Raw genomic sequence first — 70,438 nt, 5'->3', positions numbered from 1 at the left:
TGCGTGCGAGGGGCTCTGCTCGTGTGGGGTGCTGAAATGCGGGCTCTTTGCAAGGAGGGGCTGGGAAAGGGAAGGAGCAGGTGATGGGGAAGCTTTTGCTCATCTCGGGGATGGAAGGAATGTTCATTCTCCGTGGACAGGCAAAACAAGATGTACTTTGTTCTGAGACCTCAGCTGACCCTGTAGTGTTAGTTGAATTTCACAGGCTTTAGCTGGAGTGAAGCTTTGCTGTCTGTGTGCATGTGTTTAGATCTAAGTGGAATCCTGCCATCTGGACTAGATGGAAATGAGTTGTGCAAGTCCCTTGTTTTGGAGCTTGGGGAGGTCTGGTGTAGGCATAACACAGTACAGGTAGTTGGTCTTAATTGTTACATGAGTAAAAGAAAAGAGAAAAAACTGGGGGTTTTTTTGTTCCCCCAGAGTTTTGTGTAGGATAAATGGGAATGCATTGAGATTCTGGGCTGCTGCGTCAGGAAGCAGAGCTCCTATGGGAATGTAACAGTTTATTCAGTTGCAAAAGGGGAATTTTAGTAGTAAATGAAAATTAATTGTAATTAATATGAAGTGATTTGCTCCATAAATTGGGTCAGTGGGGAAACAGTCTATATGTGTTTTACTTACTCTTTTTCTGCTTCCATGATCTTGTTAAATTAAAACTAACTTTGAGTTCTCAGGGATTATTTTTGATGTTGAAGGATAGACAGAACTATTCTATACTAATCTCCCACTATGCCTATTTTTGGTTTTCCTTGGCTTTTCTCCCCTGGCTGCTGTTACCCCACAGTCACTGGTTTATTGGGTGTCAGCTTGTGTGACAGGAGTTGCATTAGTTTGGCAGCTTTTCTTTACAGTTCCTTTGGGGAAAGAGCTTAACCTCTACATGAAGCTGATAATTCTTGTAAACCATAATTCAGAGGTAGAATGATGCTTCTGCTCCTGGCTTGAGAGGCTGCTGAATTAAACCGGTGGCTCCAGGATAAACAGACTATCAGCAAGTGCCTTGCTTTGTGCGCATGGCTGATCCATAGGGAGCCTGTGTGTGCCCCTGTATCGTGGTTAAGACATCAGTGGCAGGTGAAACACACTGACCCCTCACTAGCCAGTTCCCATTACAGGATCAGGAGGAGGAGCAGTTCAGCTTTCTTTTTCTGCCTTTTCTCTGCACACTGACTAGCTAGATCATAGCACATCCAGAAGACACAGACTTTACTCCCAATACCTGGAGTGAGAACACTCCTGTGGGGCTTCCTTCCTGTTTGAGCCCCTTCTCTTCTGCTCCAAAGTGTCCCCAAAATCTTGGGCCACGTGGTGCATGTTTATCTGGAGCCCTGTGGGAGTTGCAGGCAGTAGTTGCAGTTGTGGTTGTTCAGGACAGGTGGGATGTTCAGCAGTGGCCCAGGATGAGCAGCAGCTGATGTGGGCAGCCTTGCTTCCATTCCTGGTCTCTGGGGGCTGGCAGGACAGGCTTTGCTTGGGAGTGCTTGCTGGTGTGTTTGTGTGCAGGACTGGATCACTGGAGCAGCAGGACCCTGAGGCTCCATTCCAGGCTTCCTGTTTGCCCACAGTATTTGTGGATGACATGCTGCAGCAAGAGAGATATGGATGCATGGGGATGGGGGCAGGGGCTTGCTTCTAGTTCAGTCAGCAGATAAGGCAGCTTTATGAATGCTCTATTTCTTTAAACTGGGATTTTTGACAACTGAAAAACCAGCCTTGATTAAAGAACACTAAAGAGAGATACAAGGAAATAAGTAGAAATGATAGCTATTATTTTTCTCTGGAACAGAACTTTAGCTTAATCTTACATTGACTACACAGATAAGCAGTTCTGTGAAATCACTGGTTTCTGCAAGGCAGATTTTAATTTAGCCCTTTGATAAGACTGCAACACAGCTTCTCAAAAGTAACAAATGCTTCCTTTATGTCCTGCAGGGGAAAAACCTTTCAGCTGCAACTGGGAGGGCTGTGACAAGAAGTTTGCCCGCTCGGATGAACTGTCGCGGCACCGCCGGACGCACACGGGCGAGAAGAAGTTCTCGTGCCCGGTGTGCGAGCGCCGCTTCATGCGCAGCGACCACCTGACCAAGCACACCCGCCGCCACATGGCCACCAAGAAGACCCCCAGCTGGCAGACAGAGCTTGGCAAACTCAGCAGGATTGCCACGGCAGAGAAACCCAAGAGCAGCAGCAGCAGTGCGCTGAGTATGCTCATCCCCGTGCCATCACCTGCCTGCCAGGGCTAGAGTGAAGAGGCACATTCTGCACACTGTCTGAGGATCAGGAAGAGCTCTGATGGCAGCAGCAGAATGGGCAATGGCTTTTATTTTCCTCGTGTTTGTGTGTACTTTAGTTTCCTGCAGTTTAGGTCCTCTGTTGATAGTGCTATGTGAGAAATCTATCATATTTCCTCATCCCTTCCCTGTTGGATTTTTTTTCAGTACTTGGGCAATTGCAATCACCAGCACTTCAGGAAAGTAGAACTCCTTGGAAATTATTTTGGCAATAGGTTAAAAAAAGTTGTAATGCTTGCTGTTAATATTTTGATGGACAGTAAAACAGGGTGGTTTTTAATTTTTATAGTACTATTTTCTATACCAAATATATTTTGTATTTGTTCATTTTGGTCTTGTTATGCAGGCAAATTACTTGCATTAGTAGGGCTGCGCTAGATGAGACCCAGAGTTTTGGAAACTCCATTTCAGTAAACCCAAACTATTGCATTCAGAGTGTTTTATAAACACTTACCATTTGATAACATACTGGTTGGTTTTCACACTTGCAAATCCTGATCCTGCCATGGGCTAGTGCTCTTACACCCTCCTTGTGCAGGTAGATTGAAGATCAAAGTGAGTCAGTAATTTTTAAAACAAACCAAACCAGAATGACATTATTTGAGAATACAAGTGCTGAAATCCTCAACATTTTAGGAATCCATACCCTTTGCCAAGTAGAAGCCAATGTGGCTGTTGGTAGAAGCATTCTCTAGTCCACATTCCACTGAAGCAAAGTTTGGAGGAGCCAGACTGCTCTGATGGAGGTAGAAGCACAAACACTGTTTAGAAATGTTGACACTAAAAATTATGCTTTATTTTTGGTCCTACTAAACCAACATATCAAAATAAACTGAAAAATGCAAAAATGGCAAGATAGCCCATAAAAAATTAGTGGGTCTCTCTTTATATTTTTTTGAGTAGAGGAGAAATAAAAAAATTAAAGGGTTTTTTTGTATTGTGGATGCTTGTGCACCTTATAGTTCAAGGCTTTCTTTTACCTGTATCAATGCACCAGAGGAAATACTAATGTGTCTTGAGTTAAGAAATAGCCACCATGTCAACTTGATGATGCTCTTCATGTGGCCTTATACTTCTCCACAGTACTTTGTATAAAATCACCCTTTTCTATTAAACAATACACTCTCCCTGTTGAATGGATTTTCTTTTACACAAAGTGTAATGGTAGTTAAGAAATGGAACCAATGGCTGCAGGAGTGCTGTGTTGTAATATCATGGTGTGAGTAACAAAATGCCCGTAGCACAGTCGGACTGCTCCATTCCCAAGGGCAGGAGGAGTGTGTCTGTACTGTAGCAGAGCTGACAGTACAGCAAAGCACCAGCTGTTTTGCTGGGAGACAGCTTCCCCCCCTGAATGAAATATTTCTGGAGTGCTTATCCCTTCTGGACTCTTCTCCCTTCAGCCACTCCTGCACTGAAGCTTAGTTGAGCACTGAGGAGGATTGTTCTTCCTATATGCATCAACTGTCCATAACTAGGAATGCATTCCCTCTTTTACTGCTTTGTTCTGAAATCCTGGTCTTGCTTCCCAGGGTGGGCAAAGCATGGATCTCATCTATGGAAGTGCTGACTTGGCAGAGACCTGTTTCAGTTAAAGCAGATTATGTCATTATTTTTTACACTAAAATCTATAGTTATAATTAACAGTGGTAAGTTTTCAAACTGCACTAAATTGGAGTATTGTGCTAAGTGTACTAAGTTTTTGTGCCTGACCTTGTAAAGGCCCACACCCTGTTCACTGACACGTGCTGTAATCCTAGTGTACGTGCCAGTGGGTGTGTGTGGACCTTGCTTTGGACTCTCCAAAGGGCTCAGCTGGAACCTCTTTGCCTGGTGAAGTGGATCCTCGTGGTGTTGCTGTTCTCTGTTGCTACCTAGTTTTCCAAGTTTCTGTGGTGAACAAAGATGTTGCTGCTCTTACTTTTTTTTTTCCTCAGAAATCTCTTAGAAGAAGAAGTCTGGCTTTTGGATGCTGTTTTTGCATGCTTTTAACCAGGGGAAGCATGTCCTGTCTCAGTTTAGTAGCCAGTTTAGCACTTCATTTTTTTACAGACTGATTATTTATGGTGCTCACCTGAGAAAACAATTTGGAAACTCGTGTCATAATTATATAAATTGTCATGTTTTTTGCATTACGGGGTGGGGGGGGAACAGTGGACTTGGAGAATACAGACTTTTCAAAAGTGTGTCATGTATGTGTGTCACGATGTGGAAAAGCAGCTGCTCCCTCCTTGTTTGGGTGAGGCTGGCCTGCAGTTCCTGGCAGCCCGCTCTGGGATGTGTGGATCGTTCCCTGTGGATGTGCGTGAATAGCTGTGCCTGTGTCTGCTCTGCCTGTTCCTTCCTGCTGCTGTCTAAGGGTTATTTATGGATTAAGCATGACTGGCATAGCTGCTGTCTTTGCACTTTACTGCCTGAACTCTACTGTTCTGGCTTTTTATTTTGAGCCTATATTTTACGGAAATGGAACTGCATTTTTGTACGTGTTTTTAACTTTTATTAAATAAAATGTATGTAATGTGACTGGTTTTAAGTCATAAAAAAAAATCCTGGATTTTCAGGTTTCATAGGCGTCCATTCCAGAACTATGTCGATCCTTCAGGTTTAGGTTGTGTGTCTAGGCCAGTGGCAGACTTTGGGGCTTGCTAATTCACTTCCCTGTAAAGGCTGGATTTTTTTGATCCTGTTGTAAATTGACCAATGCTCACTTGTTTATGATTTTACACCACTCATCTCGTGGTTTTGGTAGAAGGTGCACACCCTCAGCAGGCCTTGGGGCTTCTCTCTGCTCTCTGGGGACAAGAGTTCCCAGCTCCACACCACTTCCAGCCTGGCCTCCAGCATCTGGAAGGGATGTGCTGGGTGCCGCTCTGTTCGTGTCACAAGCTGTGCATGGAGTGAGTGCTGGAAATAAAGCAGAGACAAGAATTTAGCCCTGAAAGTGGCTGTGCTAGCCCAAATTCTTCCTGCTCTGGTGGGGACATGGCAGGCTGGGTGTTACCCCCCAGTCTCAGCTGGAAAGGAGGTGACCAGTGATGGTGACAGCAGCAGCAACTACCTACATTTTTATGCTGTTTCCCTCTGACCAGTTCCTGAACTGCAGAAATGTTTACTTCCAGCAGAAAGGGAGAAGGTGTCACAGCCTTTCTCTGCTCAGTCTGTGCAGCCCTCAGCTGCTCAGCCCTCAGGGAGTGACCTGGAAGCAGTGACTCAAGGCTTTGTCCACAGAAAGGCACATTGTTCTTGCATGTGTGAGGAAGGTGAAAAGAGATCTCATGGATGGTTCTGCTTTCCCCTCAGAAGAAAAACTGGAAGGGAAAGCTTAGGTGCAGGTTTAATGCTCTGGCAGAACAGCACAAACTTCAGCCCCATGGCTCTGCAGTTTGTCACAATGCCTTTTGTCTCCCAGGGGAAGATGTCTTACCTGTCCCTACTATTTTTCAAGGAAGATTTTTCTGAGCATCCAATTATATCCCTAAGAATACTTGTTTTAGGTTTTTGGTTTTTTTTTTGCTGATCTTTATTTTGTTTCCCTGGCTTTGTTTATGTGAAACATGGCAGTGGATTTCAGTCTGTGCTCACCTTCCTGCTTTTCCTTAGACCCAAGCTGTGGTCTGAGCTGTCCCATGTAGCCAGGAGGTGCACTCAGTCCACATCCTAATGGGGCTGGAGTCTGAAACAGCTTCATCCAGTGAGAGAAAACAGCCTACATACAAGAAAGCCTTCCCAACTACCCCTGTGCTGACACAAGCATTGTTTGGGGCAAGTCTTTCTGTCTTGAAGCCATTCTAAATCCATGAAAAGGAATCATTTTCTGAAGGACAGTGGATTTGTGCTCAAACATGTCTATTGGCTTATGCTTCATCTTGCAGACAGTGGCACTGCTTGTTACACACACCACCCTGTGTGGTTGTACAGCCAAGCCCTGGGCTGAGCAGTAGCCTGAGCTGTCTTGAAAACCCATGAGCACTGATCCTCTTCAAGCCTGGGACTGTGAATCCTCTTCAAGCCTGGGCACTGGCAGAGTGAAGCCACTCTGATGCTGCAGAGGTGGCTGAGGTGGCCCATGCTGCAGAGTGGTTGCACTTGGTGTGCTCCTCCAGCTGAGGCCACAGCTCTGGCAAATTTTCCCTTTCCAGCTGTGAAAGCTGCACCCAACATCCTTCATCTGTCATCTCATGAGCAGAGTCCTGCCCCAGGGTTGCCTCTGGCTTGAGTTCATCTGCAAGGATAAACCTTCAGGCTGGTTTTGAAGTTTAACCTGTGAGCCCATCTGCCTGTTTACCTTCCATTCACATCCAGCAAGGCAGCTTGAGGCAGGCAGGCTCTGGCTGGGAGAAGGCAAATTGCTTCCATGTCTGCAGCAAGAGTAAATCATGACTCAAAACCCAGCAACTTGCAGGCTGAGGAAATGGTGAGACGGTCCAGGGGGAAGCTGCAAAGCCTCAGCCACATCTCACAGTCCAGGCTGTCCTGGGATCCTCTGTCAAATGCAGCCTTCCTCCTCTTCTGCTTCAGCCCTCAGGTGTAGAAGGAAATTGCTGACTTAAGTGCTGATGTGTGCAGAAGGCAATGGACACATCTTAAAACATGCAGAAAACTTGAGGAAACTGGAGCATACCCTTTCCTGGGAGAGTTTGTCTCAGATGGGAAGAACACCTTAGGTTTAATTGTTTCTCTTGTAGCATCTCTTGAGTTCAGAGTGACTTCTTCTCTGTTGGTTATCACTGCCCAGATAAATCCACTTCACCCTGTGCAAATAATTGCCATGTCCTGTGTCCAGGGTGAGGTGAGGGGGAGCCCTGCTGTGGATGTGGTCCGTGCCAGGCAGCTGGCCAATGTGGTGGGCAGCTCCATGAGGTTCCTGTGGCACAGCTGCAGGCCTGGGGGCCCCTGTGCCCCCCTTGCTGGGGCAGAGGCTCTGTCTCAGCAAGGCTCTCTTGCTCCTTTTGGACTAGTGCAAAATGCAGCATGTAGCATTTGTCTTTGTTAGATGAATAATGTAGTGATTTGGTTAAAAATAATAGCCTTTTGCTGGTTTATTAATGGAGATTAATACTGTCAGGTCAAAAGCACTTGTCAGCTATCCTGTCTTATACTGTGGGTATTAAGCAGGAGGGTAGTTTCCAAAATGATGAGTAAGAGACTCTCCAGAGCCCTGCTTAATTCCAGCAAACTGTTTTAGGGGTAGGAAGTACTGGCAAGCTGAATAATTTCTTGTCCTTCAAGCAGTTGTGATTTGATGGTGGTTATAGAGAAATACCATGAAAAGAAAACAAACTTTTCAATAATTCAGCTGGTTGGATATCAGCATTTGTAGGGGGATAGGATATAAGAAAATAAAGATAGTATACAGAGTAACCTTACTCCTAAGGAGTTGCAGCTGGGCGATTATTGAAGATTAGGAAGAGGCCTGACTTTACCAGGTCACAGCTGTAACCAATGAGAAGAAGTGTGCTATAAAAGAGTGGGCTGGGTGATTGAGAAGGGAACTGGAGTCAGTTGGCTAATGTGAGAAGAAGAAGGAGTCAGTGCTCTGAGGAGCTGCCCCCAAGAAACACCAAGACGATAGGAAACTTTTGTGATAAGGAGACAACAGTATGGAACCCCTGCAACAAGATGACAGCATCCCTGAGATGTGGCAGTGATCTCTATAGTGTAATTGTCCCTTTTCTGAAAAACCCATTATTTCAAGAAGCTTCTCTTGAAATCTGTTGTGGGCACAGCTACTGCTTTCATACTGTTATTCACCTACAAATGATCTGGTGTCCTATTTTCTGTGAGCAAAAGATGGACCAAAAGCAAAGTTACACTGACACCAGGTAATTAAACTGTAGTTGTGGCTTCCCAGGCACCAGCCTCACTGCCACTGTCCCTTTTGGGCATGGAGCTGGGTGCAGGTTTGACCGAGAGGGAGGAGATCAGTCCCCATCAGTTCTTGGGCAGACTGGGAACCTGCTTGGGTACCACCATCCTGTTCTGCATGGTGTGAGAAGACAGATGGCTGTGGGCTGTCTGCGCTGGCTGGCTCTGTGGTCTGAGCTCACATCATTTTATGGCACAGAGAAAGCCTGCAAGACCATACCGCAGTTTGAGGTCCCTCCTTGTATCCCCAAAGTTCTTTCTTGCACCTTTTCCCTGGTGCAGTGACTGTCCCAGCTGCATCACTCCTTCCTGGACCTTCCTGTGTTTCTGCAGCTCCTCCTTTTCTGTTGGTGATGCTGAAAAGGTTGTCTGTGAAACCCACTGCACCTTTGTTCCAGCTACAGAAATGTGCTTGTCTCTTGCTTATTTTAGAAGCTCATTTTATAAAGCAGCCCAGTGCTTTGCTGTGTTCAGTAGAGATTTTTTTTTTTTTTTTTTTTTTGCAGCCTAACAATATGTTCTGCTTAGGTGTTATTTTTAATTAGTCAATTTCTGTAATTGTGAATACTTGGGCTTTCCTGTAGGAGAGTCTGAAATGGGTTGTAGAGCTGTTACCTGGGCCAGTCACCAAATGCAGCCCCAGAGAGCAGCTCTGTAAGGGCAGGCAGGGGACATGCAGGGTGACCTGGGGGAGGCAGAGCCCTGGTCCCTGCCTGCTCCTGTCACAGCATGGTCTGACAGCAGCGTGGCTTCCCTCTGTTTGCTGTGTCATTGGAGGCCATCCAAAAAGGCAGCAATCCACTGGCCCTGTGCTCACAAAGTGGGGGGAGCTGTGACTGAGCTCAGTGAAATATCTCCCCACATGTGCCAGAGACTCTGGGGACCTTGACAGAAGGAAGGTCTTAGTTGAAAGAATGAAATCCAAATTCAAAGAAAATCTAAACTACTATTGTGATTACAAAAGAATATAGAGTACTGTGGTCCCCTGTGGTGCTGGGGTCACCGTGTTTTTTCTGCTCTCCACAGGCAGATTCTGTTCCTCCCAGCAGGTCTTTGAGAGCTGCTGAAAACTAACACAAGCTCTGGGAGATCTGGTGAGTGGGCTCTCCATAAACTGCAGACAAACTGTATCCTGCCACAGATCAGTGACATTAATAGGTCTAAAAATGACTGTTCCTGTGAAAGAACTGCTATTGTTCAAAATTGGATTTTTTCCAGGAGGGTTAGAGAGCCATTGCTCCAGAGGACCCACCCAACTTCTCCCAACAATGCAGGCACATCTGCTCTCTACTCCAGCTATTTCTGGGCCACCAAGATATCACAGAATCATAAAACAGCCTGGGTTGGAAGTGTCCTTAAAGACCATCCAGTCCCATCCCCCTGCCATGGGCAGGGACATCTTCCACTAGACCAGGCTGCTCAGAGCACCATCCACCCTGGCTTTGACCACTTCCGGGGATGGGGCACTCACAACCTGTTCCAGTGCCTCAACACCCCCACAATGAACAATTTCTTCCTTATGTTCAACCCAAATTTAGACTCTTCCAGTTTAAACCCTTATTATCCCTGGTCCTGTCAACATGCCCCAGCTGGTGTGCTGGGAGCTGCTGCCTCCAAGCATGCACAGCTTTGTGGGAGCTTGGCTCCCTCCCACTGCCCACCCTGGGCTGCCTGGGGGCTCCTCAGCTCCCAGTGTCCAGCCTTGCTGAAGGCAGCTGCAGGGAACACAGCTGGGGTGTGAGACTGTGTGCCAGGGCTGTGATCTAGTGCCCCCCTCAAGGCATCCCACCTGCCACCCTGCAGGGATGCATCCTGCAGGAATCCCACCTGCCACCCCGCAGGGATGCATCCTGCAGGAATCCCACCTGCCATCCTGCAGGATGCATCCTGCTTAGTCTCTGCAGGCACCAGAGCATGATTTTTCAGAGAGCCTTTTTCAGAACATTTGATGCCTTCACTGAGGGCTTCAGAGTATAGATGCATTTATTTGTGTTTCACAAGTCTCAGAAATCATAAAGTACTTAAAATACAGCATCTTAAGAGGTGTCCTACAGTTTTTTCTTGCATTTACACGTAGTGAAAATTTCATCTGATGCCTTTTATGCTTCAGCAGAAGATAGAAATAAAGTAATTTTCTACTTCTGATAATAAGCAGATACTCATAATATGTTAACATGCAGATATAATAAAAGCAGAAACCCAAAATACCAGGCTTCCCTGTCTGGGAGCATTGAAAATACTATTTCCTTAGGAGAGAGAACATTCTGGTTTACTTTGCAATCACCTAATGGTAAAATGCAGTGATTTTTCTTGTAGGACAAGAAATATTAGGGAAAGGCTAGGAGTAGCAATTCTGAAAACTGATCCCAAACAGCTGCTCTACAAGAGCATGCAAGTACCCCTGGAGGAGGATGACTGAAATGGGGATGTGCCTCCTGCTTTCACTCCCATCACTGGGATGGATTCATGCCCAGGTAGGACACATGCCGGGACCCTGCCCCAAAGGGCTCATACAAATCCTGTGTTCCCTGATGGCTCCCAGGAACCTAATTTGGCAGTGTGGTGGGATTTGAACTCTGGGATTACACTGCCAATGCACTAGATGGTGGGCTCAATCCCCTTCTCCTCTTATCTCCCATACTGGGGACCAGATTGAAAGAGACAGTACCAAACTCAGACCTGAACCTTGCACAAGTGCAATTTGGCACATTTTAAGTGGCAGAAACATGAATTTCATTCAACATCCCCTTAAGTTCTGGATCAGATGATATTGCTGCAATTTTTTACTAGGTTCAAAGATTCCTTCAAAGCACCACATTTCAACACCTCTAGTATGACATTAATTATAGTACATGTTCATTTAAAAATAGCATTTAGAAATGAGCTTCTAAATATCGATTCTTAAGATGGATTGGTCCCTCTTGCAGTGGCACCAATCAGCAGCTGGTGAGGATCTTCCTGCTCTCCCTGGGAGCTGATCAGGGAAATTTTCTCCTCAGTGCTTTCCAAGCAGCCCCTGATGCTCCAGTCCCCTCCAGAGCCCCCTCTCCCGTGCAGCTGTGGTGTCACAGGAGCTCTGCTCAGCCTGGCCCCAGGCTGTGCCTGCCGTTCCGGGGGGGGCTCAGCGGCAGTACTCCCGCTCGATGCTGGCCATCAGCTCCTCCTCCGAGTAATCATACAGAATCGTGGGCTGCCCCAATGGCTTCTTGCTGCCTTCTGGGCACCTAGCATGGAAGGGAGCGAGTTAGTGGTGTTGTGAGAGACAATCAGGCTCTGAAGATACAAGATCCTTGCTTCATTTCTTTTTTTTTGTGAATGGAAAGATTGAGCTGCATGTGGCTGGCTGAAACACAGATACTCTGTCAGGTCTGGTTCCCATACCCCACTGGCACATTGCCTGCTGACATTTGCTATCACTTGGCACCAGTTCAGTCTGGGAGTTCATTACAGCACAACCCTTACAGTGCTCCAGGATCAAGCTCCCAGAACCTTTCGAGTTAGGCTCCAGGCCCAGCTAAAGGACAGTGTAATCTTTATGCTACTTTTAAGGTTTTATGCAAAAAGAGATTATTTTGTTTGCATTCATAAGGAATCTGAGTTTCAACCAAAATATGAATGCAGCTCCCTCAAACTGCTCTTACAGCTTTTGTTTCCACATCAGCACAGCCCTCCCATGAGTGGGAGCTGATGAATGACTCAAAGGGAACTGGTATGGGTTTTATTGGTGTTATCAGAGGTGGTTTTTGTTGGGTACAAGAGAAATCTGTCCCTACCTGCGTAAGGGAGAACAGTGACGAGTCTTCTGCAGGCTTTGACCACTGTACCTCACGCTACCAATTAAGCCTACTTGGTCTTGCCCTCCAGGACTCGAGAGAGGAGCCAGCAGCTGACAAGGAGTGCTTCTCCTTGGCCTTGTAGAGCTCTGGGAGGTGAGCAAGCCAGGCTGTCAGGCTTGGAACACATGGCTCCTTGGAACGGAGGTCATGGTGAGGGGCAGAGCTAAGTGGGGAATTGAGCTGGTAAATCCAAACTGTAAAGTGCTCTGCCATACCATGTCAACTAAGACTTTGTCACCATCCACTAGTGAAGAACAAGTAAACAAGAAATTAATGTTTTGGTTTTGTGTGTCAGTTAGTTCCTTGCCAAAGAGGAGAGATTTTCATATCCACTAGCATGGCTCCAGATCTGTCCCAGACTTGTTATCTATTGAACTCCTCTAAGGATGAGACCTATCCCAACCATTGCTCTTGCAGCTGGGATGAATAAAATTAATCCATTAGCATCCTTTAATTAAAAAAACTGAGGACCTGTTTACTACACAAAATCACAGAAACTGCCCCAAAGCAGGTATATAAATGTAGAGTCAGAATTGAAGAGAAGAACCCTGAAATGCTTTTCTAAGGACACTTTGTCCTACAGAGGAGGTGCTTTCACGCTGCTCTCCTTGGGCCAGGCAGCATCCTCGGGCTCCTGCCCAGCCCAGCTGCTCTGACCCTGCTGTGTTTGCCATGCCTCCCGTGTGTCAGAAATAGCCTGGTGTTTTTCCTGGAGTCACCTGATGGCCAGCTGGTGACACTGGGTAGTGTAGGTATTCTACAGTTACTTACACTGCACTATGCCCTTGATGGCAAGTTCTACTAGCAGCAAGCAGGATTTAGCAACTGGACTCTTCTGCTTGTTCCATTTATTCATTCTCCTGCTGAGGGCTGCAGGGTATCTGATTTCCACTGCACTAGGTAAGACCTGAGAAGAAAGCTACAGGTCCAAGAGCTCAAACCATACAGCAGCATTTACAAAGCAATAATGGGAAAAGAAGTGCAGAAATCTGAGTTAAAACACACAATTTACTGATTTAAACTCTGCATTGTGACAATCCTCTAACTAATTTTATGTTACGTGATGAATAAGAGGCAGAGCTCCTGGCAGCTTGCTTGCAGGCCCACAGAAGAGCCATTGTTTCTCTTAGCAGTTACATAATTTCCCACTGTTAATTATTCTCGATGCTTTGGTTTGCATGGAGAAAATCTCCAGGTAAAACTCATTGAGACACAGATGTGCTTTGGAAAAAGCAAAAGCAGACTCCACTTCCTATGCATACCCCAGAAATGAGAGGAAAAGAGAGGGCTGCATTTCTTTCAAAAGCAAAGGAAAAGCAAGCTGCTGTTCATACTATTTGTGGCAAAGTTCTGTATCATTTAATACAGGAAAACTGAAATAAAATAAAAAATGATAGCTTTAATCTGGATAAAAGGAGGAACTTCTGTACCCTGAGGACAGTAAGCAGAGGAATAGGCTGTGTGGTTGCACAGGCTCCATCCTTGGAGGCTTTCAACACCTGATGGGACAAAGCCTGGAGCATTCTGCTCTGACTTCACAGCTGATCCAGCTTGGAGCCAGAGCTAGGAGATTGGACTGGAGATCTCCTGAGGTCATCCCAACCTAAACCTCCATCTCAAAGGCACATTGGTGCAGCTATTTCTGCTGATCCTAGAATTCAGTGAGCAGCTGAGGAAGGGAAATCCCAAGCTCATGATGTGCACAGGACAAAAGCTGGTGGCCCACAGGCCTATTCCCATGCTCCTCCAGCTGCTCCAGCAGCAGAGGAGGCACCTTGCTCCTCTTGTCACCACATGCCAGGGCCGCAGAGCCTGGCTTCACACACACTGAATCCACCTGAGGGCTGTTAGACCTTCCAGCCAGGAAAATAACTGGTCAGTACCCTGAGTGGAAAGATTTTCAAACCCCAGATGTTCTGGAGAAGGAGAGAAATCTGTGAAGGAGCAAAGCTGAGAGAGAAGGAGTTAGCTGAAAAGCAAACGAGGGGAATTTGCAGTGTGATAGGACAGCAAGGAAAAAGAAGGCTAGTGCAGCTCCATCAGAATTACTGGGTAGGCTTCTGGGTGCCTCACTGCTAAAATGTTAACAGCTTGGAGGGAGTGTAGAAAGCAGCAATAAAAGTGATTTAAGAGGCTGGAGCAAAGCAATACAGGAAAGAGGAAAGCAAGAAATATGTTCAATTTCAGCTACAGGCTTCTTGGTGTTTAAAGTTTCTTAAGGGAAGCAGGAGTTATGAGTGGGATTTTTTGTTAAGTGTAAAGACAATGAACCATGCAATGTGGAGAAGGAAATGCAAAGGACAAAATTAGACCAATAGTGAGCAAAACCACCTTTGAGCAAGATCCCAGCAGTGGGGATGGCTGTCAGTGCCATACCCCTGGTGTCAGGCAGGTGCCTGGTGTGGGGGAGAGCTGCCTGCAGGCTCCTGTGACAATGGCCCTGATGGGTGACTAGGGTGACAAACTGCCAGGCACAAACCTGAGCTAAGTGGCTGAAAACTAGGTTGGGGTGAATCTAGGCCAGTGTTTTTTATCATTTTGCTGAGGATGGGCAAGTCCAGGGTTAATCATTAAAATGCCTTCTGCAAGGCCTAGCAGCTGAAAAATGGGTCAGAACAACGCCCTGGTAACTGTGCCAGTGCCACGAGCCTTGGCAGCAATTATAAAATCATTCCTGTGTGCCTGGGCTGTGTCATCCACCCCTGAACTACCAGACACTGGAGAGGAGCTCCCAAAAGATTTTGGGGAAGTGAGGATGAGAGGTAACACAGCCCAACCAGGAGCACATCCAAAGTACTCAGCAGGGGCTGGTTCAGATGCTCATGTGGTGTCTGAACACAGGGGCATGTTCTAGGACAGGAGTGCACACCCACCTCTCTCTCACGTGACTGCCTATCTAGTTCTTCTTTCCTTCCTCGGCATGTGCTTCTCCTTTAATTGGCTTTGTAGGAATTTCTTCAGTCAGCAACTCTATCAAGACAAGGCTGACTTTTGCTGTTTGTAAAGTGTTTATCTAGAATGATTCCAGCCACAGAAATGTGAAGGATGAGACACCTACACATGCACATTAACCTCTCTTTCTGTGGCTTGATTTGATTTTAATTGATGTCTTCAAAAATTTGTTGGGTGCTGGGCCATTTCCAAAAAAATGTTTGCATAGTTCTTGCCAGCAGAAATTGCAATTCTGCTTATCTCAGGCAGTACAGGCACTTCACACATGAGCTGTGCTATGGGACTCTGGGTATAAAGTAAATGTTATCTAAATGAAAATAATCTCCTGCTCTGTCATCCCAGATCAGAAAGCATTTTCTGCTGTCTCAAACCTTCCCCTTGCACATCAAAGAGGGTGGGAGAAGGAAAGCCCTGGCAGGGTGTGAGGGGCCAGTGGGTGCCTGGGGAGCTGCACAGGGGCCTGGCAGGGCTGGCTGTGCACCCCAGGAGGAGAAGGCTCAGTTGCCATCACTGCCCAAAGCCCACTGAGGATGCTGGGAAGCACAGGAGAGGTTCAAGTCCCTGCAAGAGCACCTGTACAAGCCTTGCCAGGTGAGCTCCCTGCCAGCTGGGAGGGAGAGCAGCAGTGGGAGGGGGAGCAGCAGCAGTGCCTGGGCTCTGCTGACACAGCCAGCAGCGCTGCTGGACATTAGTAGGTCACACACCAGCATCTGCAGATCAGGCTGCTCTGAGTGCTGCAGGAGCAGAGGGGCTGGATCAGAGTCAGAGCTTAATGCTGAAGAGAGTGGCTCTTTAATGTAAGGAGGTGATATTTTAAGATGGTTTTCCAAGCCTGTTCATTTCACCAGTTTTTTTTTAGCATGTGTTAAACTGTTCCCATTCCTGGTGCAGGCAGACTCAGAGGCTCACTCTGCTGGACAGCTTTTGCTTGTGGAAAATTTCTGATTTCTTTTGTTTGGCACCCAGAGCAGCAGGTCCCCACCATTCCCCTGTCCCTGAGGGACACTCTTGTCTCTAACTGGTGTAGTATGGGAGCACCTGATGGCTTTCTCTTAAGACTCCTGGGGAGCAAAGAGACATTATTCTCCTTTTCCACATGCTGCAGAGCCCACAGGTGAATCAGGGCCTGAGCTCTTTGTTGGAGCAATTCTCCACAGCTTTGCACTAACTCCTCCAATGTGCCTCTCTGACATGTGGACACCCAAAATTCTGATTGCTCACCACCTCTATACTACACTTGAGCTAGAGCCTGAATCTTTTCAAGCAGCATCTGATTTTTTTTTTTTAATTTGCAAATAAGCAAAAGGGTGGAATATTTAGGGCTATAAACCACTTCACACCATTCCCAGCTCTTCTGTACAGTGTTACAAATGCAGAAAAAGCATAAAGGCCCCTTGCTTCCATGTGCTTTCCCCATGCTGAAGACACCATGAAAGCAGGGGATACTCACTGCTGGTCAAGGTTGTTGTTCTCTGGGCTTGGTGGGCTTCTGGTTGACAAAGCCTAGGATAGAAGACAAGACAGTCAAAATAATTTGAATTCAAGGAGGGTGATTCTCCACCTCTACTCTGCTCATGTGAGACCCCACCTGCAGGACTGTATCCAGGTCTGGTGTTCTCAGCACAGGAAGGACATGGACCTGTTGGAGTGAGTCCAGAGGGGACCATGAAAATGATCAGAGACATGGAGCACCTCTCCTGTGAGGACAGGCTGAGGTAGTTGGGGTTGGTCAGCCTGGAGGAGAGAAGGCTCTAGGGAAACCTTATTGCAACCTTTCACTACTTAAAGGAGGTCTACGAGAAACATGGAGAGGGGCTGCTTACAAGACCTGTAGTGACAGGACAAGGGATGATGGTTTTATACTGAAAGGGCAAATTTAGATTAGATCTTAGGAAGAAATTTTTACTGTGAGCGTTGTGAGGCACTGGAACAGGTGGCCCAGAAAAGCTGTGGATGCCCCATCCCTGGGGGCAAGGCCAGGCTGAATGGAGCTTTCAGCAATCTGGTCTAGTTAAAGATGTCCTTGCCCATGATGGGGACGGTTGAAACTAGGTAATCTTCAAAGCTCCCTTTCAACCCAAACCATTATTTCTTTCTATGAAACCTATCTCTGTCTACAGTGGGCAACATGTCCTGGTTTAAACTCCCTGGTTTGGTTTAAACCTCTGTGGAGACAATACAGGTACAAGAGACTCTCCTTTCCTAGCCCTGTTCTGCTGGTTCTGTTTCAGCACTCAGGACAGCTGGGTGGCTGCTGGCTACAGAATCAAAATCCCTGAATGTTAAACCTCACAGTTTTCCATGAATGCCACTGTGCCACCAGCTGCAGGTAACAGTATGAAAATACCTGCTAAAGGAGGAAGTCATAGCCACATCAACCCAATTTTCACCTGACAAAGATGTTTCCTGGAAAAATTATCCATCTGGGGTGAAATATCCATTTTCCCTATGCTGAAATCCCCAGGCTTTTAATGGGATACCTGGGGAGCAACCAAAGCCAAACCCAATGGTATTTAAAATGGGGGCAGGGGTGGGACCATTCATACCCAGCTGGGCCAGTAATAAAATGAACCCTCTGCAGCCAGGTACTACTGAGAATAATATATCTATGATCTTTTTCTACCTTTTCACTGTATTCTCACAGGGAAAGGGACTGGGACATGGCTTTGCATCTTAGCTTGTCATTGTCGTTTCTGAGGTGCAATCCTGAAGCTGGTGGGCCTCCTTCATACAAACTACGCTGAATCCCACAACAACACTAACAAGTTAAACAGGTTGCACCAAATCAGGGCCTTCCAGAAAAGAGAAATGAAAAGCTGTTCCATCAGTGTGGAAAAGAAGAAAATATTTTCTGTACAATAAAAAAGGGAAGTGTCTTTGTTTGAGTGACAGGTGTCTGCTAAGGAAGGCAGGAGCATCCCTTGGAATGGAAAATGTAAACCCCTTCTCGCTGAATCACTATAATTTTGAAATTAAGGGGCTCTCAGGCAAAGATATGAGAATAGGAATAACAGTTCTTTACTGGTGTGTATGATAAAGCAAACAAACCACACCAGCTCTGGCACTAACACCACACAGACACAAACCCAGGCCCGGCCGCCTCAGCCGCGGCGCTTTCCCCTCGGTGCAGTTCCGGGCACGGCCAGCAGGGGCGCTGCTGGCTCCCGGCAGGCAGGGCAGGTGCGGTGACTCCCCCCTGCTCCATCTGCAGGGGGCGCTGTGGCACGGGCTCGGGCAGCACGCAGCAATGGCGGCTGGGCCCGGAGGGGAAGGGACAGAGGAGAGGCTTTGCCTCACAAAGCCCTGGGGTGGCCAATCCCGCTGCCCCAGCAGGACTCTGGGAAGCAGTAAGCTGGGTCAGCAGGATGTGTCAGCAGGCAGGGGGTGCAAGGCTACAGTGCAGTGAAAGCTCAGAGCAGTGCCAAAGAGACAGCAGGGGTGGGACAGCGGTGGCCTGGCTCCCAGCAGGGCAGGGAGAGGCGAGCTCAGGATCCCGGGCACCCGAGCAGATGGGGATGGGTCCCTGCTTTAGTGAGGTGAGGGTTAATAAGGTCCCATTTCAGTGGCTGATCTCACGAGCAGAGGGTCACCCCACAGCACAAGAGACAGCTCTGGGCTGGGCTCTGGCGGCAGCAGCAGCAGCAAATTCCCTTCCCCAGGCAGCAGCTCCTACCGTGCTCCTCCAAAGCCAAGAGACAGAGCCAGCACCTTGCTATGGGTAGAACAGCTGCCCATTCTTTTAAAAGGTTGCAGAGTTCACAGGTTGGGCTAGTTGCTGCCAGGGTGGAGTTCTAACTGTTTGTTATTGTAATCACCTGTCATTTGTTATTGTAATGACCTGTCGTTTTCATTAACTACCTGTCCTAATTGTTAAGAATTCCCCCTTTGGTCAAGTGGCACCCCGCTGCTTCCTGGAATATGGCACCCAGATGGTGAAGAGGAGGGGACATCGAGTTGGCAAATGACTCGGATCCAGCATGCAACGGGAGAAATCCCTCACCAAACCTAAGCCAACACAAAATTGACAGATCGAAGTGATGTCTAGATGTGAGCAACAGAATCCAGTATCTGCTAAGACCCTTTTTACCCCTCACCCTAACCTAGATGTCGGCTGGACAGAGGACCTCAAATGTCAAATTAAAAAACAGGGAATCTCTTGATGCTCTGGTGAGAACAGAGGCCCCAGCTCTGCCCACAGACCAGTGGACAAAGCTGCGCTCTTTCTCCTCCTCCAAGTCACTCCTGGGAACAGCGGCGGTGTGAGCATTTCAACCTGCCCCAGCCCTGTCCTTTCCCTGCCCGACTCTCACAGTACCTCTGCCCCTCAGAGAGAAACTCCCAGGTAAGAGAAGTGCAGCCAGATGCCCTCCTCCCCTGAGCATGGCCACTTTTTTTTGTTTTTCTCAAGTACCCCGTTGTTAGTGTTTTGTAGCAACTTATGGGGAAAAAAAATCCCTAAGTAAAAAGGAACAAAAGGAAGGAAACCTAACCGCCAACCGGAGGCAAAGGAACCAGGGAGAGGTGTGGAAAAGCTTGCAATGCAGAGCCATTGCCTGTTGCTCTGCTGTGTTTCTGCAGGGCTGGATGGGATCAAGTGATTCCTCAGGAAGATCATGTACATGGTCTCAGAATAGCTCAAACCTGTGCTGCCTCAAGGTCATGCATGGGACTGGTGCTGGAAAGTGTGGGAGCTATGGAGGGGCAATGCCCCACTACAGGCACTGCTGGTACAACAGTGATGGCTTCACACACAGTTTTGTGCCAATTAAAATCTGTTGCTATTGGTCAGGCTTGTGTGTGCCATCCCCCGGGTAGAAATGTCCACCAGGGTGTCTGCAAGTATTGCATGACACCTGATTTTAATTTGCTAGGATATTTTTTCACTACGTTCCTTCCTCAGCTGCTTCTCACAGGGGATGGACAGGAGTTGAGGTTTAAACACTGTGGTTTCAGACACTGAGAGGCACACAGAGAGGTGCTTGGCAGTGAACTGCTCAGTTCTTCCCTGCCTCTTGCAAGGGCTTTGTGCTGCTGTGGTCACCTTTGGCTCCCATGCTTCAGCAGATGAGGAGAGCTGCAGCAAGGACACCTCTCTGATGGTTCTGGCTGAACATCTCTTCCAGGTGAGCCCTTAGTAGCTTCTGTTTCAAGAGCCAGGAAAGGTATCTGTTGTACACTGTGTTTCCCATCCTAGCTGCTTTTGTCAAAAAAATACAAAAGATGTTGCTGGTTTTTCATCGAGTTTTAGTGTAATACCTGTCAAAGGCATTTCACATCCTTTCAAAAGAGTCCCTGCTCTTTGGCAATACTTGTTTTCTCTGGAAGAGGCTGAACTACTCTAGAAAGAGCTTCTGGGTCCAAGCAGAGACAAGGGTATGTGAGAAAGCTGACAGTGAGGTAAGACAGTTCTCTCCTGGTTATTTATGATTGTTTCTTGGCAATCTCCCACATGCAACAAGAGCAAGAAGCAGTGCCAGGAGAACAGCATGCTGAGCTCTGATGGCTGACTTCTCCTGGGACTGCATCCCACAATGCAGCTCCTCATCCATCATCCACTGGACTACTGTTGAGGCCCGAGTTTCCTTCCACCAGGTGAAGAACATTATTCATCTTCAGCACCAAGGGAAATAGAGTTCTTTAGGAGTGCTTTGATGATGTTTTTCCCACAGTGAGAACCCAGCTTCCAATACTTCTGTGCAAAGGATGGGTTTGGATCATTCCAGGGAGGGGTTTGGATTGTACAGTAGGTTGTCTGTTTTTTCTTCCCTTGTGGCTGACTCCTCCATATTACGAGCTGTACGTGTTGTGTGGGTGGAAGACAGAATTAATTCATCATCAGGATAGTGCAGCTCTGGTTAGCAAAATCTGCTTCTCTGTGCAAAACCTGCCCCCACCTTTTCCAAGGGATCTGTCAGCAGCAATACTTATTGCCCAAGAGAATTTGGAACTGGCACATGTAGATGTCTACCAACATTTCATCCAGTGTGTGAATCAAAAATGGTGGCAAGTGAAAACAAGAGGCACCTCCAGCCTCTGCCTTCTCCCTGCCACGAGAGTCTCCACAATTTGGGAGCTGCTCCCAGTTCCTGCAGGCAAAGGCCACCTGGCTCGGGGTGCCTGGGTGACATCGTGTGCCGGGCAGCAGGCAGGGAGCAGAGCACAGGCTGCCCTGAGCTGTGAGACACAATAAACACTGACCCCACCCAGCCGGCTGGGGAGTGCTGTAATGGGTGTCTTGCAAGTTCAGCAGATAATTAGTCTTAGCCCTTTATGTGGGTTAGGATGATGTGCATGTCAGGACACTTTAATATTATGGGTTCCTATCCTACAGCTAAATAAGTAATTGCTGGCCTGGTTGGCCTGTGTCCTGGTAAGAGTTAAATGAAGTCAGCTTCTCCTTTCTGCAGCTTGCAGTCATCTTTTTATTACTCATCTAGACCATGGCGTGTCTCCTCGTTTTCCACCTCATTCTCAGCACAGGCATCTTGTGCTGACGTCTGCTGTGCCACAAAGCCCCACATCACCCCCTCCTCCAAGTTTAAAGGCTTGGCTATTAAGCTCACCCAGCATGTATCCACATTTAATTTAATGTCATGACATGTGGGGTGGAAGGGTTTGACAGTCATTGCTCACGCAGCTCAGCCATCCTTTAGGGCAGCAGCTCCTGGGAGCAAGGCAGAGCTGAGAGCTGGAAGCAAGAGCTATTTCTCTCTGCTGCATGCATAAACCAGCACTCCTGGCATGCAGCTTCCCACTTCCCCCCAGTCCAGTGCAAGTTCCTCGTGGCCCTGCCAGCCCTTAACCCCCTACTTTCTCTGTCAGCTCCAGCAGCTATGAATAAGCTGGGTGAGAACACCCTTTCCTGGAACCTTCCACAGGGTGATCTGGAGCCATGTACCTTTGGAGGCTCTAGAGCTGCTCCCAAGCTGCACTGAAACCAGTCAGCTGCAGTCTGGACTACTAACATTGTCTCCAAAACTGAGAGGCCAAATTCAAGCTCTCTTTGAGATGGTTCCTGTGCTGGTCCCTAAGCAACGCCTAGTCATTATTTGAGAAACTACAAGCTGGTCCTAACCAAAAATCATGCCAGCTCAGTGGGGCAGACCATCATGCCAGGCAGCTGCTATGGTACAGTTTACCATATGGCTATAGCCCTGAGATGCAGCAGAAACACAGGCTCGGAGTACAGTTCAGGTGCAACTCATCCAGGGAGTGACTGAGCCCTGTTAAGTATCTACGTAGGAGCAGTGTGGTCTCTGCCAGTGCTGGTCCATGGGGTGCGGTTTAATAGTGCAGCATTCTGACAAAGGTATGCTAGGGCCTCTTTCCCTGCCTCTGCTCCTCCCAAATCCCTCTTCACAAACACTCCATGAACTGGACCAGTGGATCAGTCTGAGCTGAAATGCCAACCTGCTGCCGTGGCAGGAAGGGAGGCTATCAGTGGAGAGCACTGCAGGTGCAGCAGCAGGGCAGCACCCTGCAGCACTGCCAGCACAGGACTGGGGCTGAGACAGGCAGCACTGCTGGAATCAGCCTCTCCAACCCACAGCCAGTACTGCTGGCTAAAAAAAGCAGCTTACCTAGGGTGCCAGTAGGTGCCAAACGTGACGCAAGGCCCCAGCTGCACCCCAGGCAAAGCACTCCCAGGCAAAGCACTTCCAGCTTTGCTTTGGTCTGCAGCAACATCCTCTGGCCAGCCAAGGAATTAGGAGCAGGCGGTGGACGGGAAGTGGGCAGGGATGCAAGGAGTTCCCACGCTTCTCCTCTTCTGCCAACTAAAACAGCAGCTCCCAGCTATTCTGCACATGCCCTGGGCGTACTTTTTAGATCACAAATAGTTTCCAGGGAAAAAGCCACCCATGCTCTGCCAAGTGAAAGGGGGGAAGTTGTGGAAAATACCTAGTCAGCAGTTTTCCAAGTCCAGGTGCAACAGAGCTGTGCTGGGAGGGTATTGCTGGCTGAGGGGACAGCACAGCTCACTGCTTCTGGGCTCTGGTGAAGTTTCAGATACTTTGAACAAGACAAGAAATATAATGGGGTAGAGAGGGAGACCTTTAACTCAGCAACCACCACATCTACAACTGGACAATAACTACAGAATCTGAAATAATCTGACTTTGGGAAGTTCAGGGAGTCCCAGATATACAGCTGGAGATGACATTTTCTAAAGGCCCCATGCTCCCTATGAAATTAAAGCACAATGTCTTGATTCGAGGGCATTTTTGACTTTTAACACAACCAGGAAGAAAATGTTGAAATAAACTGCTAACAAGGTGGGATCAGAAAGATCAAATTTCTGTTTGAGGGAAGCACATTTTAACAAGAGTAGAAAAATAAACCTGAGTTCCTGTAAGAAGCTAATGGGGCATGGCATTTAATGTCCCTTCAGGACCCTTTTGTGTTTGCAGCTGGGGATTAGCAGCCAGCCACGAGGTGACGCTGTGCCACGTCAGTCCGCAGAAAAAACATCTGGCTGAAAAAATCAGGCAAAGCTTTGAACACTCGGGTGTTTTAAAATTATATTACAGTCCCTCTAGGAGTTGGTGAATACACCCTCTAGCTGTGCTACTCCTGTGCTGCAGCTGGGGTGATTTGCCTCATGGAATCACATCCAGTCTCCAGTCAGGAGGAGAGATGGTGCCATGGAAGCAGCTGTTAAAACTGAAACCCTAACACGTCTGTATTATTCCTCCATTTCAGGAAGGCAATGGGGAAATGCCTGAGGCCACGGCCTCTGCCCTGGCTTCTAGCAAGAGTTGCCACCCCTGCTCTGTGCTGCAGCAGCACCTGCAAAACCTCAACTACATTTTTCTGTCTTAAGCAAAGAAACAAGGAATAGCACATACAACTGTCTAGAATTGAGACCAAAGCTGAAAATGGATGTTTAATGCTGACAAGAGGTGTTGGGGTCTGCTCTGAGGCATGTGCAGGTTTCCAATCAGGATTTGGTTCCCAGCCTGCTGCTGTGATATGCTTTCACCCTTTTTTGCTCCCAAGCACTATTTTAATATAATAAAGGTGGCTCAAGTCTTTAAAGGCAGCTGCATGCTCCACCAGCCCTTGTCACCTGGCCTGAGTGCCCATCAGTGCTGCCAGCTCACTGCTGGATGACAAATTGTGCCAGGGTTCAGCTGTGAAACACAGCATGGATGCACATCACACCCAGGAGAAACCCAGCTGTGACAGCAGAATGATGAGTCCTGTTTGGAATTCTGCTCTCTTCTGACTGGTGTCAAAGGTCTCTTCTACTCCCACTGGCCACAATCTGCTCCTCCAGGGGCCACTTCTCATCAGACTTTCTTACTGTGATACCTCCTTGTTGCCTTTCCTCTTCCTGCCTCACCTTTCCCCCATTAACTCTGTTGAATTAACTCATCCTTTCTTCTCTGAAATTTCTTTGCTTATCCTCCAATTTGGACAACTGAACAGGGCAAAGAAAGCAAGTTCTTACCACAAGACAGAAACTACAAATGACTTTAGAAGCTGTCAAGACTGAGAAATTGCCCTAAAATTACGAGCGATGCAATGAAGGTGATATCCCTTTCCAGAAACCTCCTCCCCCAGCCTCCTGGGAAGGGTGGGACTGCAGTTTGCACAACAACCTAAAAGACTAGATTGCACCCAGTAAACAACCAAAACCTGGTGCTCCAAACACTTTCCTCCCTCCTTTTCACAGGCATGTGACTTTTTAGGCCTCAAGGAGTCAGAATACTAAGCCCACGACTTCTGTCTCTGCCATCTCAGGTTCAGGAAAATAAAGTGCTACCAAAAAAAGCTTCATGTTTGCCCTGAAACTACCTGAGACTTCTCTTAGCAGCCTCTATTCCCTAAGTAAAGACAAATGGGAGAAGTCAGGAGGATTACTCCTAAATGAGAGGCCCTCAGAGAAGCAAGTAGTGCTGGAGTAAGCTCCATTCGTTCTGCAGGAGCGCTTGGAGTTTAAAGAGCAAGGAAAACAATATGTCAATACAAGATGTCTATTTTTTTTTTCTTCAATTTCCAAACCTTACTTCGAGGTTTTTCTTTAAAACCTGTCTAAATAAAGGGTTCTCATGCAGAACCCTGCCAAGTTTCCGAATGGAAAATTTAGTATGTATTAAAGTAATCCCACAAATGTGCAGTTCAGTGATGGAAATGATACCCTTCTAAAGAGCAAAACTGAGGCATGCAATGTAGAATGTTCCTGGGTCCTAAATATTTCTTTAAATTTTTGAATTTATTACTTTATTTTGACAACATTCATGTATCTGTGGAGAGCAGCGTTTATCTAACAAAAAACACACAGCTTCCAAAGCCAAGCTAAGATGAAAGATGTCGGTGATTTTTGACCTCATCACCAGCTGATATATATGCTGCTGTTATTCTTGGATTGGAAAAAAAGCCCAAAAGATAAATCTCAACTCCCTCGGAAGCAAATCCATTATTTGTTAAAGAGACTGATATGTGCCTTTAGAACGAGCCAGACTGCAGTTGCAGCGGATTGGCAAACATTAAGGGGCAGCTTTATGTTCACATTTTAAACCTTCTGTTTACAAGCCCGACCCAGGAAAAAGCAGGAACCGAAGTTTAAAAAGTCGACCTATTTTTACAAGTCAGGAAAAGAAACTTCCAGTAGCACCGGGAGACCGAAAAACGGGATGGCCCCTCTCGGGACTATGTTTGCCTTGCACCGGAGACTTAAAAGGCAAAGAGAACAGCAAAGAGAAAACGCCAAGAAAGCAGCAAAGAGAAAACGCAAAGAGAGCAGAAAAGAGAAAACGCAAAGAGAGCCTGGAGCCTGGCTCGCAGCGAAGATCAAAAGAATGTAACGCTGTTGACGTTCGGAGGAAGCCGCGGCCGCGGCGGGTGGCGCCGGCTGCGGCAGGGCTGCCCAGGGCGGCGGGGACACCCGGGCTGGGCTGGGCTGGGCTGGGGGGCCCGGGGCCACCGTCGGGAGGGCCGGGGGTCCCGTTCGGGACCGGCGGGCACTTACCGCCTGCTGGAGCGGGGCCCCGCCGCCGCCTCCCGCCGCCTCCGCGCCGCTGCCGCCGGCCCGGGGCTCGGCGCTGCCTCCGGCAGCCGGGGCTCGGCGGCCGGGGCCGGGCGGTGCCGCCGCCCCCTCGCCGTCGGCCGGCGCCGTCCCCGGCGGGTCCCGGCTCTGCCCCGCTCTGCCCGCGGGCCCCCGCCGCCGGCTGCTGCCGCTGCCCATGGCCGGAGCCGGCGGGAGCCGCCGCCTCTCCCGGCCGGGGCGGGAGCGGCGCTCGGCGGTCCGGGAGCCTTTCGGGGGGAGAATCCCACCCCGGAGCGCCCCGGGGCCGGGGGAGGGAGCGGCGGCGCCGGGGAGGGTGCGCGGCCGTCTCTGATCGCGGTTCTGGGCAGGCTGCCGCGCTCCCCTGTCCCTTCCAAAAGTTTCCAGCCCAGCCCGTTAGCTCGGGCCTCCCAAGCACCAGATCCTTACAAACATCTCCCCGGGCTGGCGGAGGACATTGCTGTCATCCTCGGGAGCCATGCAGCAGGAGCAGCACTCCTGGGCTACAGTTTAGCACAGCTCTCACGGACGGGTCCTGCAGAGCTGTGGAGAACAGCCCAGCCCGGGGGATGCGCCGCGGGGAGGGTTTGCGGCACTGAGTGCGGTTCCGGCCGTGTGCCTGGAGTTACAGGGAAGCCCCCGGGCAAGGGGTGGGCCAACCGGGCACACCTTTAGCCGATGGCTACAGACAGAGTCACCCGACAGCCTGTCAAGCCTGTGGAGCTGATCCCCCAGCCGTCCTCGGCTGCTCTTTGCTTCCAGCAGTTCAATATTTGCATATTGTTCGACAGTGGAAGATGATAGATATTAAAGGCAGGGCTGTCATTCCCTCCAGGGACGGAGGGCAGGGGAGGACAGTGGCTGCTTGGTGTCCAGCCCGTTCTGCTTCCCTTTCTTTCAAACCAGAGGCTGATAAAGGCAGGAGGCACAGAGGTGTAATTCCTTTTGCTGCTCCTCGGCACTGACTGCAATGATTGCATCTACCAGTCAGTCATTCTGCTGGTTCTTCCTGAACACTGAGCTAAAGCCCAAGAATTTGGAGGGGGCTGGAGGAAAGAAGGCACCGAGAGGTCAGATCATTGCCAGAGAGATGAGCTCACAGCAACTGGGACTTACAAGAAAGATGGGGACAGACTTTCTACCAGAGCATGTATTGATAGGACAAGGAGTAAGGTTTTAAAAACTAAAAGAGGGCAGATGTAGACTAGATGTAAGGAAGAGAGTTTTTTACAAAGAGGGTGGTGAAACACTGGCACAGGTTGCCCAGGGAGGTGGTAGATGCCCCATCCCTGGAAACATTCAAGGTCAGAGCCATGGGGCTCTGAGAGACTGGGTGTACTGGAATGGCAGGGGGTTGAACTAGATGACCTTCATAGGTGCCTTCCCACACAAACTGTGACTGAGAAGGATGTTCTGTCAGAAGAGTAGATCATCTGGGAGCGTGGGGGCGTGGTGTCACATCCAGAGCCCTGGGTCAAGAGCCAGGCCAGTCACAAAGTTGTTTTGGATCTGAGGCAGGTCTTGGAGAAAGGAGAAATGATGAGGCCTGGTTGTTGAGGAGGAGATGGTGGAGCTGAATATGGGATTAAATAGCCCTAAACAAAATGTCCCAAGGGGAACAGACTCTGCAAGCATCAGAGACAAAAATTCTTCTCAACAAGAAGTGAGCAAATTCCTCCTCCTCCATCCCTGCTGGCTGTCTCTGAGGGAGTGGAGCCTCCTGGAAAGTTTCCTGGCTGCCCCCATGGAAACAGTTCATTCCAGGACAGTTCCCCAGATTCACTTGGAAGCAATGCTGGCTCCATAAACCAGCTGTCAAAACGAGCCAAACCTTGTGTTTTGAAGCAGATCATTGCTGGAGCCAGGAAAGTGTTTGAGCAGCAGTGATCCCAAATGCTGCTGTGGTTTAGTAGTGACACTGAAAGGCTCTGAGGCCATTCAGTGATATTTCCCTGCCCCTAAAGGACTGGTGAGAATTAAAGAGAAAATTTCCCAAAAGCTAAAGGCCTAATAAGCACATGACTCCTCAGAAAAATCAATTAAAATTGGCAAATTCCTTTTTATGACTGCCTGGTGCCTTTTAAGACCATTTCCCAGCAGGGCCAGTGGATAGTGTTTTGGCTGCTCTTCAGGAGCAAGGGTGGAAGTGTGAGGTACAAGTGCCAACTATGGCATGTGGATCAATTTTGCATGGCACCCAGCCAGACCAGCAAGGAGCCAGAATCCTTCACATCAAAAGCACAGTGTTGAGGGAGACAGCAGTGCTGGCTCCTGGCTTTTCCCAAATCCTGTGGAAGCCCAGGAGCACTTCTGGACAATGATGCTGGACTTACATGGTAGATGGCCTCTTCTGACTCCTGCTGTGCTGGCACTCTCAGCCTCTGCTTTGAGAAAGAAAAGGATGTATGTTATGATGCCCACTGTTAGCACTTTTCAATCATGTCTTCTAATAAAAGATTTAATTAGATAAATGCATACATGCATATACACACACATTTATGTTTGTACATATTTACACCCAAGTCTTTCTAAACCATCACATTTATTTGAGGAATGTGGGATTATTTTAAGATTACCATTATCCATTGAAGCCACTAGCATTTATTTATCCTGCTGTAGAATTTGCCTGGTCTTTTATGAGCAAAGGCCAAAGTGGAATTGAGGCATGCAATTGCCTGGACAAAATGTGACTTTCAGATGTTATTTTCAGATTGCTCAGTCCCCAGGTATGAGACTGAACCGTACTGTTAACTCATACCTGACTCTACCTCATGCCATGTCTCATCCTATCCCCAGACTACAGGCAGGAGTGTCACTCCTCTCTCCTGACAGTCTTCCATCAGTGAAGAGAAAGGGCATGTGAAAAATTGCAGCCAGCTCCAGTGGCATTTTTTGTTCCCTGCCCTCTCCCCAGTCCATGGTTGCTGCGAGATGATCTCAGACCCTATCCTACACCTCACTTTAACCTCAAAGGGAGACCCTCTAGTTCAGACTTGTTCTTTGTTACAGCCAAGGAATTGTTGTTCTTCTGTGATGCAGAGCCTGAGCTTTTTGCTTCCTCAGGTCTTTGGTCTCTTGTCTTCAACTCCTGGAGCAACAAACCCTCTGGGCACAGGACAGATCTCCATGGCTGGAGCCAGTCCGAGCCCAGCCCAGCCCAGCCCAACCCAACCTGGCCCTTGCACTCAGCAGTGTTGGTGCCAGGCAGGGCTGGGGAAGATGGAAGAACGTACCCTTGCCCCACAGACATGTTCCCCTGGCAGGGAAAACACCCCAAGAAGATGTGGGCTGTGTTGCTGCTCACCCTGGTGAGGTGTGATGGGCACCTGCAGCACTCCCAGGAGTTATGATGGGAGCCCCAGAGAGCCAAACATGAGGAGTTTCCTTGCTGGGTAAAACAACAGACTCCCTCCAATACAAAATCAAAACAGAACCTAGGTAGCTGGGTTTTTCCAGGTTTTTGTTCCCAACAGAAATTTTCTAAGCTATTTCCAGTTAGTTCACTGAAGGAGCTGATCTTGTAACAATAAATCACAGCACATGTGTTTAGATTTAGTTTTCTTTCCTAATACTTGCTGTGTTTTCAGCAAGGCTTCAACAAAGATAGATGCAATCTCTTGTCATAACAGTTCTGGAAAACTGTGAGGGTTTTTTTGTGGTAACCTGTATTAACCACAAAAAATATTAAAATTCAAAGTTAAATACATAATGTCAGAATGGATCTCTCCCTCTTGCTTGCTGAATGAAAGGGTGATTTCTCCCATGCTTCCCAGGCATCCTTCACAGGGTATCCACTTCCCTGGAATGTAGCATGGGGAGATGCTGCTCCTTCCTGGCTGTCCTCCATTATGTCATGGAAGCTAGCTGACCACTGCCAGGACCTGGACACTCCTGCCTTGCACTGTGAGGACACCATGGCATGTTTGGAGAGAGCCTGGAGAGCTTGGTACAGATTTTCACTGTGGATTTGTTAGAAGAAGCCCAGTGATTGTCCATCAGAAGGTTGTTTAGATTTCAAGCTAGCTTAGACAGTTTTTGCCATGCTCTGAGAAGAAAACAGTAAGATTTAGTTTCTATGGAATAAGTAGGAAAACCTTCATTTCCCCACTGCAAATTGCTGGATTGGTGTTACCCTTCAGTGAACAAGTTTATATATTAATCTGCCTTTCTAACATTAACTTGTGTGTAGCAAAGGCAATGTGTACCTTGCTCAAAGCAGAGCCAGCATCCATCACTTGGCTTTCCAAATGTTTACCCAGATAACATCTTTGCTTGGGTTTTCTACAGTTCTGACCCAAAACCTTCTGAAAATTTTATTTATAATGTTAACAGCTCTTCAGGTATTTGCTTTGATGCAGAGACCTTATGTCTGGTGGGGCTGTGCCCTGTCCTGAGCTGATGTGCTGTGAAATTCAGTGGATGGAAAAAGCTGGACTTGAGAAAGAGCACAGAGCCAGTGTTGTCTGCCTGGGGACCCAAACGGGGAGTGGGAGGAGGAAATTTGCTTCACCTCCAGAAGTTCCCCAGAGAAAAATAACTGCAAGAGAGAGGCCATTGAGATGCAGAGAAGAAAGGTCGAGGAGGCTGAGTTGGAAGGTGAGGGTTAGGAGTTAATGTTCCTAAACCTGTTTCATCTCTGCTCCTCCTCAAGGTCTTCCCTCACGCTGCACACACCCGTCCTGGCTGAGATGAGCTGGGAAGGTGGGTGCTGTGCAGCAGGGGAGACCAGTTCCCTGCCTGAAGAGCCACCCTTCAGCAGCTGTGGGCCAGGATGCAGCGGGGAAGCCACAGCTGGAGGAGGGAGGGAGGTTGCCCCCATGTGATTAATGGAGCTGGGCTTTGGCCCAGGGCTGGAGTTTGACTCATCTAATTCACAAAAAGCCTGCTGAGAACAGGTGTTTAAATATAAAAGCACATTTTTTAGGAGTGTCCTTTCAACACATCTTGGATTTTACTGCAACCTAAGCATCACCAGTAAATACTTCTTTTCTCCCTGCTTCCCACATTTCAAGGGATGGGCTCTGCTTTGTTCAAAACCACAAAAACAAAGACCCAGCCTGCAAAGAGCTGTCTTTCGTGTCTCCCACCACGCTGTCTTCCTGCCATCTTTCCTTTGGGAGCACAGAGGGCTCAGGCCATTGGAGCCTTTCCACCAGCAGCAGCTGCAGCCGGCTCCTGCCCGAGCGTCTCTGCATACTGGAGAGACAGCTGTGCCACAGCTGGAGTGTGACAGTGCATCCTGTGTGAGCAGCTCGTGTGCTCATAAGACAGCCCTTCCTTTTGAGTCCCTCTGTGAGTCCCAAACTGTGGCCAGATGAGGAAAAAGGCCAAAACCACTGTCACCTGCAGTGGAGAGGGGGGAAGCTGCACAGCAGGTGAGACACAGCACAATGCAGATGAGCTGGTGTCCACCTGGTAGTGCTGTGTTCCCACCAGTGACTGAAAACTCAAACTGCAAATTCCACTCAGTGGCCACAGGATGGATGCTGTTACCAAAGTGGGGATGACTCAAGCTGTCTGTGTGGTGTTCTCACATCATGAGTAGCATAAATGCTGCCCCTGACTCCGCTCAGCCCCTCTGAGTTTGTCCCAGCTCGTTTCAATTCTGACTTCCCCTAGCCTTTCCCACTGTGACTCCCAACCCCAGCATATCTCTGAACAGGGATGCCCTGTGGATTCCACACTCCTGCTCCATCCCCAGTGGGCTTCTCTCCTGCAGAGAGCCCTGCTGGGTGTTCTGCTGAGGCTCCCCACCCACATCCTTCTCCTCTCTTTGTGCTGGTATTCAGGGTGGGACTTTATGGGTGGCCCTTAGTGATGGCTGCCTCTCATTCTGTTGGGTAAACACAAGAGTGTAAAGAAGCACGAGAGCTCTGCAGAGATCCTGTGGGTGTGTGAAACTAATCAGCAAAAGATGAACCTCCCCTTCCTGCAGAAACTTTGTTCTTGTTCCAGGTCTGTGAAGATTTTTTCTCATCCTCGGGGAGGACAGGGTTGAGGTTTCTGAAAGCTAGCTGACCTTGGACCGGCTCCATTCCCAGTGTTTGGTAGGCTACAGGATTTCAACTATGGCACTAAATCCCAGACTTCAGCGGAGTTACAGCTGCTGCTGGGCTTGCACCTCAGCAGACCTGCACAAGCCTGGGGTGTAGGGGAGCAGGCAGGTGACAGGCCTGGCTTTGTACAGCAGAAGCTGCTTTGCTGCCTGGACAGCACCAGTTCTCCTGTGGCTTTTGCCCTGTCCCAGCCTGGAAGAAGGCAAGGGGCTACAGGAGCACTATCCTGCTGCTTGCCCAGGATAGTGCTGCAGCCTTGTCATGCTTTGTCCAGGGAGGAAAAGGCAGCTGTGACATCTGGCATTGCTGTTGGTCCACTTTGCCAAGTTGAGCCTTGCAGATGTCCATGACCAGGGACACCTCTTCTCTGACATCCACACCTTTGCTTTCTGTTCCAGCCTGAGAGCCTGGAGCCTTGCAAGAGAGGTGATGGGGGTCAAGAGTAATGTAAACTCCTGTGACTTGAGACACTGTTAGGTTGGCTGACCTCCAGCTCTGCAGCTTTTATCATCACCAAACTGGGACTCTGCTATTAACTACAGGCTCTGCTCTGTGGAGGCAGGGCCAAGCCCTGGTTAGCAGGGAAGCCTGATAGAGAGGGACCACCAAATACAGATGCAATCAAACTGGTTTAACTCACACAGAGGAAGAAGACAGCTGAGGTGAATGCCTAACCAGCAAGTAAAAAAACTCACCTGGTATTCAGACACATGTCTGAGTTATGGGAGCTGTCAGGGCTGTGCTGGCAGTCCCTCTGTCCTTAGCCCACTTCAGACTTGAGCTACATCCATGCCTCACAGGTGACCTGGGATAAAGACATGCATGTGGGTAATGCTGGGTTTTATGGCACAGGCCATGGAATGGCTGTGCTGGGATTCTGCCTGGTGCCTCCATGGTATGCATGACCTGTCCTGGTGCTAGCAAACCTGTCTCTCCTAGCCAGTCCTGGCTACAAGGTGGGTTTGTTACAAAGATTTCTGAAGCTGGCCTGTGGTAGAGCATATCCATCTCCTGGATGGAGTGGAGGTGGGACCAGAGCTGGGTGGCCTGAGGGAGAGGCAGGGCAGGACCTCCCAGGGTTTTATCTGCGATGGGTGGAGTGAACAGGATGAGATCGCTTGTGAAGAGACCTTCCTTTCATCTACCCTGTCTTTAATGTGCAAAATTGTGTGCTTTTACCTCAGAGGAAGCCTTAGCATTCTTCTAGTTGAAAGAATTTGTACAGTTTTTGGTATTTCACATCTGAAGGGATTAATGGCAAGGAAGTTTTTAAAAGTGTTTCCTTTATAAAAACGTTCAGACCTGTACAGACTGTAGCTAGTGTACAATGTACCTTTCAGCATGTAGTTAAAAATGTCAAACTGTGCTTTTCCAGAAGGCAGGCCTGAGGTATGTGAGCTCAGGGACTGGCATTGCTTTCATCTTAGTGCTGCTGGGAATTAAAAAGGGAAGGAGGACACATAGGATTGTTCCCTTGAACTCTCCAGAAATATGGGTCACAGATCCAAGGGTTTGGGTTTTGTAAACTCAGTGACTGCATCTCTTCTGACATCTGCAAACACAGAGTAGCTTCACTAGGAATGGAGATGGGCAAATTGGTACTGCTGGCATGGCAGACTTTTTTCTTTTCCAGCTCATGGAGGAGCAGAGACTCCAGCAGACTGAATCTCCACATGGGAAAACAGAACCATTTGAGATGTCCTAGGGGTCATCCCTAGAAGGGCTCTAGTCCAACCCTCTGCTTAATGCAGGGCCAGCCAGATTGGGCTGCTCAGGGTCTTGTCCACTTTTAAGTATCTCCAAAATGGAGACTCCACATCCTCTCTGGGAAGCTTTCTCCAGTGCCTGACCACATTCACAGCAAAAACTCATTTCCCTTGCTCCAGTGTGTGGCTCTTGTCCTGTTGCTGAGCTCCTCTGAGAAGAATCATGAATGTTGTGATTGAGTAGAGCACCCACCCATGACTGCAATCAGAACCATAGAATCAGATATCCTGAGTTGGAAGAGATCAATGAGGACCACAAGTCCAACTCTGGGAGTGCTTGGACAATCACATTCCACATGGAGAGGAGAGTGCATTTTTGCCAATGTGCATGCAGCCTGTCTGCACAGGGGGAAAACAGCACACAGCCCAGCTCCTGAGGAGTAGAAACAACTGAGCTCAGTGGTGGTGCTGCCTTTTCACCTTTCCCACAGAGGCCACTGAAATGCTCAGGTTCTTTGCTCAGGATGACTCCCAATACTCATTTGTGTGACCAGATCCATCAGTTATTATTCTCTCAAAATGTCCATCCTTTCCTTGGCCTCCACAGGTGCTGGGGAGGTCAGCTTTACACCCTTAACTCTCAGACTGGAGACTGGTGTGAAGAGAATGGAGCTGTAGAGAAGTGGCCAGGCTGTGTCAGGTGGGCCCTGCTCCTAGACAAGCCCTGTCCAGCCTTATTTATTTGCATGCACAGATGGACCCTCTGAATCTCCTCTGGAGCTGCTGGAAAGTTAGAGGTAGGTGTACATGTGAGTAAATTATAGACTTAGCAGATTTGTCACCTATGTGTGGCTGGAGATTGAAAACCCAAGCAGAACAGGGCAGATGGGGGTATTTTATGGGGGCAGACCCCAGGGAGCAGAGATGCTCTCCACAGAAAAATAATTTCAAACAAAATTATAGAATCTGTCACATGATGTACTCATTACCTTTAATCTCACATGTGAGTATCTTCTGCCATCACTCTAATTTTCTGTAGGCTGAACTGTTTATTCCTGTGACTCCAGCCACGACCTTAAATAACCCTTTATGCCCTTGATTTTAAATATCTGTGTACAATACCACCAGGACATCATCTCTGCAAAATCTTTCCTTTTCTTCCTCTAGGGCTCTTTTCCCTGTCTAGCCAGCTCCAGGATGTCATGACATGTAAGCAGCACTTCAGCAGGGCTTGCAGTCAGGTCTGTGCTTTCAAAACACAGGGTGAAATTCCCAGAAGAAGGAGGTCAAGTGCCTCAGGTATTTCTAGGTATTAGCACTCAAATACCATCTGACAGTGATCAAATGGAAACGTGGTTTTGTGCAGGAGATATCAAACCATGTATCTGCTGAGGGCCTTTAGTGATCTTCATTAACAGACGGTATGGAAGCTCATTGTCACATCTGCTCAGGTGCCTTGGGCCCAAGGAGACCAGTGCCTCGCCCTGGGTCAGTGACACATTGCAGCGAAGTCACAGCTCAGGTCACACAATAAACAACACAGCTTTGCCACCTCTGTTGACCAGTCCTGAAAAATGTATTTGGTTTAGCCCAGAAGACACCAATGCATCTGCCTTTCCTCCATTCTTGTGTTCACATAGCCACCTGAACCAGGCTTGTTTTCAATGAAGGCAAAACAATTTTTAATTTATTTATTTTAGCAGTGGGGTAAATAGTGCTCCCTGCATTAGAGAGTTAGTTAAAGCAAATTTTTTGCCTACTACCTGCTTCTGAGACATGTCAGGGCATCTGCAAGCCACGAGTGTACTTATGTGGGAATAATAGGTTGCTTAATAGCAATAGCAATTTTTTGCTGAGTTTTGTGAAATGCCCCTTACACAAATTGGGTATTAAAGTCCTGGAGACACTGCTTTAGTATGTGACCCTAATTATAACAAAATGAAACTGTAAACACGTGGCTTCCCTGTGAAAGTGTTGTGTAACCCTCAGTTAATGAACCTTTCCAGCCCCTCTTGGGGTGGATGTGGTTACCTCCTCTCTGTAAGGGCAAAGCAGAGAGCACAGAGAGGCTTTGTTGGCTGGCACAAACACTTCCCTCCTCCCCAGAAGGACTTAATGCTAAATCTCCTGCTAATGTGGGTAGGTCTTGGTTTTGAAGTAACTTACTTAATTAAAAGTTTTGTGTAGGTTTGTTTTTTATGTTTTTTTTCTTCTACAACTGCAGTTACAAAGGCTGTGGAAGAGGCTGCCTTCACTTTCCTTTGTGGCAATGTGCTGCACAACTGAAGAGACACCCCCTTGTGCCTTTTGGAGCCCAGAGTGGTGACTGCTAGTGAATGTCCCTGCAGGGTCGCTCATGAGGTGCAGTTACAGGCACAGGAGCTGTGGTGTCTCCTCTAAATGTACATGGTTACTGGATTTCACTGCAAAGCTTCCAAAGGCTGTGTCTAACAGAGCAGTGCCAGTGTGGGCTTTGTGCTGGCATGAAATGGCTTTCCACAGAGCTTATAAATCGCTGGCCCTCAATAACCAAGTAGCCCCAGCCTGCTGGAATAATAAAGATGTGAGAAAAGAGGCAAGCCAGGCATGGCTGCACTATTTCTAGCAAGACAGTGCTCCAAGCAAGAGATGGAAAGGTGAGGATTTAATTGCAAGGTGCTAACACCAAGGCAGGCTGCAATTTTTTTCCCAGTCTGTGTGGTTTGTAGGATGCTGAAAATGAGTGTAGCCATTAGCATGCTAACTGCTGTCATTGCATCTTCAGGATCTTGTTTGACACCTTGGTGTAATAAGGATGGAAATACTGTGTGCTATAAAAGCTTGTCTGGACTCCCTTTGTGCTGATGGTGGCTCATTTCCCATAAGGCAGTGTAATGCCATGCTGCCTTTAGCTGAGCCAGTCCACAGCATCATAAAGAGCCTTTGCTCCACAGCTGGCAGTGGTTCAGGAGCTCTTGGTTGAATGCAGCAGATTTTTGTGTTCTCTTTTGAGGTGAGGGGTCCCCAAAGGATGCTTATCTCAGAGATGTGAGCCTCAGCCTGTTGTGACAATAGGTTTAGTTGATTTTTGAAGATCTGTTAAAATAGTATGAAGGCTCTTGGGGTCTGTGGAAACCATACAGCGGGAACCACTGGCAATGGATCTCTGCCTTGGAGTGAGAAGGTCAGATTTTATTCTTCATTCAGCTGTTAACTGGCCTTGTGACTGAATTTATCTTTCTTTTTTTCAGGTATGTGCTCCTTGTACCTAAACTCAGCACCCAGCAGTGGGTCCTGCTGTGCCCACTGAAGACAGGGTTTAAGTTGTGCAGCTCCTGGCCCCTCAGAGGTCTGAGAAGTGTCCACACCCCAACAGTGGTGTTTGGGGGATGCACTCACATGCTAGACCACACCACAAAGTAGAGGCAGAACATGCCAAGCACCAGGCCCTCCTGTGCACTTGTGTGTGTCCCTCTGTGCCTCCTGCACCCAGCTAAGAGGAACTTGCTCATCCCTGGGTCACTCTGGGTGTGCCTGGCATGGAGTGCCCTCCCCAAGCATGGAAGCTGGACACTGGGGCTGAGAGAAGCAGCCTCAGTCACTGTCCCTGCATGCTTTTTGCAGTGCTCCTAGCTCTCCATGGCAAGAGCAATCCAAACAGGCCATAATCTGAATGCTCTGCCACCTACTGAGATGGAGCAGCCCTGGACTGAAACACACAGGAGCCCCACCACATTCCTGCAGTGCTTGGATGCCTCTGCAGCAGGATTGCCCAAAACCCTGTAATCCATTAACACTGACTGCTTCAGTGTTGTACCAGGGCTACCATGGCTTTATTAGCCAGAAGAGTCATGCCATGACTTTGAGAGTGTGCTGCTTTTGTATCCTTAAATTGTCATTGAAGACATAAGGGGAAATAAGACTTTTCTAAAGTTGGACTCAATAACTTCTTATAAAAGAGAATTAAATTCATATCACCTGGTGAGACATGAGAAATTCTCAGTCCTCTGATTTTTTTATTAAGTTTCTTAAGCTTTTTTGGTAATATTCAGATTTCTATATGAATTTCTGATGTGGCTATTTCATAGACTTTATTTTAAATACTATTAATCATGCTGAACCAACACTTAGTAATCTACATGATATTACAAACACCAGCTGGCATTGACAGGCATTTTACTGAATATTTAAATTGCTTTTCATCTAGTTTAATTTAAAAATGGGAAAAAGGAAATGTCTGGTCTTTTAAAATGGTTGTATGATGGCTGATAGCTTTGACTACTGAGTACAGGCATTTCTAAGCAAGCTGTTGCTCTTTTGCAATCCCAATTAACATAAGGGAGCCTTTTAACCCTTATATACCTGAGCCTGTTAATAAATGCATGTAGGATTGGGATTTGATCATGGTCTGAACTAAGGGGGATCACAAAGAAGGACTCATCACAACACAGAGGGTAACTGTAGTAGCAGAGGTCTGATTTGAGAAGAAGGAAGATATAATTTCTTCTTCTCTTTCCTTTTTTTCCCACCAATGTTTGTTTTATACTGTTTCCAGAAGAGCTTCCCATAAAGAAGTTGAGTTTGAAACAAAGCTTCTGTTAGCTCACCAGAGAAAGCTTGATCCCAGCTCCTGTTTAACATAGATTAGACTCAAAAGCAGACATTGGAAGGCATTTTAAGTAGAATAATAATCATCTTGAAAGGATTGTGAGTGAAAAACCCTCTACCATCCTCCTGGTGAAGAAATCAGCCATTTAATGCTTAATAGAGACCAGGGAACTTTTCTGGATTAGAAACATGGGGTTTTTTCTAGCTCACTGCCTAGAGACTAATGTGGCTTTAGGTCCAGGAAACCCAACAAAACCCCCCAACTTCACCATGTTTTTTCTTTTGCTAAACCCAGACTAAATGTAAAGCAATCCTAATTGGTTGTACAATATTATAAGAAACTGAACTGGCTCAAGCTAACAGTGAGAAGATGTCTGAAAATATGCTCATAAAATGGCACTGAATTTGCAGTTTGGTGACAAATTTACAATTTGGTGACAGAAGTCACTGTTTTCTGTTACCTCAGTCGATGGTGATTTTTATGAGCACCTCTCAAACAGGAGCATCTGTTGTGTCACCTTTTGGAGTTATGAGTAGACCCCAGGGGTGCAGCCAGCAGTGCTTTCATCTCTGACACTACACAGTTCAAAACACAAAGCACGTGGAAGTGTCTCACTGCTTCAGTCAATATCAGGCACTGAGGGAGATGAGAACCTGACAGTGACAGTGGTGCATGTCTGGGAAAGCCACTGCTTACCACCAGGACATGTCACTGATGGTACCCAGGATGTCCCTTGTCCCTGACACACAGCCTGCATTACATCCAGGAGCTCAAAAGAGGGGATGCAGAGAGCTGAACAGTTCAGCAGCATTTCCTTTTGCACGACTCTGTCCTCCCTGCCAGGTCCTGGTCCCTTGGGAGTTAACAGCACTGCTGATTGCTTTAGTGGAGTGATTTGGCTGTGGCCCCCAGTTTTGAAGGCTGTTCCCCCCTGTGCTACCTGTAACCCCTGACGGTGCTGTGGCTGCAGCCTGGGGAGCAGCAGGAGATGGAGGATGGGACTCAGTGAGCAGGGTCACTCCTCAGCCCTGCCCACTGCAGAGCTGTGCCAGAGCCCTGAGGGGCTGGCTGCTGCTCTGTGCTGGTACAGAACTGCCAGCCCACGGGACCTGCCACTGCCTGGCCCTTCAGAAGGAGCTCAGAGCTTTGCAGCCTGTCTGCTGCTCCCAGCGTGGGTGCTGCTGTATGGCTCAGGCTGTGCCAAGCAGAGCACCACTGTGTGCCTGGGGCAGGGGATGTGCCTCTCCTACCTCAGCAGCAACAGGCAGGGCTGCTTTTAGCCCCTGCCCTGACTTTAGCTGGCTCAGAGTGGTTAATAGCTAAAGGGGTGGTGCTTTGCAGTGTTTTCTCATACCTGGCCTCTCCACCTCTGTAAGTTAGCAATGCTTTGTTCCCGCCTCTCACCTCCGCTTGCTAAGCTGTAGATTGCAGGGGGACTGCACTTCACCCACTACAGTCTAGGCTCACACCATGAAATTGGGATCAAAAGCCCCATCTGACTCTGAAGGCTGAGTAAGAGCTGTGGAGGGAGGTGGTGATGTCTGCACTGTGCCCCTTGGGGCCTGGACCATGCTCAAGGCAGGCAGCCAAATGCTTTTTTTGGTTTGACAGCAGGGTGGTGGTTATTCTTTACATCATCAGGTACTTGTATGAATGCCCTGTTGCTAAATATGTCTGGTTTTGCTCTATTTCTGTTCAGCCTCATCAGAGCAGATAATAGCTGCTCACCTGTCTCCACAATCAATGGGAGCAGAGCCAGCTTAGCCCCACTGTGAGGTAATAAAATTCTGAGCTGTGGCTGCTCCTCCTGTGCTTGCCAGGCAAGCTGAACACAGCTTTCTTCTCCATTTAAAACTTTGCATGAGTTGTGGCTGCACTCAGTTGGACTGATTGGAAAAATAAAGCAGTTGCAAGTGTATGTTCCTCACAATCCCTGACATCTTCCCCTTTTATTAGTGCCTTTATGAAAGCAGTGTGAGCACATTAGGAAAAGGCACATTTTCCTCCTGGCAATAGTGAGAGCTGGAAATACTTGGTCAGAAGTTAAAGTGTGTTTTCCCTAACCATTAGCACTACTGTGGGAGACAAGGGTCTGCTCTTGGCTCTCATCTGATGATCATTCCTCTCAGCATTTAAATGTTCATGTGAATCATTTTTTGGTGGTTAACTAATTCCTTGTGATAACAGCCACCTAGGAAAACAGTGATGACCTTAATTCCTTCTGCTTTCTTCCCATGGCACAACTTTCTCTGAGTTCTAAGGTTATTGCTATAGATTTACAGGGTATTGAGAGGTGTTTGTTTTGTAGAAGCAGTGTGATAGAAGCAGCCCTGTAGTGCCTGATTCCAGGTGGTGTGCCTGAAGCCTGCTCAGCTTGGCCAGCAAACTGCTTTCTTCCAGTGGCACAACTTTCTCTGGGTTTTAAGATTAATGGCCCATCAGCTGGGGCAGAGGAGGAGGTGATAGGGAGAATGGAAACCTGAATGTAGTGGGGGGTGAATTTAACCCAGTGCTTATCTCCACCTCTGGTATTTCCTTTGCAAAGAGTTTTGATAACTGCCAGCACAAGACAGGGAGAGTGTGTTCTGCTCAGGGCAGGGCAGCTGCTGGCAGGAGCTTGGGGCCATTTTAATGTAACTTCTTAAAAAAAAAAAAAAAAAAAAAAAAAAGAAAAAAAAGAGAAAAAAAAAAGGCACCAGAGTGCCAGACTGCATGAATTTCAGGAAGACCAGAAGGAAGAAGGAAAGGAGCTCTGGTCTCCTCTGCTCCTGCTCCCCACTTTGTGTGTGCCCAGTCTGCTAATCTGTGTGAAGTCTCATTCCCCTTCAGGCAGTGCCCAGACAATGCCAAAAGGATCATGGCTTTGGTGGACTGGCTTACAAAGCCCAAGCAGTGCAGATCCTCTGCAGCCTCTCTCCTCTCCCCTGTGCAGCCTGGCTGTTCCAGGCCCCGTGCCTGTGCTCATTAACTGCAGCCAAGCATCCATGAGCTCTGCAGAGAGGAGATGGCAGGATGGCAGCTGTGTAGCAGTCTCTTCCCTTTTCTGGACAGTGACCTGAGGAAACACTTCTTGCCCAGCTTATCACATGCCTGTGTTTTCACTGCATGGATCTGGGGACATCAGGACTCATCAAAAGGGATGTGTAGCTGGGGTGACATCCCAGGGAAGGGATGTGTCATGCATGGGGTACAGGCTCCTTTCCAAAGCTGCTTTTGGGCTGGGATCTCTGCTGGGACAACTGGGCACTGGATCTGGGGCAGTTGTGGAAAATGAGAATGGAGTGGCTGAGGAAAGCTGGTACTGAAAGCTCAGAAATGAGCTTCGGGGTCAAGGTGGGGAGGGAGGGAGCAGGATCCCAGTGGAAAGAGAATGCAAATTTCCTTGTCCCAAGCAATTCATGTGGCAGCACTGGAGAAAACAGGATAGATGGGAACTTAAAGCTAACACGAAAAAATAAAGAATAGATGGGCACAGTCACAGGGAAGGCAACTCTTGTAAAAAAATTTGTATGGATATGCAGTTCTCCAATGCAGTATAGGCAAAGAATGGTCATATAATGCCTTGCTGTCTCCATCTGTAATTGGTGTAGGATGGTTACAAAATAGAAGCTTTCCCAATGCCTGCTAGGAAGGAAACACCAGTAGTACTTCAGCTGCATAATTCCTCTTTTTCCCCCAAGGGCTGGTGTGGGAAAGGAGGAGGAAGTGGATCAGTTTAATGGTTTTGAAAGGAAGGGAATATGGAAAAAGCTATATCCTTTAAGGGAATTGTGTCTCAGCTTCACTGAAAATGTTAGAGGTCACTGAAGCCCCAAGAGGGAGATGTGGCAATATGTGGTGGAGCAGGTACAGTGGGGCTCTGTGGGTAAGAGACCTGTTGTCTCCTGTTTTATAGAGGTTTTTTTTTTTTTCTGCTGGAATGACATGAGACCAAAGTGTTTTGCTGCAACAAAATATCAGTAATTTATTTATTTATTTATGTATTCAGTGTTAAAACCTTATCTTGAAGATTCTTTTCCCCTCCTTTCTTCAGCTGGGTGTGCCAACAGGCATAGCTGGGAAGAAGCTCCTGGCGTGCCCTTGAGCTTGCTGTGCAATGAAAGCACATCTTGATGGATGCCAGAAAAAAGGACTAATAAAATAATATATCCTAATCCTTTTATGCTCAGCAAAACTTGATGGTAACTGCTGAGCAAAACATAATGTGCCTGAATAAAACTGTCATGTGAAATCCTGAAATCATGACTGGGAATTGAGGAATCTGCTCAGGAAAGCTGTTCAATGCATAATTACCCCTGGTGGGAAATACCTTCTCTCTGAACTCCATGTTCTGGTGACTGTTCAAAGCTGTAAGATCTTATGCCTTTTTCCCCACTGGCTGATTACAGCCATGCTTGGCTGGGGTGGTTACCTGGCTGCTCCCCAGCTCGCTCCCACAGCAGTGAACAGGACAGCCTGCTCCAGCATCTTGCCCCAGGGCAGGTTTGTAATCCTCTGGTGTGCCCTGGAGCTGTCTTCTGAACAGCTCCCACACTGTCAACACCCTTTTCACCCTCAGCTGTTGGGACTGGGCACGAGGAGTGAGTTTGGTTTGAGATAATGGCAATGCATTTAGACATCCAAAAAACTCATTGGATGTCTTGACTTGGTTGCCTAAATATGGATATTTGTGCCATTTCAGAGGCTCTGGAGGGCCTAGATGTGTGGCTGGGAGGACTGGCACAGTGAGGTCAGGCAGGATGCTTTAGAATGTCTCAGGTACCCTCCACACCCCACCCATGAGTAGACACCTGCCTCTGGGTGGCTGAACCTGGAGCTGAGCCCTGCTGCACTGCCCCATGGATGCTGTCCCACACAGGGCAGGAGGGAAGCAGTCATGGCTCCAGCTGCAGTCCCTCTGCCAATGGAGCAGAGGATCAGGTTTGCTCCCTTGACCATGGGTTAGCCCGGGAAGCTGCTGATGGAGCTGCTATGCATCATAACCCCAGGGCACCTCTCTTCAGGGCCAGTCCAGCAGTTCATAAATGTGGCCTTCAGTTTTTTCCCTAGTGCATGATCCTGCATTTAGCCTCATTAATATCAAGGACAGGTTACTTTTACACACGCTCACTGCCCACCACATCTACCACGTAAAACTTTGCAGGCACCTCAGGACATTGAGCTGGCAATGATGTGCCCCAACAGTGACTTTCTAAAATCTATCAGTTAGCCAGTTTTAATCCTCTCAGTGTCACAAAGCAGTGACTCAAATGTGCCCTTATAAAGCAAGGGATTTTTTTATCAGCCTGACTGTACTGCCAAAAGGATAATGGATGACAATCTTTTTTTTGTCACCCATTACATTCCCAAACAGGACTGTCTCATTTAATATCAGACCTGCATCAATTCATCTACCTCTGGTTAATGCAAGTCCAACATAAACCCACTTTTCTGTTTTCATGCTCCCCTAAGTGCTGTGAACAACTGCCTCTCTCTAGTTTTCTAATTTCCATTTTATCTTTTTTTTCTCCTGGTTTCAATTCCCAGGGTCAATTACTGCCTTCATATATAGGCGTATTCCTAGCTCATCTTTCACTTTCTTGGATGTATTTGGGATCCTTTCTACTGCTGCCAGTTTGTGCACAGGGACTGACCAGGTAAACAGTCCCTTGCACCTTCTCCTATCACCACGGGGTCACTGCTAGACCCCACAATGAAATTGCCATGGCAGAACAGGATAGGGCATGGAAGGAGCTGGCTTTTCCCAGTCTCTTCTTTGGCAAAATTGTAATTGAATCCTGACAAATACTGAGCATTTTCATGCTCTGCAGGGAAGTGTCTGGCAGATGCCACCAGAAAAATGTTCAGTGATAAATCTCCCTGTTTTCTCTGCCCTGCTGGATGAGTGCAAATGTCATTGCCATCTGGAGCAGAAGAGGGCTAAAATGTTGTACTGTCCCAAAGGTGAGAGGCAGCATCCTTTCTGTCTTTTCATGACATTCATGACAGTCTTGACTGGGTGGTTTCTTAGGATAGGAATGCCAATGTACATCAGGAAGTCTGGTAGCAGGAGCTATCCTCTTTGTTGAAGATAATCTGCATTTTCCAGGGGGAAAAAAAATCTCTGCTGCAGAAGAAAAGGTCATTGGAAGAAGACAGAGCAGGGATGTGGAACACATACGAGTTCCCTGTGGGTGAGTAAGGTTTGGGTGGTAACCAAGCTGCCCCCTCCCTGCTGACCCAGTTAAGAAAAATTATTTAAGTCCCACCTTTGTCTCCTTGGTCAATTGACTTTCATGGTTTGAGGCTGGTTTTCTTTGGAACTATCTGGAATTACAGGAGGGCTCCTGGCTGCCTTACTAAGATGGCAAGGTTGTCTTCTGGAGCAAGAGGGAAAGGATGGCTCAGACCACTGTGTGTGTATGGTAGAATGAGGAGATGTCCCAGAAGTGCTGCTGTGCATCAGCCCTGCTCAACACAACCAACACAGGCCTGCCCAGGAATGAAGGACCTGGGGCTGCACCCTCCAACAGGATGAGTAAATGCTGAGGAATGGGACCTTCAGGAAAGCTCACTGCTCTGTGCTGACTGACTGGCTGCTAGAGGGAGACTTGTAGCTGTCCATGTGCAGCAAGAGGTCAGCCACAGTCTCCATGCCCAGGGTGCAGGAGCTGAGACCAAAGCAAAGCCCAAAACACTGACTGCTTGAGGCAACTCACTGGCACTGGTGGGCCACAGGCTGGAGCCACTGCCTTCTGCTATTGCAGGAAACAAGGAGGTGGTGCTCCCAGCCAGGAAAAGTGACAGCCTTCTTGAGCACAGGTATGGATGTCATGTGGGCCCTGCTACTCCAGCTCCAGTGTGCCCACAGGTCCTCAGGAAGGCTCCAGAATCAGTGCTGCTCCTGAATATTACTAACTGCTGAAGTGAGCTGCTTGGAAAGCTTCATGTTTCCAGCTCTTGAAAGTCTTTCAGTGCTGGATCATCTACCTGACACTTGTGGGACTGTATCTGCAGCACCATGCTGAGTTTCATGAACAGCAAAGAAACACGTCCAATTATGCCATTAAAATGCCATATGTGGTCATATACTACCTGAGACTTTGTCCTGAGAGTTGTAAATGTTGAGTAAGGACCTTGAATAGGCAAGAACTACAGTAAAAAAAAAATTCAAGGCATTGAGGATGTTAACCCTGTGAGGGTTTTGCTTTCCAACAGCCCATTATCTCCAAGAGGCTGTCAGGTAAGCAGGTGGCTAAAGATGGTACTGCAAATGAATGGGCTGCATTGGCAAATGTGATATCCAGCCAGAAGCATGCTAATGAAGACTTGTTTTGTTCTGCTCTAGATTTCTCAGTGAAACAGCCTGTTGAAGTGCCTAGGCCCTGCAGTTCAGTTTTTACAGTTATAAATCCTGGAGTAAATGGAGGGTGACCACCTCTCAACAGGCAGACAGCTATGGGGGGAAATTTTTCATTCAAATTTTTGAAGTTTAGGTCTCAGTCCTTAGGTTCAGATCGGTTCTGGAGCAATGTGGAGCATTCTCCTCAGCACAGCTGGGTGAGGAAATGCTGGGGCCTACCTCCAAACCTGCTGGAGAAAGTGGAGGCCATTGAGACCATTGCTGATCATCTCAGAGATGTTGGCTGGTGGCCTCTCCCGCTCACCTACCCTGTCTCAGCTTTTATTTACTTGGATTTCTTTGTGTTGCATGTGGAACTCAGACCACAGCAGGGGCCCTTGAGCATGGTGCTCTGTACAAATATCAACCCTATCAGCTGAGCAGTGGGTGAGGATTTCAGGATTTGGCATGGATGCATGTGGCTGGATGAGACCACGCAAACAAATCAGGAGAAAACCGTCAGCAAATGCTGAGTCCTCAGCTAGTGATGAGTCAGTTCTCTTCTCTGACTTTCATCAGACCAGTTGCTGCAGTGTGGGAGGCAGTCAGCAAGCTGGAGTCACTGTCTATCTGTTTTGTAGGCAATCTGTGTTACAATGGAAGAAAAACAATCCTGTGAGCAAGGACAGCCCTGCCCTGAGCATTACCAGCGGGTCAGTGGGCTCAGAGCCCCAGCAATAGCCAGCCTGAGGAAGCAGACAGGAACTGGGGACATGGGACCTGTAGGTCCCATGGGGGCTGTAGGCTGTGCCTGGGGGGGGTCAGGGCTTTGCCATGCTGGCACTGAGGGTACCACAACAGCAGTGGCTGTGCCAGAGGCTGAGCTCCATGTGCAGCTGATGGGAATGTCAGGGCCTGGGTGGAGCTGGGTGCTGGGACCCAGCGTGGGGGCCTGGGGGCATCTCAAGCAAACAGGGTGCTTACACAACAGCCCACACCTGCCTCACCCAGACACCCCAGGCTGCTCTTACTTCCACCTGAGTGTCTGAATTCCTGCCAACAAAGGAGGTGAGAAACTAATACAAGTCTGGGGCTGTTTGTTTTAAGCACACAGTACTGAGAACCAGTGGCCAGAAGCCATAAAGGCAGGGCATTCTTTCACACACCCAAAGAGAGGGCAGGAGCTAGCTGACATCCCTGGTCACTATCCCTGTCATCCCTGATGCTGAGCACTTCAGAGCAGGGCAGCAGCCTACTGCCTTCAACCCAGCTGTGCCAAAGAGCTGCTGTGAAGATGCTGCTCCCAAAATGCAGCTGCATCCCGGAGAAGGATGTTTATGAAGGGAGGAACAATGCAGCTGGGTTAAACTGCTGTAACAGAGACATTCAGCATGGGCACTCATTTCTAAACACCATTTTGTGGCAGCTCCAGCAGCACAGAGTTGCAACATGCTTTCTCACAGACCCTCTCTGTGCTCTCCCTGGTGCTTTTTTCTCCTTGCAGAGCCATTGTGCTCAGGACAAGGCTTTGGTGCCCTGCCACGGGCTTCTGAGAACAGGATCTGGACTGCAGAGATAGCACAGCTGTGGCCTTGTGACAGCCCTTGGCCCAGGGCTTGTGGTGCCTTGGAGGTTCTTTATTGGTAAATGAGGGTAAATGAGTTTGGGTGGGATGGGGAGGATGCTGCTCCAGCTCTCTGCCAACTCTCCCAGCAGCTGTAGAGGTGGCAGGAGATAACAGGGACACTTGTAATCCTTTTGGGAGATGCCTGGTACTCCTGCTTCTAGGACCAACTTCCTGGAACGGAGCAGGAGCGTGTTTGTGCCTGTCCAGGATTTTGGCCCCCTACCAGCTTTTGTGGTGCTCACTCTCCTGGGATAGAGATGTATTTGTGACTGACTCTGACCTGCTAAAATGAATAATCTATTTGAATTTACAGTGTCAGAGGTGATGCTGGAGGGGAGTACTTTTGTTTTTCTTCCCAACCCACAGCAGTAAATTTAACATAGTACCATTATATAGTTCTGCTGTGCTCCTGCTCTGCCTGCCTCTTCTCCAGCCAAGCACAGCACAGTGCTGATGAGCCATGTAACTCTTTGTCCCTGGGAACACGCTCAGGTGACAGGCACCAGTCCAGGCCATTCTGCATCCCTGTGTGACTGAGGGGCCTCCAAGTCTCATGGAGCTCTTGGTTTCATTGAAACTGCTTCAGGGAACACATTTTAGCTGACAGAAGCAGATCCCTTGTGGAATTGGATGAGGAAAACAATGTTGCAATTTAATTAATAAAAAATAAATGCTGGCTTTTAGAAATTATGAATATTCACCTCTTCTTCGTACTTGTGTTCCCCTTTTTCTTGTACTATTTATTTAAAACACATGAAACCGGGTGGCACACGGATTCAGTTTCTCCAGGAAGCCAATTTCTGTCTCCAAATGCAGGAATGTGGAATTTCTATCCAAATTCAGGCATCAATGTTCAAAGCGAAAATGAATGGGTAGGTAGGAGGGGACCAGAAAAGGGGAAAGCGAGGCTAAGTGCCATTTCCAGCTCTGCACCCCAAGCCCAGGTTAAGTTCCCGTACCCAGACACGAGTGGTGGACTCCTCCACCGCAGCCGAGCCTTTCTCAGGCAGGGCGAGGCGCAGGTCCCGCGCTCGGAGCTCTCCCTGCAGGAGCGGGGTGGGACCGCGCGCGCTCTCCCGCCTTGCCCGCGCGCCTTTGGCGCCAAAGCGAAGGGCGGGGCCCTTCCTCCCGCCGCCGCCACCACAATGGGAGGCGGGGCCCCACCCGCGGCACCAGCCAATGGGAGCGCGGGGGCGGGCGGAGGTGGGCGTGGCGAGGGCTGTGAGTGGCCAGCCGGCCGTTCTGGCGCCAACTTCGAAGGGCATATAAAGGCCGGCGCGGGGCTTTTCCATTTCCTGCCGCCCGTCCCGCTGCCGCCGTTCCTCCCGCCGCAGCCGCACTCTCAGCCATGTTGTCCGCCCGCGCCCCGCTCGCCGCCCGCCACGACCAGCCCCAGGTGTCGCCCAAGAAGAACCAGTCTCCTATGAAGAGTCTGTCGCCCATGAAAGGCTTGGCGCTGAGTAACAAGGAGAACACGGTGAGTGCCCGCCCGCTCGCCCTCCCACCCCTCTACCTGGCAGCGCCGCATCGCGCTCACCCTGCCCCTTTCTCCCCGCAGCCCCCCACGCTCAGCAGCGCCCGTGTGCTGGCCAGCAAGGCGGCCCGGAAGATCTTCCAGGAGGGTGACAGCAATCCGGTGAGTGCAGGACCCCCGGGCACCGCGCCCGCCCTTGTCCTGTTTCCCAGAGGCTCCTGAACCCCCGTTCCACTCTCCCCATCGTGGTCTCTCCTTGCGGCCCCCGTCCGAGCCCGCTGGTCCCGCCCCAGCCCCTCTCCCCAGCCGGGCATTGCACCCCAGCCCCTCTCCCTCAGCGGGGGTCTCCACCCTCCCGGGCCCTTCTCCTTCAGGGGATCTCTCCCCCCCCGCCCAGCCCCTCTCCCTCGGAGGGGTCGTTCCGTCCTCCCAGCCCCCCCTCTCCCTCGGGGGTCTCCCCGAGCTGCCGCCCTCAGTGTCCCTCCGCAGCCCGGCCCCGCCCCGAGCCGCTCTCCCGCCATTCCAGGTGCCGCGGGGCGTGGAGGAGGAGGAGCCGCTGCTGCGGGAGAACCCCCGCCGGTTCGTCATCTTTCCCATCCAGTACCACGACATCTGGCAGATGTACAAGAAGGCCGAGGCCTCCTTCTGGACGGCGGAGGAGGTGAGGGGTGCGCGGCCACGGCCCCTTCTGCCGCTGCCCTGGGCAGGGTCTTCCGCCGGAGCACCCCTTCCTTAATTATCCTGTAATGTTTTAGGTGGACCTTTCCAAAGACCTCCAGCACTGGGAGTCCCTGAAGCCTGAGGAGAAGTACTTCATTTCTCATGTCCTCGCCTTCTTTGCTGCCAGTGATGGCATTGTCAACGAGAACTTGGTGAGTGTGTAGCAAGTCCCCACAGAAATATCACTTTGGGTAGATAACAAGGTAATTCACATGTTCAGGATGTTTGCTGGCTGATCCAGCTGGTTTGCTGGATCATGGAGTGCTACAGCATTAAGAACACATGGGGCTGTCCTGTGTCAATTACCGAATTGGGGTTGTGTTTGTAATCTCCCAAGTTTGCCCATCCCCACTGGGCACTGAGTGCTGCCCTGCAGCAGTGCTTGGCTGTTTCACAGCCCTTGTTCTGCTTCTACCCTCTGTGCTCTTTCTAATGGGGGATAAGTCAAACTAAAACATTGTCCCATTTCCCGTGGGACCAAAGAATACCTTCTGACTTGAAATTCTGAGGGGTTGCTGCTTTGTATATTGCTGTTAGTAACCCACATATCTGGAACTGATCCAAAGATTTAGTTGGCTGACCCATAACTGGTCCATACAGCATTAATGCATCTAACATGCAAATCACAAACACTTTTGCAAATGCTTATTTATTTCCTCTAGGTGGAGCGGTTCAGTCAAGAAGTACAAATCACAGAAGCTCGCTGTTTCTATGGCTTCCAGATTGCCATGGAAAATATACATTCAGAAATGTACAGTCTTCTCATTGACACCTACATTAAGGATTCAAAGGAGAGGTTTGTATTGCTTGATGATGAAAAGTTCAGAACTCAGTAAATATTCAGAATTTAGCTAATGCATGTCAATTGTTCTCTGACTTTCAGGCTAATTTTAGGATGTAAATTAGGCTTATATATAAAGCCACTGCTGTTTAAGAGCAGCTTTACTTCACAATATCGTTTTTCATCTGAGGTGTAAGACCTTGCTTGCATTAAGAGTGAAACTGGAATCACTCCGAACTGAAATAAAGAAATTAGACAATGTGAAGGGTGGAGCAGTCAAAGGGAGTATATTCAGTTTTGAGTGAGGTTTACTGCTACTTAAAAAGCTTGCTGTGTCATACCTATGTGAGAGGTCTGATGCCTTCATACTGTGAAGTGGATCCTGGTGAATCTCTAGTTTGGACAGCCTTGTCCAAGAACACTTGGTGAAACAGTTCTCCCCTTTATACTGTAATGGCAGTTCAGCTGGTGCTGATGTGATGGGTACGTGAGGGAAAAAGGAGTTGCTTGGAACAAATAGAGCTACATTGGTGCCAGATAAGAGGGAGAAAGACAGTTACCAGGATGAAGGTGCAGAGCATGTTTAAGTGATCAATACTGTTTATGGCAGTGAATCCTCATTTTGCTGCTTGTGGTGATGTCTTACCCTTATGAGTTTTATCTTTCTCAGGGAATTTCTTTTCAATGCTATTGAAACGTTGCCATGTGTTAAAAAGAAGGCAGATTGGGCCATGTGCTGGATTGGGGACAAGAAAGCAACATATGGTGAGTACATCTATTGGAAACAAAGTGAAATTCCTCTCCTAAAGATGGAGGAATCACCAGTTCTCCAGACTCCACAGTTAACAGGGATTGTTGGTGTCAGAGAGAGTACATGCTCTCCAATATAAGACACTGGTATAATTCTGAATGTGAAGAAAACAATTTTCATTTTCAAATGAGCTACTACTGACAGGAGATCTTTGTACAGTTGCTGACATGATGAATAATAAGGTCATGTGGCAATCATATGCCTGACTACACGATCAAACTGTAAATTGCTGCCACATGTCAGGACATGTCATGGTCATCTATAGCCAGTAGACATGTCTGGCTGGGGACTGTAGCTCCTCTGCCTTGCTGATTCCTCCTGTCTTGCCTCAAAGGTGAGATGGTACAAATCATTATTTCACTAGTATTGATACATTTTTCATGGCCAAAGATGAGCAGAAATCAGCTGCCAAAATGACTGCTTCTTTTATGAGCCATCTGAAAAAGGATAATATTGAGGGTTGACCCAAGGGGAAGGAGCCTTCGCTTCAGCTACTTAGGAGCTACTCTGATTAGTTCCTATTTCCTCTCATGTTTGTTTTGTTTAATGATCAGAAATCTTCAATAATTTCTAAACACAGCCCATGATACACTTAGGCAAACCAACTTCATTTGCTTTGCAGGATGCAGTTTGAAACTTTTGTGTATCAATCCTGTTTTCTGTATGGTGTTACCATCAATCTTCTCTCAACAGGAGAACGTGTTGTGGCCTTTGCAGCTGTGGAAGGAATCTTCTTTTCTGGCTCTTTTGCATCAATTTTTTGGCTGAAGAAAAGAGGATTAATGCCTGGACTCACTTTTTCTAATGAACTCATCAGTAGAGATGAGGTATGAGTCAAATTCTAGCAGTTAAGATGGTAATGTGCCACAGTAGTTCAAAGTAATGACACTCAATTGGAGCCTGTATTGTAAAACAGGAGTATATTTAGAAACAGGCAGGCTATAAAGCTCACTAAAGTGTGTAAACATGTGTCATTGTGGATCTTGCTGAAGCATATGAATGAAGTTAGCATTTTACTTCCTCTGAAGTGTTGGAGGGTTCTCACCAATGCTCACAGCTGCTGTGCCTCACACAGGCAGAACTTGCTTGTGATGCCTTCTGGTGAGGCAAAAAGTTGTCTGTAGGAAAGAATAACCTGGCAAAGGTGATACCACTTACTCTGCTCTCTTAAATCAGTTTTCCTGAAATAATTTTCTGGAACTTTTTTCCAGGGTTTGCACTGTGATTTTGCCTGCCTCATGTTCAAGCACTTGATACACAAACCATCAGAGGAGAGAGTAAGGGAAATCATCATGAATGCTGTTCTCATAGAACAGGTAACTGTCTGCCTCTTGTTTAGCAGCTCCATTGCAATCAAACAGAGCTGGGGAGCTGTTGGGCATAGAACTAACCTAGATGATAGAGTGAATGCCAGTGTCTGTTCATAAAATGCTTGTTATCTGCAGGAATTCTTGACGGAGGCACTGCCTGTGAAACTGATTGGCATGAACTGCACTTTAATGAAACAGTACATAGAGTTTGTGGCAGACCGGCTTATGCTGGAACTGGGATTTAACAAGGTGAGGCTCTAATACACTGAATGTTTCATGGGGAAAAGGCAGTGTTAATTTGCTCCAGAAATACAAATCCTAAGTTGGCTACAGCAATATTGTTTTAACTTGTAAAATGATTTAGCAGTTCTGCTGCATTCTGTTTGGAGACTCACAGAACAAGGAGCAAAAAGATGCTGTGGAAAAAGCTGTCTTAGTAGCTGTGCTTCTTTAGCTGCTTTACTGCAGCTAAAATAAGACAGGAACAAATAAAATAAAGAAGGCTTGGGGCAGAGAGTTTTTGTTCACTACATAGTAAGGCTGCTGATGGCTCCTTCCAACTGATCTCTAAAGCTCTTGCACAGTGAAAATGTGAGCACCTGTGGTGACTACAGAATTGCCTGTGTCTTTCAGATATACAAAGTAGAGAATCCTTTTGACTTCATGGAAAACATCTCTCTGGAAGGCAAGACCAATTTCTTTGAGAAGCGAGTAGGTGAATATCAGAGGATGGGAGTCATGTCCAAGCCCACAGACAACTCTTTCACCCTGGATGCAGAGTTCTGAGTGACCTGGGACCACGTGCATTCATGTGCATCCTGCTCTGCTTTCCACAGGGCAGCACTCAGAGTGTGCTGAGTCACTGTGACCTGATTGCTGTACTGAAGTCCCACTCTTGTAAAGTGTGGTGATACTGGTGTACTTTAGAAGGCTGGTGTAGCTCCAGCAGTAAAACCCCTTTTAATTAGATTTTACCAATGGTATTAATGCACAGGATGCTCAGGTGTATCTTATAGCACATGCTATTCCACTCCATGGAAGATACAGGTACTTCTTTCTGCAAGGTGGGAGGTTGTGGGCACTGACCCCTGGCTTCTGCTGTTCTCACCATAAACAGGGGAGCAGTTAAAAAATTCCTGTTGTAAATTTGTTGAATAGTCTAGAAAACTCTGGAGGCAACTACATGATGACCTCACTGCTTTTTTAGCAGGTTTTAAGTTTACCATTTTAACTATTGTAATAGTTTGTACATAAACCTGGCACTTTAATGTTTAAAATAAACAACTGTCTTGTAATATTCAGCAATAGTAAAATGCATGTCAAAATCTTTTGCAGCCTAACCCTTTTATGACTTGTGCTTCTTTCTGGGTATGTAATTTAAAAATGGTGCTGTGAATTAAACTATACATCTTGAAATATATCAAAGAACAGGAAGAAACTTGGGATGAAAGGTGAAGAACTAAATGGGATATTCTGGGTACTGAAAAATAAGATGTAGCTGACTGGTGGACTTGATTGCTTTTTCTTTAATACCTGGGAACAGTATTTCATGTAATAAAGAGCTGGTTGGACTCAGTGTTGTACTGGCTTCAGTGTTCCAATGGGCAAAGCTGTGTGCTGATTTCCTTTTGAATTGCAGCTTTTCTGAGGAAATGCAGGGTCTTCAGGAAATAGCTGCTTAGTCATGTGGTTTATAGATATCAAGTGAAATGGTTGTGCTTAGCTCTGACTTTCAGACTGACTGCACTAAACAGATGTTTCAGGGTAAATTCAGCTAAATAAGGCTGGTGCAGTATTCTGAGCTTTTCATCATGCCAGTTAAGTCTTGGTTTTAATACTTAACAGTAGTGAAAACAATGTATACACTGCACCATGGTTATTCCACACTAAACAGAGTAGTAAAAATGAGTAAAAATAACTGATGTGTGTGGTCTAAAAGGAATCCCTCTGGTCTCAGTTCCTGGAAATGATCTGCAGTGAGATGAGATGACAGTGGGATAGCCTGAAAATGGCTACTGCCTTGCCTTACAGAAGGAGTTTTATCCATTATTTAGTCTAATATTCAGCAAAGAATGTTCTGCAAGCCTTTCTTTCCTCAAGCAGTGTTGAAGTGAATAGGCTTTTATAAAACTGAAAACCTTTTCCTTCACAGGAAAGAAACTGGAGGGAGTTTGCTTCTTGTTGCTCAAGTGCTCCCTCTTTTAAAGCACAGTATTCGTGGTGCTTCTTTGAGAGCGCTGCCTTGGTGTAAAATGAAGTGGCTTGCTGGGCTTTGCTCCTTTGCTCTTGATTGCACTGAGGGCAGTGGTGTGTGACTGCTCTTCCCCTGAGTCTGAAGCTGGCAGGATGCACAAGGCAATCCTAGGGAGAAAACCCCAATAAATAATTTAAAAAACCTCCCAAGTCTGGAGCTGAAGATGGAGGACTGTTAACTGACAGCTCTAATAATGGCCTTGCAGCACTGATGCTGCTAAGAGGTCAGAGATTGCAGTGGCCTGAGAATAATGTATTAGGAGCTGGAATAGGGATGTGCTAAATTGGACAGCCAGACACATTATTTTGAAGCATTGAAATTTAATGCTTGTTTCTGCCTAAATAGCAGCATTTCCTTCTCAGCAAATTGGGCTTAGTGCTTTTTTTGGCTTCTCTCAGCAGTCAAAGCTTTGATCAAATTAGCTGATAAAAGTATCAGAAGTCAGAATGTTAAGGCTATATTGTTTAGTGCACAAAGGAGACAGTGATAAAATACTGAGATTAGTTTGGACATGAGTATGATTTAGCAGCATTCCATTTATATTCAAATCTGTTAACTTATGTACTTAGATGATGTAGAAAAAGGGTAAAACCTCTGATCTATGAGTAGGGTCTACCTGTATTACAGCCATCTCTTCCCATTTGATTCTTGGTATGTGCCAAGGATCAATATGCAAACAATTAGGGCAGAAAGATTTCATCTGCTATCTGCAATCCTGGGAAATAGGAACTGCAACTATTTTCAACATAATATAGGATTGCTAGGAATGATATGATGGCCAAGTAATCAGTTATAATGGGAAGTAGGAAGAACATTCCTTTTAGCCAAGCATTGCTCTTAGGGGGTAATAGATACTGTAGTTGTGCACCCATTAGAGATGGATTAGATAAGAATTAGAAGTCATTCAGAAGGAGAGCAAGGCTTGCTGTGGCTGCTGGTAATTTTACTCATGCTGCTGATGTTTGAATGCCTTAGGTTTGGTATATGTACCTGCTGCAATGCAAGTCAGTTTTTCCTGTACAGTCTGGAGAAAAGCTGCATCTGAAATGATCCCACCTATTTTAATTCTCTGTTCTCAAAAGGTTGAAATGTCTTGCTGTTGCTTAGTTTGAACAGATTATGTCCAAGTCTTGATGAAACACTTGTTTACTGAAAACGGATTACTTTCCAATTTGACACTTGATCCTCTTAAGAATTGAGGAGATAAGTCTTTTTATTTCCTTAAAAAATAACTAATACTCCCTCAAATAAATTTCAATGAAAATTGAAATGGCCTTTTGGAATATATTTTGAAGTGGAGTTGAAAGAAGCCGGAGAAATTTGAAGTGATGAAAGTGCAGATGTTTTTCTTTGTGAGTGAATCAGAATGGCTGTCTGCAATTGCCACAGAAAAATGGAAAGTGATTAGGCTAGTAGAGGAAAAAATACTGAGGGATAAGTAAAGCTGGATGTGTTTGATGATGCAGCAGCAATGCTGTAATGTCAGTGGTAAATTTATGCATAACTGATCCCTAGCTACCCCCTGTGTTTCTTTATTGCTGTTAAAATTAATGGCTTTTAATAGCTGCAGATAAAATGGGAGAAGAGTAACCTCAAACATAGTTCTTCGTGTTACATTTTTTACTGGAATTTGCTAAAAAAGCCAAACACGGGCTCAGGTAAGAAAGCTTCCATAACTCCTTATTTGACACATTTTCACTTCACATTACATGTCAAACATTGAAATCTTGGCAGTGATTGACAATGATAAGAAGCACCCTAATGTCAGCCTTGTCCTCAGGAAGTAACTGCAACATCAGAGTGTAACAAGCAGAAAATCCCCTGATTTCTCAAATTTCCGAGGGTGATTACAGGAATTTGTGCCCAGAAGAGGTCAGAGAACAATTGCAGCTGCTTGTGCTGCAACAGGGCACAGTCAGCCTGTGACTCTGAAGGCACATTAACAGTCTGGTGTGATCCCTGAAGGGGTAACCACTTCCTCCACACCATTTCTCAATCAGAAACTTTTCCTGGCAGAAGCAGGGAGTGAAGGGAGTTGTCTTATTCCAAGCCTATTTTTCACAGCCTGCCTTATCTTAAGCTGTTGATTACCTCTTGGAGCTTTGGCTCCTCTTTTTCTGCAAAATGTACTATGAGGAATAAATGCTTTCATCAGGACAGGTTTAAGAGCTGCAGAGTTAAGACTCATGTCCTGTTTGCTGATGGACAGCTAGTTTTTTATTAGGAATTCATCCCTTTGGACTGAGATCCTATGAGCCACATAGACTGTCTTGGTTTCTGTGGTAAAACAATCCTTACATTAATGGTGAAAGATGCAGCTAATAGGAAAAATGTCTAATATGTGTCAGACACTGGTTTTACATTTCAAGTTATGCCCAATGGATTTTTGAAATAATGATAATATTGATGCTTCCTGTGCCTGCAGAGAAATGAGGGGAAAATCCCTTTAGAGAATATCTCAGCCCCCAGTGATGAGATCTGAGATCATTAATCAGCAGATAAATAGTAGTTGTAGTTTAGTATCTGCTCTTAGAGATAGGTGTGGGACTCTGAATTGGGTGAAGAAGGAATACCAGCTGTTAGTATTTTTTTTTTCTTAAACTTCAAATATCTAGAGAAAAATACCTTAGTGAAATGTTCTTTCAATTCTCTCAAATAACCAAATTACTTCTGCTTTTCTCCTGTTTATTTTGCAGTATGTAGTTTGTGCCACAAGTGATACCACTTTGTCCCTACAACACTTGGGAGCATTTCCCTGATGCTGAACACGTGTTGAAGTTTTTCTCTTGGCCTAAGTGTGAAGAGTCCAGTGCTGGATAAACTCAAGTGCTTCTGAGATGCAGACTGGGGAAAAAATATCCCAGGCCGGTTTCTGCTACCTGTCACTGGTAAGTAATTTGCATTTTCTAATTACTGTAGGACTTAGCTGAAAGTAGGAGAGAATTTGCAGTTCTTAGGTGTCCAAATCTTGAGTGTTGAGCTTGCAAAAAACCTTAAAAATTGAGCTGTATTTCTGTTCTTTTTGGAGTTGGGGGTGCTGCTACTTCTGTAACAAAATGCTGCTGATACAATCAGGGATGGCTTGGGTCATTCTTGCATGCCCTGGATTGGGTCTAGCAGAGAGTTGAGTTCAATATTTTGCTAGATTTCCATTTTAACAAGGATCAAGTAAATGGATTGTCAGGTAGCTAAGACTTAATGCCATCCAAACAAATTGTGGGGTAATGAAGCCAGTCATGAAGACTGAGGTACTTGGCCCTAGAGAAAGATGCCTGCAGGTATTGATTTGCAGAAGGACTAATATTCAGGCAAATCAGTTCTTGCAATCTAAGTATATCCTGCATATATTTCTGGAGAAAGGGCATCTCTGGATTCCTGGCTCCAAAGGTGCAGCACCAGGGAAGGACAGTGCATTTCTGTTCATTCCACATTCCTACTTCATGCTCATCTGCATCTTTGGCAGATGAGCACTTACACAGCGCTTACACAGCTTTTAAGTTCACATTTTGATGGTAGTTTCTGATACCTTTAGCCACATTGCCAGGTGTTTTTCCTACCCTTCTCTTAGGTAGGGAGCTGCATACCTTGTTTGTCCTTTCAGTCAGAATGCAGCTCCCAGGTGCTCCCCAAGGTGTTCCCAGTGCTCTGACTCAGAGGCATTTGTGAGCTCGAGTGGATCTGAGGCAGGCAGCAGCAAACACCAGCCTTGTGTTGCTGTTTTCCAGCATCCTTCTGCAGCCTTGTGGGCTGCTCTGCTGCCAGGGACTGCAGGGAGTCTGCTTTCTCACTGGTGTTGGCCAAAGCTTCCCTGCTTCTCTCTGGTAGATGTTGCCTCATTAAAATGAAAATATTTTGTCAGCATTTATCTCCCAAATACTCAAGCAGGAAAGCCGTGATATGATTCAAAACCAAGATGAAGCATTTGGCTTCAGCAGTGTTTTTTGTGGTGGCTCTAGCACTTCCTGTAATGATTTTGGTTTGATGTAATCCAGGAGTTTGCAGTGAGTATGTTGAAGTGCTTCAGAATGAATCTCCATCTTCCCAGCCCTGGATCTCTGCTCTGGGAGACATTGAAATCTATTCTTCTGATTTAGGACACAAGCAGCAGTCATGAGTTGCCACCTGCTTTAGTTTAATCCTGATTCTATAAGTAGCAAAGATTATGTTGACAGTTGAATTTCCCTATCTCTGTCTCTTCTTGGTATTTAATTGAATGATTTATCTCTTCTTGAACTTATTTTCTAGGTGAACCTCAAAAAAGGAATAACAAAACCCCTGCACTTCTTTGCTTTAAAAGTTAACATTCAGCAGGCAGCAGTGGCTTGGCAGGGAAACTGTGGAGCAATGAGCAGCTGTTGGGTGAAGGTAAGAAACAGGGTTGGAGGTAGGGAGTGTTTTAGAAAGGGACATTTCAAGATGGGGAAATATTGGCTGGGGCAAGTGTTTAGTGTCTGTTCTGGCTGTAAATTTCTTCAGTGTCACTTAAATGCAATGTCAGCTATAAGGAGGACTAAATGTAATTCACTCATAAAAGAAATTGAAATATTAAGTGTATATTGGATTTGGTAATAACTTTAGGCAGAACACACTAGGTTTATTGGAGGGTTAGCAATAACTTTGCTGTTTCAATTACTGCTTGTGAAAATTGCATTTCATTCTATTGATATTACTACTGCAGTTACTCTTGATAGTACTATAAATATGTACAGATATACAGACTTTGGAAAACTTATTCTGATCGGGGTTTATTGCAGTGTGTGGATTAAGACTGGCAAATGTTGGGCCACCTAACAGGATTATTTTGAATACACATTTTCATAAAATGGTTATCCCTTGTCAAATTGAAAAGCTATTTACTATGCTAAATAGGCTAATTTTATGGTAAGTTTTTAATTTTTCCACCTTTCCATTATTTAGCTGTGATGCTGCATTTGCTGCTAAATCCCTGGGATTATATGTGAAGAGTTGGATGGCTGGGTTGCATTTAAATTAATTAAAGCAAAAATATTTCAAATGAAATGTTAAATATTGCTGTGTAGATATTCAAGAAGCAGATGTGATTTCACCACTTATATCCCCAAATAACACATGCAAAAGCAGATTGTGAAACATTTAAATGTGCCTATACACTCAAGTGTAGCTTTGCAGGCTCCCCAGGGGAAGGAATTTTGTGTGGCTTAGGGAAAATTGTTCACCACGATGGAGTAGTTTTGTTTGAAGAAGCCTTTTGGGAAAGGGCTTTCCAAAGCCAATGGTCTCGCAGCTGGTGGCAGAGGCTGTGTGGAGGTGAGCAGCAGGGCGGCAGGGCAGGGTGCTGCCGTGCCCCTTGGGGTGGCACAGGTGGCTCTGGAGGTCTCCGGGAAGAGATGGGTGTTCCCATGACCTCGTGCCTGCTCACACCCCACCGCTCTGCCCCCTCTCATGTTGTCTTTCAGCTGTCCTGTTGTGCAGTAATTTGTGCTGTAGCACGTTCCCTGTCTCAGGCAGTACACGTGGCTGTCACCAGGGGGGCTCCTTGGTAAGGAAAGCAGCAGCTGCTCCAGCAGCTCGGTGACACTGCCAAGCCCTGGCTGTTTATGCAGTGCCAGGTGGCTGTCACACCTGGGGAGAGCTGCCTGCAGGAGCTCTCCCTCCCTCCCTCCCTCTGTGAATGGGATGGGCTCCACATTCACAAAGCTGGCTGCTTTGCTGAGTGCAGGGCGAGAGGCTACACGTGCAAATCCTGCTCTGCTCAGGATTTCATAGCAATGGGGTACAGGCTGCTGTGGGTTTTGGGGGAGCTGCCTGTTCTGCAGCATGGGTGTTTTTCTTATGACCTCACAGACATGGGACTAAGTGGCCTGGTGGCCAAGAGGGCCAAGGGCATCCTGGCCTGTGTCAGGAACAGTGTGGCCAGCAGGAGCAGGGAGGTCATTCTCCCCCTGTACTCTGCACTGGTGAGGCCTCACCTTGAGTATTGCATCGAGTTCTGTGCCCTCAGTTTGGGAAGGCCATTGAGATGCTTGAGTGTGTCCAGAGGAGGCAATGAGGCTGGAGAGGGGCTGGGAACACAAACCCTGTGAGGAACAACTGAGGGAGCTGGGGGTTTTCAGCCTGGAGAAAAGGGGACTCAGGGGTGACCTGATCACTCTCTAGAACTCCTTGCAGGGTGGTTGTAGTCGGGTGGGGGTTGGTCTCTTTCTCCAGGTAGTAACTGATAGAATGAGAGGACACAGTCTCCAACTGCACCAAGGGAAATATAGGCTGGATATTAGGATATTAAAAGTTTTTCACGCAAAGGGGGATAAAGTACTGGAATTGTCTTCCTGGGGAGGTGGTGGAGTCACCATCCCTGGATGTGTTTAAAACCAGACTGGATGTGGCACTCAGTGCCATGGTTTAGTTGAATGGGTGTCAGGGAATGGGTTGGACTCGATGATTTTGAAGGTCTCTTCCACCCTGTGATTCTGTAAATGGAAGTGCATTGTATGTGCTAATTCACCGTGCAACACAACAGCAGAGGATAGGAGTGGTTTTCTTGCAGATATGTCATGTATTTTAGTGAATGCCAGACCTCTGTTTGTGCTCTCTTTTATTCACCTCACTGGGAGCCCTTTTTGGACTGTGCTGTGCTCTTTTTGGGGTGCTGGGGCCATAGCAAACAAGCAGTATAGCTCCTGTAGAGAAGGACTTCTTCAAGTGCCACCCCAAGTGCCCTCAGTGGGAAGAGATTCTAATGTCTGTTAATCTTAACTTCTTCCCTCAGGAATCAAGGTCGTGGCTCTCTGGCTCTCCTTGAAGCCTTCAGCAGATAAAAGCAGTCCAAGCAGAAAGGTGGGTTTAATGGGGTGAGAAGAGAGCAGAGAGGGGCTTTTTATTCTGTCCTACAGATCCTCCAATTGGGGTTGGTTCTCAGCTCAGGGTAGTGTCAGTCCAGGAGTAATTATTTGGGTGCAATCACATGGTGAATTGAGGTTGAGGGGTTAAAGGTGAGTTTATTAGGCCTGAACCTCTGCTGCTGAACAAAAGCATCAGGTGATACTTAAAGCAGGTACAAGGGGGAGTGCATCTGACTTGCAGCAAAAAACCCCGTGTATTGCTGTGCTGGTAGTTCATCTAAAATTCATTTTAAATGGGCTGTGCTGTAAACTGAGATGTTGCATCTCCTGAACTGCACAAGTGCAGGGGCTCCCTGTTGGGTGTTTACCTGGGTGGCTTAGAGGATTGAACCTGTGTTCATAGTGCTGCCAGCCCCAAGGTGTTGGGATGTGGCTGTTGGCAGGGGATGGGGCTGGCTGCAGTGTGGTGCCCAACCTCAGCTCTTCCTGCTGCAGCCTCACCACCCCTGGGCACAGCAGCATCTGCTTCTGACTGCGGCTTGTACCAACACCCATCCAGGAAAAGCTCTCCAACAGCAAAGTGCACTTCAGAGCTGCCACAAATGCCTGGTGTGAAAATTCAAATGCCTGGCTTAGATGAGCCCTGAAAGCCATTTTATTTGGGGATTAGTTGTGCCCTGCTTATCACATATTAAAAACATAGTAGGTTTTTCTTGCCTCCTCTACATGCAAACAGGGAGAATCCACCAGAAGTGCCATGGTAACAGGCTGAAGCAATGCTGTCTGCAGTGCTGCAGGTGCTGTGCCTGCAGCTGCTATGGGTATCACTGAGCTCTGTTGACAAAGCATGGGGTTGTGAGACTTACTCTAAATATTTGCCAGAAAGTTTGCTTGGGGGTGGTGGCTACTGTGATACAGGATAACTAAAAATAGAGTTCTTGCTGGTAGTTTTTCAGTGTTTGGTTTCACGGTGTGAGATGTGATTTTCAGAAGAGTTGTACATCTCTGTTCCCCCCTCCCTGTTCAATCACAGCATCTTTGAAAATCAGGTCTTTTGTGCCTCCCAAAATCAAGTTCTTAAATAGAATACAGACTAATGGAAAAAATAGATCTTGAAGTCATAGTAGTGAGGGTTTATTATGGGGGTTGTTAATGCCCCATGTGTCATTTTAGAGTTCACCAAAGGGAGGTTGGAAAGGAAGTCTCACAGTTGTGTAGGACTTGGGAATTAGCTGCACAGGCTTTTCAAGTTGTTTATGCCAAAGAGAGACAAAAACCTGAGGAGGAAGAAGTGGGCTACTGTGAGCCACAAATAACTTGATCCTGCCCTTGATGAAGTGAATGCTGCCACTCTGTATTGTCTGTGAGAGAAGGCTGGGAGGCTCTTGCAAACCCTACCCTAATTAACTGACTGCTGCCTTAATGCCTCCCAGGATCCTGGGGTGATGCTCTGTTGTGTGCTGTGGGAGCCCACTTGGTCCTGAGGCTTTGCAAATCATGTTCAAGACCTCCTGAGAGGTAAGTTAAAAACATGGCTTTTTTTTTTTTTTAAAAAAGCCATTCTTACTTTGGGAGCCTGTAGAGCTTTCTGGTAAGGAGGCTGCTTCTTGCTTTGTGCTGGAGGTTCTGCTGAGGTAGAGAGGCTCAGAATTGTTTTGCTGTGGGTTGAATTGTCTCTGTTTACCATGAATGTATTTTCCCCCTGAAACTGGGTATGAGGGTCCTGTTTTCATGTGGAAGACTCAGGCTTTGAGATGGGAATGGGTGTAGTGCCCTTTAATTTTTCCTGTTGGGTCCCTAGCTCTGTGCTTTAAGGTAGAGCTAAATTGCAGGAAGGTTCAAGCCTGTGTGTCAAATCAGCAAGACTTTCTTAACTAATGACCTTGAAAGATTGGCCTGGAATGGGTGGACTTCTAATTCACCCTTGACTAGTGATGATCTGACCTTATTGGAAGCATGAAGGTGTGGGGAGTTAATGTGCCTCTTCCAAATGAGGGATGAATGGGTGTTTTACAGCTGTCTTTCAGGGAATGGAGGTTCTAATAAAAGCCACTGTCCCTAAGCAGAATGTTGTAATTCTCTGTGTGTGTTACTATGGTGCTCCAGAAACTATGGATTGCCAGGTACTCTTTCAAAATAATGGGTTTTTTAATTATTTATACCTTAAGGGTCAAAAGAGGTTTTGTTTTGTGAGGTTACAGGAACAACTGGATGAGTCAGAAGAATAATTGACAGTGCTATTGGAGGAACCTTGATATTTCTAACAGGAAGTTTGTAATTAAGCTGAATCACCGTGTCATTTGTGTTACCCAGATCCATGTGTCCAAAAATATTATTAGCCTTGTGTTGCAGGGCTGTGGCTCCATTCACAGAGCTGAAGGTTGCTAAAGCTTGGTTTTGTTAGCTCTGCTTGTGGTGCTGCTGCCTTGAAATGGGATTTGAGGTGTGGGAGCACCAGGTCAGTGCTGAAGTACCATGGTATGTGTTGGTAGCTGAGGTTTCAGTGTGCATCCAGCCTTTCTCATAATCAGGCACTTGTTGCTAAGTCTTCACTTTTCAAGAGGCTTCCTGTACTGTCTGCAAGAAGAGTAATTTCCCACAAGGCAGCCACATTTCCTTGGTGCTGATCTTAATTAGGACAAGTATGACAAATAATGTTGCCCTTAAAACTTAATGAATAATTTTCCCAAACAGTTGTTAATTATTACATAAAGCCACTGCCCTCAGACTTCATTGAAATGATGCAGAAGATGCATATTTCTAAATATCACTGTCAAAGTTTATTCATCTTGGGCAGTGAGCTGCTGGGATGGAGCAGACCTGTGGTAGCATGAAAAGCAAGTGCCACGTGTGAAAAGTCCTGGCATTAGTTTCATTGAAGTCTCTATGCTTATGACAAAGAGATTTGTATCTGGGTTGGTAAACCCAGTACCCCTTAGAGCTGATGAAGGGGAAGGGGCAGCTTATCTGGCCAGTGTCAGACAACAGCTTCCAGAGGGATGGAAGGTGCCTCATTTCTTTTCATGAATGGCACAGGCAGTCTTAGGGATTAACTCTTGTTTTGGCATTTACATCTGGTGCCAGGAATTCCAGCTTTACACAGCTGGAATCACATCATCTCCCTGATGCATCTGAAGCTTGTGGGTTTTTAAATGGGATCTCAGTGCTGCCCAGCTGCTGGTACCCTGTATCACACCGGGGTCAAGCCAGTCCTCTGGTTCCCTCTTTTGTACCTCACACAACCTTTTCCAGACCTTTGCTGAGCAGGCACTCTGTTTGCTGCCTAAATCCCAGGGATTATGTGATTGCTGAAGTGGTGAACCCGAGGAGGGCAGCTTACACTAATGCGAGCGGCGGGCAGGAGCTGCAGCCCCTGCAGCCAAATCCAGCCCTGCCCATCTGTCAGAGCTGCCCTCCCTGGGCTCACAGGTTATCCCTGAGTTTTTAAATGCTGCCTGTTGGGTTGGGAACTGCTGCATGCTGGTCTCAGCCAAGGCAGATAGGCACAGAGAAGGCAGTTGTGGGGCGGCTGTTTGGGTGGGAATGAGAGCATCACAGAGCCTGCTGAACCCACAGCCATGCCTGCTCCTCTCATGCTTTGCTCACTGTAGCATCAAGGCAGCCAACATGAAGAGTGCAAGCAGTGAGGTTCATATTGGGTCTTTTTTCATTTGTTTGTTTGGTTTTTTTCTTTTTGTTTTGTTTGATGCTTGTGTCTGTGGAATATGGGTGAAAGGAGAAGAAAGGGATGTTGGAGCATCTCTGCCCAGGTGGGTGCAGGCAGCCCTGAACTCGCATGGAGTGGATGCTCAAGCTGTGTCTGCATCCATGCAGGCAGGTACCTGAGCTGTGCAGCAGCCCCTGTGGGCACAGAGGCCACCTATAGGAACCAGAGCTCTCTGAATAAAATCTTTGTCCTGAGAGAACACATGAGAGATGCAGACTAAAATTTAGGTCATGCCTAATCTGTATCACAGATTAACTTGTTCCATGGATCCTCATAAGCGTCATGGATGTATGTAATACAAATGAGATGAAAGTAGGTATTATGGATGGGCATAAGCAATTTATATGTTAGCTTATATGTTTGCTAATGTGTATAAACATTTATGTATTCTGATTGTTATTGACCCTCTATGTGAAACTTTAATAGGCCCTTCATATAAACATTCCTGGAGTCTAACAGTGGCCTGCAGCCCCAGAAAATGTACCTTCTATGCTTTCCTGCACTAACAGTGTTGTACAGTCTCATTCCCTGAAAAGACCTCAAATGGAGAATTCCCTCTGTTTGTTGGCTGCTGATGAATTTCACAGCTTCTTGTAGGGAAAACTCTGAACCTTGTAATATTTTTTTCCTTATGCTGAAAAGACCAGTGATGAGGACAAAGACTGCCTGTCGGATCCCATCTGCTGCTCAGAGATGCACCCTCTTCCAAAACTCGACTTATTTTCTGTGGCAGCTCATCCAGAGCTAGATCCAGGGCAACTGGGGACCATTCCTTAGCAAGCTCCATGTCTGCAGAGATGCTCAGGCTTGCCTGGGGCTGTGGGATAGCATCTTCCAAAGAGTATTCCAGGCCAAGCCTGGCCTGTTTGGGAAACATCGTTCTGGGCAGCCTAATTTGTGGAGGGAGAGAAGTTTGCTGACTGTGTTGAGGATCTGAAGTGTAAGAGGCAGCAAATTTATTACCAGGCTGCTCCTTGCAGCAGCTTTTTGCAAGGTGAAGAGATGAAGTAGATGATTAGATCTGTGAAGAAACAGAGTGGTGATGCACAGCCTTCCCTAGGGTGGGAATGAAAACCAGTCGAGCACATCTCTCCTGTCTTGCAAAATAAACATGCTTCCCTCATAGATTGAAGGAACAGTCTGCACCTAGATGTGCTCTGCTATAGCTGCTTGGCAACTCTTGAGTGCCCTGTTATAGGGGGAAACCCCTTGTGTTTAGCTCAGCCTGCTGAAAAAGCCGTTTGCAATCAGCAGAAGGGGCTAGGACTGACTCCCCACCACCCATGTTTTATCCACCTGCTATAAAGCAGCCAGTGGCAAACCTCAGCTGCAGCTGTCCCAGAACCTGGGACTAAAATCCCAGAATATCCAGTCCTCTTACCAGCCAGATTTCCTCTAGGCTTGCAGTGCTGGACTCACAGCAGTGAGCAGCTGGTCCCTGCATGAGGTGTCCCCCTCTTGGTCACCTGCCAGCTCTCACGGTGGGGTTAAAGTGATGTGCTCCACAAGAACTGTCCTTTGCCTGTCAAGCTTTTTCCCTCTTATGTTCCACAGCCAGGTGTTTGCTGGGCCAGGGAGAACCTCTGAATTGCATTCATACTTGAGGGGGAGAGTGGCCAGCTTGTGAGTGATCTGAATGGCTGGGGAGAGTAGGGGCTTCTGATGCTGAAGCTGCAGAATCCTTGAAGGGAACCTGGCTTTGCTCAGCCGCCTCCAGCAACTGAATGCTGTGGCCTTCAGGAGCTGGTGTCCCACTCTTCCCTGTTCTTTGGCTTCCTAAGACATGCAATGTGTATTTTGTGGCTTGGCTACCTGGAAGCAGAAGTCTTTTATGTTGAGGGAAGCCTTGTGAAGTTCTTGTGAGTTACGAGCCGGATGGGGCTCATCCATTCTTCCCTGGGAAATGACAGAATGAGCCCAGCCCCGAGGGACTCTGGAGCCTGGGGTTAATTTAAACAACCAAAATCAGGTGCCAGCCTGAGTCCCTGAGGCAGCTGAAGGAATTGGACCACACTCACTCATGTTCCTAATAAAGCTCCCACTAATGCTGTGCAAGAGACTTCTTCCCTCACCTCTGGCTGGGAAATGTGGGAAGGATTTAAGAGATGTGTTCTCTTGTTCTCTTGCCTGTCCTATTTGGAGCCTTCCACCTGTGTTCACTTAGTGCTTCATTACACCACTAGTGGTGTTACCTTTGTAAAGCCATGCTCATATAGGACAGGAAACATATTTACATGACATGAACTCTTCCAGGCTCTCTTGCTGCTGAGGCTTGCTGCTCGTCCTGCTTCTTCATCACCCCAGTAGATGACTCCCTTGCAAAACTCATCTGATACCACAGTGGGAGAGAAAAGAAAAGCCTGGATCAGGAAAATCATGGCCAGCAGGACTAGGGAAGAGATTGTTCAGCACTGGTGAGGCCACACATTGAGTGCTGTGTCTAGTTCTGGGTCCCTCACTTCAAAAAGGACTTTGATGTCTGGAGCTGGTCCAGAGAAAGGAAATGAAGTTGGTGAAGGGTTTGGAAAACTTCTCTTACAAGGAGCAGCTGAGGGAGCTGTTTAGCAGTTTAGGCTGGAGAAGAGTAAGCTTAGTGAGGATCTCATTGCTCCCTCCAGCTCTGAAAGGAGGTTGAAGTGAGGTGGGGATTGGTCTCTTCTGCCATGTCTCAAGTGACTGACAAGAAGAAATGGCCCCAAGTTGCACCAGAGAAGGTTCAGTTTAGATATTAGAATTTATTTTTTTCTGAAAATCTTTAGGCATTGGAATAAGTTGCTCAGGGGGATGGTGCATTGACCATCTCTGGAAGTGTTCAAGAGGCATCTGCACGTGGCACTTGGGAATATGGTTTAGGCACCATTATGATGGTGCTGCATTGAGGGTTGGACTGGATGATCTTGAAGGCCTCCAATCTTAATGATTCTGTGGAAAAGTGAATTATAGGACTGTGCCAAATCTCTTGTGATTATTGAAATTAATAATTTCAATAATATACCTGGAATTAGGTAGAATAATGCATAAACCCCAACAAAACTGAAGAAATACTGAAAATACTGAGTTGTTCTGGAGTTCTTTAGTAATGAAATTAACAGTGAAGTGAATTAAAAGCAGTGTAAGATAAGCCACAAATATCTCATGATTGTCCTCTATATTTCAGAGCTTGTCTTTGAGTCTTGCATGGAAGAGAGCTACCGTGAATGAAATATGGAGAATATAAACAAACACAGGTCATGTTTTATTCAGTTTAGAGAGAGGCAAGATTTAAATTACAGAGATTTGAATTCTGAGTCTGAGGCTGGGAGCTGCAAGTTCCAAGGATGGCATAATTTACTGCTGTATCATCATTTAATGATATTTAAGCACTTGCAGTCCACAGGCAGCTTTTTTTAATTGTCTTGAAGGCGTAATTTAATTGAGATTATCCAAGTAATCCTCCAGATAATGTCAAATCCCAAGGTGGGATATTTTGATCATTATGGAAAGATGTAGATAGAAAAAAAATCTGGTTTTGAATATGTAAGGCCTAGCAGTTATTTCATGTGTGAATGCTCTGATAAGGCTGTAACAGTAAGAAATGTCTTTTTAAAAAAACACAACAGATGACTATGTTGAAAGTACAGTTTCTAGAAATGCAATTCCAAAATTAAGAGCTACCTCTTAAAGACTGGTTTTTTTTCAGTAGATAGATTGTTGGATATTTTCCCTTTTGGTGCTCGCTTCTCCCAGTAATGCTCCAGGGCTTGTTAAATTCATTGAGGCTTTGTGATGACCTGGGGCATTGCTCAGGTTGTAATCAAAGATAGCATGGTTTGTGTTCACACGTCACTGTTACACATGGAGGGACTGTGCTAAAGGGAATGATTGCCTTGCACCTGAAACTGGTGGCCAAGCTCTTGCTAGTCCATTCAGACTGGTGAGGTTTTATGTGTAATGGTGTGTTGTATTTGGAATGTCTCTGTTGATGCCTAGGCTGGCTCTATCTGCTTGAGACTGCTGATGGTAAACCATCTCTACTGTAAATCTAAAGTCATGCTTTGACTCATGCCTCTGAGTCTAAAGTACTGTCTGCCACCTTTCTCCTGCTCTATTCCTCCCTGCAGTTAATACTGCAATGGGCAATATTAATATTGCAATGAGCAATATTAATATTTCAGCCCTCTTATTTTTGAGACCATGCTGTTCTTGCTAGTGAGATTTTCACCTGTGATTTTGGTGTCTTCAATTACTCTTTCTCACTGTGTTTCTCAAAACTCTTCTGCCCCTACGTAGCAGTGAGCAGATGTTTCCTCTGGAGATGCTGCATTATGCTTAGGCCTTGCCTGCATGTGGGGAATTTCCTTTTGTAGCTCTGTGAAGTGGCAGGTCACAGCCACATCCCTTACAGTTATCATTCCATAGCTTTAGTTCTCTGTGCTCTGGGAAGCTCTCAGAGTACCCACCAGCAGTGCTGAATGTGCACTGCACAACCTCTGAGCTGGGATGAGTACACCACAGGGCTGTGACTCCCAAAGCCTGGCTGAGTGTTGGTACCATGGGTTTCTAAAGATGCCATGACCTTCTTCCTGGCATTCCCTGGTTGATGAAGACTTAAAAAGTTTCACCAGATGTGGGGAGAGCAGGTGTATTTCCTTGCTGCAGCTGTGGTTGGAGGATGTACGAGGTGATCATACAGCCTATAAGGAGTGTAACTGCAGTCCTGTGGATTCTGGAGCAGCAGGAGATGTGAGCAAAGCATCCCCCTTCTCAGAGCCACCAGGCTTTGTGTGCTGAGAGCGAGCTCCTTCCACACAGCTACTCTGAGCTTTTCCACTCATACACTCTATATTGACCTCATGTAATGGATGTGGTTCTGACCTGCAGTGAATGCTGGACATGGCTGAGGAGCAGGCTGCAGGATCAGGCTGCCAGTGGTGATGCTGGGTCCATGCCAGCCACAGCCCTTCAGCAGACAAGGTCTCTGACATGGCTGGATTGTTGGGTGCATAATTCTCTCCCAGATTTGGTGAACTTTCTTGCAAGGGAAGCTCAGATTCTGGTTATGTATGCTGAAATTCAGACAGCTACAGTCACTATTGTCACTGTTGACTGCAGGGGAGAAACTGTGTCTTATTAAAGAAAAAGAGGCTGGAAAAAGATGGAAAAAAAGAATGAAAAGAGCACATACAGGACTCCACTAGTTTGGATTAAAACCCAGACAAAGGACTTTTGCTCTTTGTCTGAATGACTTGCTTAAATGACTGGGGGGATGGGGCAGGGGAAGAGAAGGTTCCTGTGATGCTGTTTGGAAATGTCA

The 70,438-nt window shown here is 47.1% G+C and overlaps 2 protein-coding genes and 1 long non-coding RNA gene across 3 annotated transcripts in view; 2 read left to right on the top strand and 1 right to left on the bottom strand.

Annotated features, from left to right (window-relative positions):
• The window catches only part of KLF11 (KLF transcription factor 11), a 14,478-nt gene extending 9,664 nt beyond the window's left edge, over window positions 1–4,814 (top strand). The window contains exon 4 of the mRNA XM_066545855.1: window positions 1,933–4,814. Within this exon, the coding sequence (XP_066401952.1) occupies window positions 1,933–2,243 (311 nt within the window). The 3' untranslated portion in view covers window positions 2,244–4,814. The remainder of the gene's footprint in view (window positions 1–1,932) is intronic.
• Window positions 4,815–10,121: 5,307 nt separating this feature from the next.
• LOC136554058 (uncharacterized) lies at window positions 10,122–26,012 on the bottom strand. The gene is made up of 3 exons (XR_010783275.1): window positions 25,917–26,012; window positions 16,395–16,447; window positions 10,122–11,380 (listed from the first exon to the last, which is right to left on the bottom strand). It is a non-coding gene; the product is annotated as an uncharacterized lncRNA (long non-coding RNA).
• Window positions 26,013–48,598: 22,586 nt separating this feature from the next.
• RRM2 (ribonucleotide reductase regulatory subunit M2) lies at window positions 48,599–53,924 on the top strand. The gene is made up of 10 exons (XM_066545854.1): window positions 48,599–48,727; window positions 48,809–48,886; window positions 49,251–49,385; window positions 49,480–49,596; window positions 50,107–50,240; window positions 50,896–50,990; window positions 51,730–51,863; window positions 52,248–52,352; window positions 52,482–52,595; window positions 52,980–53,924. The coding sequence occupies exons 1-10, from the start codon at window positions 48,599–48,601 to the stop codon at window positions 53,130–53,132; spliced, it is 1,194 nt and encodes a 397-aa protein (XP_066401951.1). The 3' UTR covers window positions 53,133–53,924.
• The last annotated feature ends 16,514 nt before the right edge of the window (window positions 53,925–70,438 follow it).

This window comes from Molothrus aeneus, chromosome 3 (assembly GCF_037042795.1).
Source record: "Molothrus aeneus isolate 106 chromosome 3, BPBGC_Maene_1.0, whole genome shotgun sequence".
Lineage (NCBI taxonomy): Eukaryota > Metazoa > Chordata > Aves > Passeriformes > Icteridae > Molothrus > Molothrus aeneus.
The sequence above is the reverse complement of the archived record's forward strand: the minus strand, read 5'-3'. Positions and strand labels throughout refer to the sequence as shown.

Coding starts and splice junctions, on each gene's coding strand:
- RRM2 (XM_066545854.1), top strand. CDS start 48,599: ATGTTGTCCGCCCGCGCCCCGCTCGCCGCCCGCCACGACCAGCCCCAG. Junction 49,386..49,479: donor CCTTCTGGACGGCGGAGGAG/GTGAGGGGTGCG, acceptor GTAATGTTTTAG/GTGGACCTTTCCAAAGACCT. Junction 50,991..51,729: donor GGACAAGAAAGCAACATATG/GTGAGTACATCT, acceptor TTCTCTCAACAG/GAGAACGTGTTGTGGCCTTT.